Here is a 72,089-nt window from a genome sequence, read left to right on the forward strand (position 1 = left end):
TTCAGGGGGTTTTCTTATTCTTTCACTTGAAATACATTCTTCCATGTTCTCATTTTGTTTAACTTCATCTCTCTCTATGAATTAGGTGAAACAACTACCTATTCCAGTCTTGAGGGGTGTCTGTGTGGGAGCATTTCTTTGCAGTCAGCATGTGATCAGTGTCCTTGGTGGGTGAGCTGCAGTGTCAGGAATCAGTGATCTCTTATACAATAGGATTCAGAGAGTTTTCTGGGATTCAACTGATCTTGAAGGGAACGTGTAAACAGAGGAACATGTATAGTTAAGGACATGTTTGACTTGGATTTGTCTTTACTTAGTTGGACTTTTTACTTTCATTTTACATCATTCTTGGCCATTGTTGCAGCCTTTTGGGATTCATGATCTCTGCATATAAGCAGATAAATAAACAGATGGAGCTAATAATTATTGTCCCAGATAATGGGTGACATTCACAGCCATACCTCCATTAGTTGAAGAGTAATTCTGCCTTCTTCTCATTTCAGAGGCAAGCAGGAGTGTGATGAACACCCACTACAGAAGAATATATCAGGATTGCTAAACTGAACTGGAAAAAGCATATGTATTTTGAAACTTTCTTCCCTAGGAAATTTCTTAAAAAACACAACTACATGCTCATACTTTGAAGCATTTTGGTACTTTCACTTCACAGAAGACCCGTAGTACCCTGAGCAGTGGTTCAGGGCTGTTTAGAACAGGGCTGTTTCTCTAAAGCAGGGACAGACCTGGCCAAGTCTCACCCCATTTGTTTTGTACAGCTTGCAAGCCAAGAGTCACTTTTACATTTTGAAATAGTTGGAAGAAAATCAAAGAATAATATTTCATAACACAGAAAAATTATATGAACTTCACATATCATTGTCTATAAGTAAGTTTTCTGAGAACACACCCATGTCCACCAATTTTCTATGGCTGTTTTCACATGACAGCACAGAGTGGAATCATTGCAACAGAGACTGTATGGACTACAAAGAAAAAGTATCTAATATCTGGCCTTTGGCAGAAACACGTTCTCAACCTCAGCTCTAGAGTTCATGTGAGGAAAGGAGACATTGAATCCCCCGGGTACTACAAAATGAACATCTCTTTACAAGCTTGTAGATGCATCTTTCTATGCAGTTATGGGGGCTGTACAAGACAAAGACCAGAGAAAAGAGAGAGAGCTAGCAGGGTCTAGGCACTCAGCACCAACATTCCTTCAGGAAATCAGTTGTCATTCCTCTCATGGAAGCACCCACTTTTAAACTATCACCTAGAACCTTGAAACTACAGGATTCCGGAGAAGAATAGTTGAATAGAGTGTATAGGCAGAGTGGCCAGGAATTAACAGTAATCTTACGATTCAGCAGGGACTCCTCTTTGGGGGTGCCACACTTTCTAAGCTAAATTGTTCTTCCTAATGTTCTCTCTCACCCAGCCCCACTCCAGAGATCCTGAAGGAAACCACATAAAGGAGTGTGGAAAAGAGGAGGTGATGACACAGGGAGTGGCCACTCCTCCACCCAGGGCCTGGGCATTTGGGATTCTGAAGATGAGAGGGTTTTGCAGAAAACTGCAGTAACCAAAAACTAGGCTGAGGTGCCAGGGAGAGAGGATGGGCTAGTTAACGGGTACACCACAGATGAAATACACTCCTATAAAGGGCAGAAAGAAGAAGAGTAGCTGTTTTTACCTTGTGGAGAGAGACGATAGCATCAGAGGCCAAGATAGAACTGGATGTGATGTGCACACCCTTAGACAAAAAAAGGCTATACAGACAGTACTGCTTCCTCAGGAAGGTATCTGTGATCACTATAGTTTGTGTAGCATTAAAAACTAAAAAGAGCTCTATACAAAATGAGAGGAGATAAACTCATGTGAACTGAATTGCAGCCTAGAAAATTTAGTGAACCTGTGATTTTAAAAAGTTGTTCTGAGGACTTCCCTGGTGGTCCAGTGGTTAAGACTCTGCACTTTCACTGCAGGGGACACAGGTTTGATCCCTATTCAGGGAATTAAGATTTTGCATGCCTACAGGCTTACATCAAGAAACAAGAAAAAAGCCAAATAAATAACCTAACTCTACCCCTAAAGCAATTAGAGAAGGAAGAAATGAAGAACCCCAGGGTTAGCAGAAGGAAAGAAATCTTAAAAATCAGGGCAGAAATAAATGCAAAAGAAACTAAAGAGACCATAGCAAAAATCAACAAAGCTAAAAGCTGGTTTCTTGAAAAAATAATCAAAATTGACAAACCGTTAGTAAGACTCATTAAGAAACAAAGAGAGAAGAACCAAATTAACAAAATTAGCAATGAAAATGGAGAGATCACAACAGACAACACTGAAATACAAAGGATCATAAGAGACTACTACCAGCAGCTCTATGCCAATAAAATGGACAACTTGGAAGAAATGGACAAATTCTTAGAAAAGTATAACTTTCCAAAACTGAACCAGGAAGAAATAGAAGATCTTAACAGACCCATCACAAGCAAGGAAATCGAAACTGTAACCAAAAATCTTCCAGCAAACAAAAGCCCAGGACCAGATGGCTTCACAGCTGAATTCTATCAAAAATTTAGAGAAGAGCTAACACCTATCTTACTCAAACTCTTCCAGAAAATTGCAGAGGAAGGTAAACTTCCAAACTCATTTTATGAGGCCACCATCACCCTAATTCCAAAACCAGACAAAGATGCCACAAAAAAAGAAAACTACAGGCCAATATCACTGATGAACATAGATGCAAAAATCCTTAACAAAATTCTGGCAAACAGAATCCAACAACATATTAAAAAAATCATACACCATGACCAAGTGGGCTTTATCCCAGGAATGCAAGGATTCTTTAATATCCGCAAATCAATCAGTGTAATACACCACATTAACAAATTGAAAGATAAAAACCATATGATTATCTCAAGAGATGCAGAGAAAGCCTTTGACAAAATTCAACACTCATTTATGATTAAAACTCTCCAGAAAGCAGGAATGGAAGGAACATACCTCAACATAATAAAAGCTATATATGACAAACCCACAGCAAGCATCACCCTCAATGGTGAAAAATTGAAAGCATTTCCCCTGAAATCAGGAATAAGACAAGGGTGCCCACTCTACCACTACTATTCAACATAGTGTTGGAAGTGTTGGCCACAGCAATCAGAGCAGAAAAAGAAGTAAAAGGAATCCAGATAGGAAAAGAAGAAGTGAAACTCTCGCTGTTTGCAGATGACATGATCCTCTACATAGAAAACCCTAAAGTCTCTTCCAGAAAATTACTAGAGCTAATCAATGAATATAGTAAAGTTGCAGGATATAAAATTAACACACAGAAATCCCTTGCATTCCTATATACTAACAATGAAAAAACAGAAAGAGAAATTAAGGAAACAATACCATTCACCATTGCAACAAAAAGAATAAAATACTTAGGAGTATATCTACCTAAAGAAACAAAAGACCTATACATAGAAAACTATAAAACACTGATGAAAGAAATCAAAGAGGACACAAACAGATGGAGAAACATACCGTGTTCATGGATTGGAAGAATCAATATTGTCAAAATGGCTATTCTACCCAAAGCAATCTATAGATTCAATGCAATCCCTATCAAGCTACTAACGGTATTTTTCACAGAACTAGAACAAATAATTTCACAATTTGTATGGAAATAAAAACAACCTCGAATAGCCAAAGTAATCTTGAGAAAGAAGAATGGAATTGGAGGAATCAACCTGCCTGATTTCAGACTATACTACAAAGCCACAGTCATCAAGACAGTATGGTACTGGCACAAAGACAGAAATATAGATCAATGGAACAGAATAGAAAGCCCAGAGATAAATCCACAAACCTATGGACACCTTATCTTTGATAAAGGAGGCAAGGATATACAATGGAAAAAAGACAACCTCTTTAACAAGTGGTGCTGGGAAAGCTGGTCTACCACTTGTAAAAGAATGAAACTAGAACACTTTCTAACACCATACACAAAAATAAACTCAAAATGGATTAAAGATCTAAATGTAAGACCAGAAACTATAAAACTCCTAGAGGAGAACATAGGCAAAACACTCTCCGACATAAACCACAGCAAGATCCTCTATGACCCACCTCCCAGAATATTGGAAATAAAAGCAAAAATAAACAAATGGGACCTAATGAAACTTAAAAGCTTTTGCACTACAAAGGAAAGTATAAGTAAGGTGAAAAGACAGCCCTCAGATTGGGAGAAAATAATAGCAAATGAAGAAACAGACAAAGGATTAATCTCAAAAATATACAAGCAACTCCTGCAGCTCAATTCCAGAAAAATAAATGACCCAATCAAAAAATGGGCCAAAGAACTAAACAGACATTTCTCCAAAGAAGACATACAGACGGCTAACAAACACATGAAAAGATGCTCAACATCACTCATTATCAGAGAAATGCAAATCAAAACCACAATGAGGTACCATTACATGCCAGTCAGGATGGCTGCTATCCAAAAGTCTACAAGCAATAAATGCTGGAGAGGGTGTGGAGAAAAGGGAACCCTCTTAAACTGTTGGTGGGAATGCAAACTAGTACAGCCGCTATGGAAAACAGTGTGGAGATTTCTTAAGAAACTGGAAATAGAACTGCCATATGACCCAGCAATCCCACTTCTGGGCATACACACTTAGGAAACCAGATCTGAAAGAGAGACGTGCACCCCAGTGTTCGTCGCAGCACTGTTTATAATAGCCAGGACATGGAAGCAACCTAGATGCCCATCAGCAGATGAATGGATAAGGAAGCTGTGGTACATATACACCATGGAATATTACTCAGCCATTAAAAAGAATTCATTTGAATCAGTTTTAATGAGATGGATGAAACTGGAGCCCCTTATACAGAGCGAAGTAAGCCAGAAAGATAAAGAACATTACAGCATACTAACACATATATATGGAATTTAGAAAGATGGTAACAATAACCCTATATGCAAAACAGAAAAAGAGACACAGAAATACAGAACAGACTTTTGAACTCTGTGGGAGAAGGTGAGGGTGGGATGTTTCGAAAGAACGGCATGTATATTATCTATGGTGAAACAGATCACCAGTCCAGGTGGGATGCATGAGACAAGTGCTGAAAAAATAAATTAAAAAAAAAAAAAAGAAATTTCCATTCTGCTGAGTTAATCTATATTGAATAGCTTAATGTTCCATATCACTAATGTTTTAAGTATTCTTATTACTGTAGGTGATTAAAATATCAGAGAATATGTAAAAGTAATACATGTTCATCCCTGTGCCATATTTGATCATCAAAAAGAACACTAAAACAAAACAATTGCTTTTCTTAAAAAAAAGATTTTGCATGCCAAGCAGCACAGTAAAAAGATTTTTTTAATAAAAATAAAATTAAAAAGTGGTTTCTTCTTACTTACAATGCACATTTACTATATTGCTAACTGTATGCCAGATTTATATATATATATATGTATAAATATAAATACAAATACATTTATATCCTCTAAGTTTGCGACAACTGAGCAAGAAATAGTAGTAGTGTAGATCTTCATTTGATTAATGAATAAAACAAGAATTGAAGAGACTTAATGACTTGCCCAATGTTGCACTGCTATAAGTGACTGAACTAAGATCTGAGGTGCTTCTGACTCTCCACTTTACTATATTTACTTAAGAGATGAGGATTACCATCTCCAAAAGACACAAAGGGCAATTTCTCCAGAGTTAAATATATGTCAGTTTATGCTAAATACTGTCTGCTTAATGAGGAGAATAATTGAGGCATCAATTTTAAAATAATTGAGGTATCATAATTTTAAGGAACATGATTACTAGGGAAACAATTTTTACAAACTTCAATATACCTCATGACTGGGAGTTAGGTATAGTTTATTTAGTCTTATGACCAAATAATTTTACCTGGTATGAATGGATCAATGTATGGAATTTGATCTTTTCCATGACGACACACTAGCCAGAATCAATGAAAGACAAACTTGAGAAATCTAACCTTCAACCTCAAAGGTCAAAAGAAAGGATAGGAAGAAAGAGAGAAAAATCATCACTGCAGGGATATCTCAGTTAAGCAACTAGTTTTCAAGAGTATTGGCAGGGGCGGGGGCAGAAGGCTACTATGAAATACCTACAGAAGAATTAGAAATGAGAAAAATAAAGTAAACTGTGAATAACACCTCATAAAATGGAGCAGAAAACTGCAGAGTCATCTATCTGGGACAAGTGCCTGAGTCCCAGGCCAAAAGTCCACCATTGTAAGCATTAGATTGGGTTTGCCAGGACAAAAAGGAAAGCAGGGACTGGGTGGCCAATAGACTGGAACAGAGACCAACCCTCTGGGGGCATGGATTTTGCCTCACATGCTGGAGGACCCAGAAGCAAGTCCTCTTTAAGAGTAGCTCCTCCCATTTTCCACTACCACTTTCCTAGAGCTTTGGTTCAGGGAAGTATTTTTTCTTTTAAACTGCTCAGACGTTTTGGACAAGACTTAAATCTACAGAAAAGAGGAAGATCACAAAAAGGTAGAAAAAGAATGATACTGCAATGATTTGAGAGGGAGGAGAGTGGGGCTGGTAAATGGAGAAGGAATATGCTACATTTATACCAAATATGGCCAAAATGAGAATGATATATCGTTCAATAGAGATCTTTTTTTCCTGAGCAGTAAGGATTCTAATTTTCGTTATCCAAATATACTTTTCTGTGTAGTTATGTGATTTCACCTAAAAAAACAAACAAAAAAAGAAGTAACAGTAGGGTCTAAAGATATTGTCAGGAATAGGAAAAGATTAGGAAACAAATTTTTAGAATGGAGGTTAAGGGTAGTGGCTAGTGAGAAGTTATTTTTAGATAAAGAGATGATTTTTATTTTTAATTGAGAAGGTTAAGAACATTATTAGAGGAAATACTGAAATACAGACAGAACCAGACCTTATTCTTCATCAAGCCTTATATAAAGTAGAAAGAAGAAATGAATATGTGTGTGTATGTATATACATACACATACATATGTCTCTTCATATACACATATGGGAGTGGGTGTGAGTATATGTACATGTGTGTATATATATGTATGTGTGCATATACATATATACATACACACATATATTTGTTTCTTCTTTCATATATGCATAAGTTTGTGGGTATAAGTGTGTGCATATGTGTTTTAGTTGTGAATCTCTGGGCCTTTACACAGGCAACCATGGTGAAGAAAGTGGCCATCGTCGGAGCAGGCATCAGTGGCCTGGCCTCCATCAGGAACTGCCTAGAAGAGGGACTGGAACCCACATGCTTTGAGAAGGGTGAAGACGTCGGGGGCCTGTGGAAATTCTCGGTGAGTGGGACATCACTGCAGCAGACCGGGGAGTCGGGGGGGGGGGGGGGGAAGTGTGTGAGAATACATTGCTTGAGCACAGGCTGTCATGGCAGTTACACTTGCTCTACAAAGCCTAACATCAATAGCAGGCTGGAAAGTAAATCCCTTGCTTACTTCAGAAGTAGATGGGATAGTGGACTGGTCAGTCTCTGTGTATAGAACTCAACTCCAACAAGTCATTAATAAGTGAGCCACCTGGGGATAAAATCCATGGTCAAATATTGGTTAGGTTTATGTAACAGAATTACATGAGCTAATCATTTAAAAAGCGATGGTTCTTTCCATTCATTTGTTGAGTTTCTGGAACAACCTCTTAGTGATTCAGACCACAGATTTTAAGATTTCAGGCGCTGACTTTTGGTCTTGCCAAAAACACATAATTCTTCAGATTGCTGCAAGAGGAATCAAGAAGAGGACACACTGATTTGAAGTTCTTCAGTGACTTTTGTTGTTGTTCAGTCACTAAGTCATGTCCAGCTCTTTGCGACCTCACGGACTGTAGCTTGCCAGGCTTACTTCTATGCATTTATATTAAGGACTCTATTAGCAGGTATGCTTGTAAGCTGCTGTTAGATCACTTCCTGTGTTGTCTAACAAGTATATTATCAGCTGTGGAGGCTTCCCTGGGCCCCCAACTCTCTCCATGTCTACAACCTTAGGAATACTCTCTGGTTAAGCCTACTCCTGTTTTCATCTTCTGATAAACCATTAATACATAGGAACAAAGGAAGATCAATAACCTCGTTTTTTTGTTTTTGCCACACCACACAACACATGGGATTTCGATTTCCAGGATCAAACCTGTACCCTCTGCATTGGAAGCATGAAGTTTTAACCACTGGACCACCAGGGAAGTCCCCAGTAACCCCTTTTAAACCACTATTCCCTCCGCAAATGCAAAATTAGTGTTAAACTTTATACCTTAATAGAAAGGTCATGTTTAAGAAGAAAGTGTCTGTGATGGCTCTTTAAATATTATCAATATATGAGAATTGTTCTGATTCATATAGACATTTCCTAGACTTAAAAGAACTCTTTGTGAACCACCCAGCATCAATTTTTCTAAAACTGGGGTATAATTGCTTTAAAACGTTGTGTTAGTTTCTGCTTTACAACAACATGGGCCAGCTATATGTATACATATATCCCCTCCCTCTTGAACCGCCCACCCAACCCCATCCCACCCCTCTAGGTCATCACAGAGCACTGACCAGAGCTCCTTGTGCTATATAGTAGCTTCCCAGTATTCTGGAGTTCAGTGTTTGTCACTGGAATGTGCTGACAGAATTTCAGATTAGCACAGTGAAGGCTGACAGGGCTATTTTATTAAGTACTTTCTATACACCAAACACTTTTCTCATTTCATTCAATCTTTATAATAATCCTATAAGCTAGGTATGAGTTTTTCCCTTTTACAAATGAATCTGAAGCTTAAAAGAAAAGAAAAAATAATGGTAAATAGCTTGTGAATGGCAAAGACAAGACTCCAATTCAGTCTGATTTGTATTTCCAGTCTGAATTCTTAATCCCTTTATAAACTGCTGGTTGCCATTTCAACAAGTGGCCTATTGAGCTGGCAGGTCTTCTGCCCGGTGATTTTAACCAGATCCTCATATTCACACTTACTTTGCAAAGCATTCTTGAAGAAAGACACTGCTGATAAAGCTTTTGAGAGTAGCTGCCTCTCCTTTTGCTCAAGGAAGGCTTTAAAATTTGAACTTAACATCATGGAGTGATAAACTACTCACCTGCAAACATGTGGTACTCTTCAAGAAAAAGAAAAATTATCCCAGAGGGTGGAACCTCAAACCCAGAAGCTGGAGCCTTGAGACACAAATGCTTATTTCCCAGAACTTGAAACCTAATGAAACTTACCCTTCTGGATTCCAAAATTGCTTGGGACAGATGACTCCTTTTTTTCCTTCCATTTTGTCCCTTGGAATGAAAATGTTTGTTACTGGTACCCTATGAATGTCCCATCATTGTATGCTGAAATAAGATAACTTATTTTCTAGCTTGACAGGTCCAGAAATGGAGAATTCTGTCCCAGGGTGAATTACACTCAGAGTCTCTTTCATACCTGATTTAGATAGTTTAGATAGTGAGATTTAGAATTATTGAGCTGATGATACATAAGTGAGATTTGGAACTTGATTTGATGCTGCAGTGGATTCAGACTTTGGGGATGTTGAGATGAAGTGAATGTATTTGACGTGTGGGATAAATGTGAATCCTTAGGGGCCTGACAGTGGACAGCGATAGGCTATTCAAACAGTGGGCCCCTCAAAGATAACAGGTCCTGATTCTAGAACCTGTAAATATTCCTAATGAGGAAAAAAAAGATATTTACAGCTATGATTAAATTAATAATTTTGAGAAGATGAGATTATCCTGGATTATCTGTGTGGGGCCAAAATGCCATAACATCTATCCCTAAAAGAGAAAGGCATGGGACTTCCCTGGTGGTCCAGTGGTTAAGAATCCACATTCCACAAGTTTGATCCCTGGTCAGGAAACGAATATCCTCCATGCTGGCTGTGGGGCAACTAGGCCCATATGCCTCAGTGAAAGATCCCACATATCACAACTAAGACCTGACACAGCCAGAAAATAAAATAAACTTTAAAAAGAGAGAGAGAGAGAAAGGCAAAAGGAGATTTGACACACAGAAACAAAAGAAAAAAGGGAATATGACTTTATCAGAAAGAGAGATTTGAAGATGCTATGCTATGACCTTGAAGGTGGAGAAAGGAGACATTAGTCAAGGAACACAGGTGGCCTCCAGATGCTAAAAAAACCAAGAAATGCTGGCATCCAGCAGGAGTGGGAAGAGATAATGTATCTCCCCTAGAGCCTCTGGAATGGACTTGGCCCTGCCAACACTTTGATTTAGGCCCAGTGATGCTGATTTTCAACTCCTGGTCTCTGGAATGATGAGGGAATAGATTCCTGTTGTTTTAAGCTGTCAGGTTTGTGGTCATTTATTATAGTAGCCACATGAAACTAATACAGTTGATTATTCAGAGTTCTCTAATTATTTCACCTCTGTGGGAGGACTTGAAGATTGCAAATGATGCTGTGACTTGCAGTGCTTCTCAAATACCTCTATGAGTCTGTAGCAGTATACCTAGAAATCACATTACAGGATTATACTATAAAATCAAGTTAAAATTTGTATTTTCACTACATTTAGTTTATAAAGTCAGCATTTTACATTTTCTAACATCCAAACATTAACTAAGTGAAAAAAAAAAAAAACTGCAGGGACTTCCCTGGCAGTCCAGTGTTTAAGAATCCATGTTTCCAATGCAGGGGCCATGGATTCAATCCTTGGTCGGAGAACTAAGATTTTGCATGCTGCATAATACAGGCAAATTAAATTAAAAAAGCACATAATTCAAATTTTGTAGCTTTTTCCTACAGCACTTTCTTAGGTCCTTCTGTTACTAGTTCCTTCTTCTAACCCGGATCTAAAGGCAGAATGATGTATTTGCCTCACCTGCTTTGATCACTGAGAAAATACTTTATGACCAGGCTGCAGGTCTAGGGGAAAGGTCTTTCTTTCTCAGGAGTTCCACAAATAATATGTCAGCAAATTGTCTGGATTTTGGCCTGAGTGTCATGAATAAAGTCTCCTTTTTCTGGGCATGCAGTCCATTGTTCACTTCCTCTGATTTTTTTCTAGCCTATGTATCAATTTGATCTTTAATATTTAGTCTTTCCTTGTGTTGATTATAATCACTGTCAAGCATCCTAAACTCATCCAAAGCTGTGAATTCCTCCACCTTCGCATCCCACATGCATAGCAGCAGAGTCAACAACCCAAGGGAATAGCAGAAAACTCCTGTCATATTTCAAAAATCTCACTGCTTTCTGATGCAAATTTGGCAACTAGTCTACCACTGAATTACTTTTCAATAACAAGGCCCCAGACATTTTGGCTTTTGATGTGATTAGAATATTCTAACATGGCACTAAAAATTTGTGTTGTAGGGGCCTGACAACTTCGAGTTATATGAGCCCTAATTAAATTTGTAGTGCTCAGTGCTTTTCCTTATGAACTAGCAACTCTACAAAGAGATCTACAGCTTGATTTTTCATCAAAGGGAAAACCATTTCAGATAGAAAACAGTGTTAATTTTTTTAAGGAAAGAAAAAATGTTTTTCTTTGGAGTCCCTTTTAGAGTTTTTTTTTTTTTTTTTTTTTTTTTGACTCTTTGAATTTGAAAATGCAATCTTAGGAACTGACTAATATTTACACAGCTGTTTTGTTTTTTTAAGGATCATAGTTTTGGTCAAATAGTACCTTAGCAAGCATTGCATCTTGCACTTTGGTCTGTCACTTGTTGATATATAACAAATTCTGTATTTTAAAAAGACAAAATATGCCTTATTTTCAAGTGCCAATGGAACATTTCTTAAACTGATTCTTAAGTCAAAAAATCCTCAAAATTTTTGAAAAAAAGATGTAAGTAAAATGAAATCCTCAGTTGACGACACAATAAAATAGAAATTTATAACAAAATGAAGATGGAAAATACTGCCTCCAGGAAATTAAGTTCTCACTTAAAGATCTATTAATTAATGTTCTTTTAGAAGTTTGGACCAACTCAGTAAGACAAATGATTGATGATTTTTTTTTTTAATAGAAAATAGAATGGAGAAAATAGAATGGAGGAAAAATTATCAACTGCTGACTATCTGATTTTACACCATGAAGGATATCAATTGGAAAATGGTTACAAAAAATAAGATAAGTCAATGAGGTGGATGATCACAAAATTGCCAGACAAAAATCAATAGTTTATATATGTTGTAGAGTTAGCAAACTGGCTTGGCTCTTTTCACACTAAAGCTGGTCTGTTTTGCTTGATCTATATGTTTTTAATTTCAGTCCATTATTTTAAAACCAGGATATTACACATAAAAATCGAGGGAAATGTCTTCTTTTGAAAAATCAGAAAATCAGATAACCCTGGATCTCCTCTTACTCTAATACGTAGCCTCTTTTAGGCTTAATTTGAATTCTCTGTTGCATCATGTTCATTTTGGGCTCATTTCTTGTAATTTCCTCTGCATTTATAGAATTTATTTTGACCGGTGCTATATACAAACAACAATCCCATAGAATTTTGGAACAGACTCATTTACAAAATTTTCCATTTCCTCTTATTCCTGTAGTCATACCATTCTTTTTGTTTAATAAATCTTCATGTTTGTATTATTACAACCATGAAAATATCATTGCTACGCTGCTTAGTGGATTCTGATTACACTTTCTTTCTTGATTAACTTTTTGTTTTCACTGGAGTTAATAACTGCCTTGTGGCCTTTGTGGATTTAGTTTCACAATGCTATTTCTAATTCATTTCCCAGCCTCTCACACAGTATTCTGACTCTCCTCTGAACAGTTAAATACATGAGGTTTTTTACCAGCTTAATTCTTCTCTTAACTATCTCTTAAAGATACTCTTCTGGATTGTTTCCCTTCTCTAGGCTAACCACACTGCTATTATCCTGGGTAACCCTGTTTTCCGGAAACTTTATCTTCTTACTATTTTTTTATTGTCTCATTTTAGAAGAGTATATGCGAGTACATCCTCGACAGTTTCCTATGAAATTAAAATATATGAAGTAAAAGACTATAGACCTTGAATATCTTATATCACTATTTGATCTGGATTCCCATTTGATTAGATCTAGTCTTAACTTTCGGGCTTCCCAGGTGGCACTAGTGGTAAAGACCGCCTGCCAATGCAGGAGATGTAAGAGACGCTGGTTAAATTCCTGGGTCGGGAAGATCCTTGGAAGAAGGGCATGGCAACCCATTCTAGTATTCTTGCCTGGAGAATCCCATGGACAGAGGAGTCTGGTAGGCTATGGTCCATAGGGTCACAAAGAGTCAGACACAACTGAAGCAACTTGGCACATTCTTAACTTTCCGCTTTCTTTGATCTGGTAAATCAGTTATCACTCATCCATCTGTGTTCTACTTTCAAAATGTTGCTGTTGTTTCTTGTTTGCTTTCACTTTTTTTTTCTTTTTTTCCCTGTGGGTTTATACCTCTGATACCTTTACAGTAATTTTAGGGGTGCATACATGCTAAGTCACTTTAGTCATGTCTGACTATTTCCAAGCCCATGGACTGTAGCCTGTCAGGCTCTTCTGTCCATGGAATTTTCCAGGCAAGAATACTGAAGTGGGTTGCCATTTCCTACTCCAGGGGATCTCCCCAACTCTGGAATTGAACCTAGGTCTCCTGAGTCTCCTGCATTGGGAAGAAGGTTCTTTACCAATAGTGCCACCTGGGAAACCCAATTTTAGGGGGAGAAGAGTTAAATATATCTGCATAATCTTTCATGTGTAATCAGAAGTCTGGGTTACTTTAGTAATTTTTTACAAGACAGATAAAGCTACTTCCATAGATAAGCAAGGTTTGGTTCTTTGTTGATCATTTGAACCCCCCCAAAATAGTTATATTTGAAAATGTCATTTATGATCTTAGTCATTCAATTATGAACTTCCCATATGATCAACTTAAAAGGATTAGTCTATACACATGGACTCTGAAATGCACTATAAAACCAAATAGGAACAATAAGAAGTCCATGACATTTTTTTTTTTTTAGTAGCAAGTCACAGATGATGTGATTAGCCGATGCTGCAACTCCTTTTTCAGTAACCATAGCCCTTGGGGAACCTAAGAAAAACTAAAGACCAATCAGCTCAGCATTGCTAGGGAAATTTATTATCCTGGAACAGCCAAAATTGCAAAAACACCTCAAATCTGTCTCAAGGGTTTGCATCATTTTTATTATATAAAACTCATCCTTTGTTGTTACATGATTTTCCTCAACTTTGCCTTGCTCCAAAACTTTACCTTGGACCTTGTATTAGTTTTCTATTTCTGCATAGCAAATTACCACAAACTAAAGCAGCTAAAAATGTTTCTTTATTATTCTCAGTTACATAGATCAGAAGTACAGCATAGTTCAGCTAGGTTCTTTGGTTAGGGTTTCATGAGGTCAAAAATTAGGTGCTGCCTGGGCTAGGCTCTTATCTGGAAGCACACGGAAAGAATCTGAATACTACAGGGTGGTGGCTGAATTCAGTTCCTTGTTGTTTCAAGATTAAGGTCTTTGTTTCCTTGCTGGCTATAAATGGGATTCCTCTCAACTCCTAAAGGCTGCCAGTATTGCTTGGCATATGTCTCTCTCCATCTTCAAAACCAGGAACAAGCTGAATTCCCCTCATGTTTTGAACCTCTGACTTCTGATACCAGCCAGAGAAAACTCTGCTTGTAAAGGGCTCATGTGATTCAATAATACTTAACAACATAGTCAGGGGAGTGATATGATATTTAGAGATTTCATCCATACTCAAAGGGCAAATGACTACACAAGGATGAGGTGCACTAAGGGTTATTCTTAAAATTCTGTCTACCATATAAGTTGAGGGAAAATATGAAATTGTTGAGTGAAGCATGTCAGACAACCTTAAAACTCTCACTCTGTCCAAGGAGATCCTCTCCCATTTTCTCCAGTGAGTATATTTTGAAATGTTTTATCTGTAAGTAATACTAGACTACTAAGTGTTCAGATCACTCTTTTACATATAGCATAAATAGGACAAGACAAATATCCAGAATTACATAGAGAAAAACATGAAAGCATGCTAAGACCCAAGGAGTACCCCCATTTGGCATAGTTTAATCTCTAGGTCTCTTTAGGATCAATGCTCAGTCTTTTAGCTTCCCTTCCTTGTCCCTCAGCTCTTTCCAAAATTGTCTCTGGGCTTATGCAGAAATAGAACTTATATGACCTTGTGGTGAAGCAAAGACAAAGTTTCCCAAATTCAAACACAGTCTTGGACCTGTCCTCTGAATCCTCTGGTCCCCTGATGTTCCTATTATAGATGAGTACCCTTAGCCTATCCTTCAGGAATCTTCAACCAAAGGCCAGTTGATGAACCTGGAACTGTCCTCCTTAGCTGTCAGGGGCTGGTAAACCTCCTAGCTGAACAGATTCCACTTGCCAGGTGCAGTTTGCTCATTGAGTCCCTGACCCAAATGGTCCATTCTTCAGCTCTACTAAAATGCCACTTAGCTGCCCCCAACCCTTGGCAACTCCCTGGCAAACTAGCTACTAAGAGTCTCAGATGACTTCTGCATCCCCTTTGGGAACAAGCGGGAACTCTTATGTTTTAGTCAAACTGAATAAGTTCAGGAGAGATAAACTAAGGTCCAAGCTCTTCTTAATCATGTTACCTCTTCCTAATCCCTGCTACTTGACTCTTCAGTGTCAACCCTCCCCAACCCAGGTTGTTTTGGGGAGCCTTTGAAGTGATATCTTACCAGAATTTCAAATGTGAAAACAAATTCCCTCTGCCTTTGGTGTTTTGCTCGATCTTTCTAACATATCAGTTTGGCCGCTCAGTCGTGTCCGATTCTTTGTGACCCCATGGAATGCAGCATGCCAGGGTTCCCTGTCCATCACCAACTCCCGGAGCTTGCCCAAACTCATGTTTATTGAGTCAGTGATGCCATCCAACCACCTCATCCTCTGCCATCCCCTTCTCCTCCTGCCTTCAATCTTTCCCAGCATCAGGGTCTTTTCCAATGATTCAGTTCTTCATATCAGGTGGCCAAAGTATTGGAGCTTCAGCTTCAGCATCAGTCCTTCCAATGAATATTCCTTTGGGAATGATTTCCTTTGGGATTAACTGGTTTCATCTCCTTGCAGTTCAAGGAACTCTCAATAGTCTTCTCCAACAACACAGTTCAAAAGCATCAGTTCTTTGATGCTCAGCTTTCTTTATGGTCCAACTCTCACATCCATACATGACTACTGGAAAAACCGTAGCATGGATGGACCTATGTTAATTTCAGAATTTCATCCCAAAGAATAATGCTTAGGATTTAAGTAATATCCTTTTCTGCCTCTATTCCCCTTTCTCCTTACCTAATTCCTTTAAATCAATGTTTTTTATTCTGGAGATTATAACCCATTTGTATGCAATGATATAAATTAATGAATTAATCTGCATATTTAAATAGAATGGATAGACAAGAACTATAATCCCACAGCCTCCAGAATGAAAACCACAATCACAGAAAGCTAACCAAAATGAAAAGAAACAGTACTATGTCCCAGATGAAGGAAGAAGACAAATCTCCAGAAAAACAACCAAATGAAGTGGAGATAGGCAACCTTCCAGAATGGATGGAGAGTATGTGTGCAACTCAAGTTCTTGAAAATGATTTTTCTTTTCATAAAACTTTTGTTCCCTGTGTGTGTGTGTATACACTGGATTGCAATAAAAAATATGTAACTATAGGGTATGGTCAAAAACATTTGAAAAAGATATTGTAAACATAATCAAAGTTCTCTCTGCCCTAGGTACATAAAAAATATTATGATCTAATCTACCAGGACTACCACATAATATGCTAAAGGAAGTTTTATTTTTCATTGTGGTAAATAAACCACAATAAAGATTTTCCATGTAGCTATTTTAAAGTGTCCAGTTCTGTGGCATTAAGTTCATTGACATTATTGTACAATCATATCACCATCCCTCTCCAAAATATTTTACTCTTCCCAAAGTAAAACTCTGCAGAAATTAAACAATTTAACTCTCAATTCCTCCCTCTCCCTGGCCCCAAGCCACTACCACTCTTTTAGTCTCTGTGAACGTGATCCCTTTGGGTATTTCAGATAAATAGAATCATACAGAATTTGTCTTTTTGTGACTGGTCTACTTTGTTCGGCATATGTCCTCAAAGTTAATGCATATCACGGCATGATTCAGACCTTCCTTTCTTTTCAAGGCGGAAAAATGTTCCATTGTATGTATACATCACATTGTCTGTCTATGCTCATGAGTTGGTATATTGAAATCATGCCCAGGTAAATTTTGGGAAATACTATCACTGTAGTTAATGGTTCAAAGCAACAAAATTAATCCAGTTATATATTCTTAAAAGGACATGATGAAATTCAGAATCTGTTTCCCTTAGAAAAGATGTAAATAAAGATATATTTTTCAATGTTCTAAGTTCCTTTGGTTATCATCAAATTATTTAAGCGAAGTTAATTTATGCCTCATCTTATTGCATTTACTTTTGGAAAAGACCAACCATAAATGAGTGATAAGTATTTGGGACTGGTCCTGACCATGATAAATATACTCATTTACAAACTCTGTTCCATTTAAAATGTTTCTTTCACAGGACCATGCAGAGGAAGGCAGGGCCAGCATTTATCGGTCAGTCTTTACCAACTCTTCCAAAGAGATGACATGTTTTCCAGACTTCCCATTTCCTGATGATTTTCCTAACTTTATGCACAACAGCAAGCTCCAGGAATATATTACTATGTTTGCCAAAGAAAAGAACCTCCTGAAATACATACAATTTAAGGTAAGATATTATTTTAAAAAACTTACTTGGGCATAACTGTGAGGAATTCTGTATTTATTACAAGATTCCTATTTGTTCCTTTCACTATCTTTCTCAATTGTAAACAATTTTAACAGTATGGCTTCTTTGACCCTAGATTTAGAAAGCATACATTCTTCTTAAGAATATGTAGGAAAATTTTAACATTCTTGGACCAAAATGCCATAAAAGTAGAAATCAGAGCAAAGAAAAAAATACATGAGTAGACATGAGTTTATAAATTAAGAACTCATTATTCCTAAACAATTTACAGGTCAAAAAGAGAAATTGCAGGGAAATTTTTAAAATATTTAGAGCTAAATGATAATTTAAATTTGATATATCAATATTTATGGGAAGTAGAGAGAGCAAAAACTTTTATGAAAATTATAAGCTTAAATGTTTATGTCAGAAAATAAGAAAGATTTTCCAGGTGATCCTTAAGTATACTAAAATATGACAACTTACACTCTCGATATAGATGATATTTTTCATTTTGAGACAATAACATTAAAACTAAAATGACAAGGAAGTATATTAGGAAATTGCTGTTACTAAAAAAATTTATTGGCCACCAGATTATTTACTACATGTTCTACCTGGCTCTTGTAAACTATAGTTCAATTGTCAGATCTCCAAAAGGAATCACTCATATACTGCAGAGAACACTGGTCATACACAAGGAACCATGTGGAAATAAAATTTAATAAAACATATAGATAAGGACTTCCCTGGAGGTCCAGTGGATAAGAATCTGCCTTGCAATGCACACCAGTTCGATCTCTGGTCTGGGACGATCCCACATACATGGGGCAACTAGGTCCAGGAGTTGCAACTACTGAGCCCATATGCCAAACTACTGAAGTCTGCATGCCCTAGAGCCTGTGCTCTGCATCAAGAGAAGCCACCACATTGAGAAGCCTTCATACCACACTAGAGAGTAGCTCTTAATTTCTAATGCTGAGATGTCATATGATTCTATGATCATTTGGCAAAATTGGAAAGCCTTTCTATGTTTTGATGATCTGGGAAAGGTGGCCTTCTTAATCTAGTAAAGAGACCATTAAGGAAACTCCAGGGTTAATTTCACTCTAATAATGACAAAACCCTGATAGTGTTTAATATCAGTGCATCTTCACAAAACTCAATGACCATACAAGTACAAAGTTTAAAAAAAAAAAAAATAGAATCCTCCTTCCTTGAAAGCCTACTGTAATAGACTCTCTGGCCTCACTTCTTTCTCCCTTATATCCCTCTATTATTGTTTATGGAAATTTTCCCCTTAGGAGCCATGTGTTCCAATTTATAGGGAGTGTCCATGTTATGAAATAGTGAAAGCTAATTGATTCATTTGGGGAGGAAACTTGTAACTCTTGGTCAGTTGGCATCATCCTCAAACCTACAGAGAAAAATGGAATAGAAAAACAACCCTGCAAGCACTTTTAACTCAGCCTTCACTTCTCAGCCCAGCTCATTCTTACTTTGTTAAGAAACAGCATGGTATGACTGGGACACGGAAGAAAAAGAAAAGCATGTTGTCACTTGAGTGAGACTGCCTCAGAAATGTTACCAAGTCAGGGTTGGGTGTTTCCTGTCCTTTGGAAGAGAACAGGCCTAAACAGTACCTTCCTCTTCCTGTAGCTACAAGGCAGGCACCATGATTGAGATCAGAGATGCTTCCTTAGCTGACTTTTAATCAAGTGTAAATTTAACTTCAAACACACAGCAAAAGGATGAGAGTGAAAAATTGCTGTATTTGTACAGGATCTATTTCATGTAAACTCTGTGTCTTGAACAAAATAAGAACCACCTAAAGAATGAAATTGGAAAGTCAGTAGGAGAAAGAGTTGTAGAATCAAGGACCTATATTTAAATTTTGAACCTATATTTAAATTTTGAACCTAAAGAATAAAATTGGAAAGTCAGTAGGAGAAAGAGTTGTAGAATCAAGGACCTATATTTAAATTTTGAACCTAGATATGCACATTATCTAACTTCTTTAAGCCTCCATTTCATGTGTAAAATGAAGCAACTATGTATCTTGTAGAATTATTCTGAAGATCAAATAAATGCTTTAAAGAAGTTTAGAAAAATAAAATGACTAAAGAAATATGTTAGAAAATTGCTGTTATTATGTAAATTATTGGCCACCAGATTATTTACTACATGGGCTACCTGCTTCTTGTAAACTATAATTCAATTGTCAGAGCCCCAAAATGAACCACTCTTGTACTGCAGAGAATACTGGTCATACACAAGGAACTATGTGGGGATTAAAACACACACACACACACACACACACACACATAGATAGGGGCTTCCCTAGTGGTCCAGTGGATAACAATCTGCCTTGCAATGCAAGGGACACTGGTTCGATCCCTGATTCAGGAAGATCCCATGTGCCACGTGCAACTAAGCCTCAGAGTTACAACTACTGAGCGCACACTCTGCAGCACAACTCCTGAAATCTGCATCCCCTAGAGCCTGTCTCTGCAACAAGAGAAGCCACCACAATGAGAAGCACTCACCCCATAACTAGAGAGTAGCCCCTGCTCACTGCAACTAGAGAAAGTCTGTGAAGCAATGAGATGCAGCACAACCAAAAATAAATAAATAAATATTTTAAAAAATCATACAGATCATTTTATGCTGTGACTTATTAAAAAGGAATTTTGAATTTATAACGTGCACCTTCATAATGAATTAAGTATTTTCCCTAAGGCACTATTAAGGATTTCCTTCATACTATTTGATGATGTTGGTGTCAAATCTGCCTGTTAGCATAGAATAAAGAAAATTATCTTTCTATGTTTCTCTTAGACAATTGTATCCAGTGTAAATAAGCGTTCCGATTTCTCAACCACTGGCCAATGGGATGTTATCACCGAAAAGGATGGTAAAAAGGAATCAGCTGTCTTTGATGCCGTAATGATTTGTTCTGGACATCATGTGTACCCCAACATACCTAAAGAGTCCTTTCCAGGTAAGGCCAACGTTCACGCTGCCATCCACACATCTTGCATGAAGAAATAACCTTGATAATATCTTTCTTATATATACAAAAGTATAGTTTATAAAAGTACACATTAAATTAAAACATGCTTCTAATGTATCTAATGGGGTTCCCAGGCGGCTCAGTGGTAAAAGAATCTGCCTGCCAATGCAGGAGATGCAGTAACTCTCCTCCTGGGTCAGAAAGATCCCCTGGAGGAGGGCATGGCAACCCACTCCAGTATTCTTGCCTAGAGAGTCCCGTGGACAGAGGAGCCTGGTGGGTTACGGTCCATAGGGTCGCAAAGAGTCAGACATGACTGAGCACATATATCTATACAATTAGATATACTGTATCTAATATAGTTTAAGTATTAAAATTCCTATTACTGCAACTGTATTCACTGACAAGTTCTGTTATAGCAGTTTTTTTAAATGAAAATAAAAATAATTCATATGTTTTCCACTTTTTCACTCAGGAATAAAACTTTTTAAAGGCGAATGCTTCCACAGCCGGGACTATAAAGAACCAGGAATCTTCAAGGGGAAGCGAGTCCTGGTGATTGGTCTGGGGAACTCGGGCTGTGACATCGCCTCAGAACTCAGCCAAACAGCTGAAAAAGTATGCCTCCCTGAAATTCAGGGAACTATCTTTAAAGGGACAACCATACCATTTTTAAAAGGGTGAGGGGAGGGCAGAGTCCTTGATGCAAAGACTAAGTCGGGGTTCATATAGCTCAATGTCCTTTGGTAACAGGTGGGATTTTAAATAGCTTGATGTGGCAAAAGCAGAACATCAGCTGGAATGATGTCATTCAACAAGCTTCTTTGGGATGTTTGGTGCCTAATGTGTCCAATAAATTCTTCCAAAACCAGTGGGATCATCAGACAAGCACTAGAAGAAATATGACCAGTATTCAGTTATTGGTAACCTACACCAGAGAATATTTGGCTAAAAGATGAAAATACCGAGGAAATGATTTGACAGGTGTTGATACTAAGATATCGGTTATAGTGCAGGAAGTTTATTTGGGAGTGCTCTCTGGATGAATACCTCTGAGGGAAGGGAAAGAAGTTTTCCTTTATTTACTCTGAAGCTAGGGTAATCCTTTCAAATTGTCCCTAGTTGAAGTGAGAGGCTGGGTCATTTCTTTTTTTTTTCCAGTATAGATATTCGTTTTTATTTACATATATCACCTACCTTTTGATCCTCCCTCCCATCCCACTCCCATCCCACCTCTCTAGGTCATCACAGAGCACCTAGAGCATGTTATATGGAACATATATATGAGCATATATATATGGAGCATATATATGGAATCTAGAAAAATGGTACAGATGAACCTATTTGCAGGGCAGGAATAAAGATACAGATGTAGAGAATGGACTTGTGGACACAGCAGGGGAAGGAGAGGGTGAGACAAATCGAGAGAGGCTAGGTCTTTGTCTTCCTCCCTCAACCAGTCATTGAATGCAGGGGATCCAAAAAGAGTATAAGATGTTGGGGGAGGCCCCCTCTTCACCAAAGCAACTCCCAGAGAGGGCTGAGAGCTGAGGGCTGCCTTCTGGGCACTGCCAGCAGTGGGGTAATAACTCCATTCCTAAAGGCAGATCTGAGGGGCATATCCACTGCAAACAGTCACCACTTTAACAGTTGAACTGGTGTTTTTCAAGGTCATCATCAGCTCCCGAAGTGGCTCCTGGGTGATGAGCCGGGTCTGGGATGAAGGCTATCCATGGGACATGCTGATTGTCACTCGATTTGAAACATTCCTCAAGAATACGTTACCGACAGTCATCTCTGACTGGTGGTACATGAAGCAAATGAATGCCAGATTCAAGCACGAGAACTATGGCTTGATGCCTTTAAACGGGTAAAGCAGAGTTAAATATGAAATGCCTGCTAACTTTTATTTCACTGTCAACAACCCTAATGTGTGATACAACCCCCATACAAGTCAGAGTGAAGTAATCACCTGTCACATTTCAGAGGACAAAGAATTGCAAAAATTTAGGAGTGTTTTCCTGTTTCACAATTCTCCTTACCAGATTTGCACAGCTGGACAGTTATATAATAGGTCAAGAATTTTAGTCCCTAGAGTGATGATAATAATAGTCAACATGTTTTTAAGTACTTAATACATGTCAGAGCCTTATTAAGTCTCAGACGTACATTATCTCACTTTACTCTCACAACGCCTATGAAAAAGTGAAAGTGTTAGGGTCAGTTGTGTCCAGCTCTTTTTGACCCTATGGACTGTAGCCCACCAGGCTCTTCTGTCTTTGGGATTCTCCAGGCAAGAATACTGGAGTAGGTTGCCAGTCCCTTCTCCAGGAGACCTTCCCAACTCGGGGATCAAACCCCAGTCTCCTGCATTGCAGGCAGATTCTTTACCATCTGAGCCAAGCAGGGGAGCCACAGCAACTATGATGATGGCTCTATTATAATCTTCATTTTAGAGAGGAGAAAACTGTGGTTTACCAAAGCCACACAGCTGGGAAGTCAGAAATAGCAACTGAAACAACTCCAGATTTGCTGACTCCAAAGTGCCTCACTCATAGCCGCCTTGCTCTAAAGCCTCTTTCTTAACTTCAGAGCTAAGCAAGGCAGGACTTGGCGCTTCACTCTCATTCAGCTCAATTCAGTCACTCAGTCGTGTCCAACCCTCTTCCAACCAGCAGTCCAACCAGTCTCATTGTCTGGCTCAGTTTCCTCCCCAGTAGCATCTATCTATGGCTTTCTCTCTCACACACACAGTTCCCATCATCCTATATAAGAACCACGTCTTTTCTTCCAAAATTATTTGGTTCACCCCTAAGGCAGAATTCTGTGCACTCACTAGAGATATTACTGAATAAAAAATAATCAAAAGCTCTCTCTTTCCAGATTTCCAGTTTCTCTTTCTTCTCCAGGCCTTATTTAAGTTCCTAGACCATCACTTCCTCACCTGACATGGCTTTGTCTGCATGGGGTTCACACTTCACCCTCTATGATAGAACCTGGCTGCAGCCTTCCACCTTTGTCTTCTTTCCTCCTATTTGATCTTCTTTACATCACAATGGTCACTTTGGATTATATTACGTTAAGAATAATGGCTAACATTTCGAGCACTATCTATGTGCTACAAACTGCGCCAAATTCTTTATATTATTTAGGTCAGCCGATGACCTGAGATAGGTATAGCTGTTATCGCCACTTCAGGTGAGGAAGATTAAGGCAAGAGAAATTAGGAAAATCTAATTTGATCAAGGTTCACAGTTAATTAAGGTTCACAGTAGCAAAGAAATAAATTTAAAGACCCAGGTACTCTGACCTTTGTTTTTCCTGATACAGGGGATATGGTCTGAGTGCTTATTCTGGAATTTGGGGAGAGTTCTGTGGGAAAAGGGAGAAAGATTATAGGAAATAGAGACGGGATTAGCAAAAACCAACTTCTGTTACTCCACAATGTGGCCTTACATAAGTTTTATCTATCAGTCATGTTGATGACACTCCATGGCACATTAAAAAATCTTAGGTAGGTTTTTCCTATCAATTAATTATGAACCAATAAAAAAAAGGAAATGGTACTGTTCTAATGCTTGTTTTCCATACAGCATCCTGAGGAAAGAACCTGTGTTCAATGACGAACTCCCAGCTCGCATTTTATGTGGCATTGTGACCATTAAGCCAAACGTGAAGGAGTTTACAGAGGATTCAGCTATTTTTGAGGATGGGACAGTGTTTAAGGCCATTGACTGTGTCATCTTTGCAACAGGCTACAGTCATGCCTACCCCTTCCTTGATGACTCCATCATTAAAAGCAGAGACAATGAGGTCACCTTATTTAAAGGCATCTTTCCGCCTCCACTGGAGAAGCCAACCTTGGCTGTGATTGGCCTTGTCCAGTCACTTGGAGCTGTCATCCCCACTACTGACCTGCAGTCTCGCTGGGCAGTACAAGTAATTAAGGGTAAGTAGGCAAAGATGTTCATTGATGGGGAAGATGAGAATGCCTTTGAATCTTTAGGAAAACAATATTCCTATTAACAAGAAACAAATCCTAGGTCCCACCCAGTTTCCAGAATCTATAATTCTATATTTTTGGTACTATATTTTATAAGCAATTAAAAATATATTGGATTGTCACAAACAATAGTACAAGACAATGATTCAAGAGTGTTTTTGTGATTTATAACTCCTTGCATGCTCAGTCACTTAAGTCGTATCTGACTCTTTGTGACCCCATGGACCATACCCTGCCAGGTTACTCCGTCCATGGGATTCTCCAGGGCAAGAAAACTGGAGTGGCTTGCCACTTCCTCTTCCAGGGGATCTTCCCAACCCAGGGCTTGAACTCGCATGTCTTATGTCTCCTGCATTGGCAGATGGGTTCTTTACCACTGGCACCACCTGTTAAACCCTATAACTCCTTAATTGTCAATTACCCAAGACCTTTCATTAAACTTGAGAACACCAGAGCTTCTCATCTTAGGTGCAGGAGAACTTTATAAAATTAAGATTTTCAAAACTCAATAGAATGACATTGCTTGAAAGTTTAATGAAAGAAGATGTTTCAAAGTCAATCCAGCAACTTTAAATATCCACATTCATGAAAAAAAAGTATGATTTCTGGTAAGGAGGTGGCTCTCCTGCCCTGTTTTCTTCCTTGCCATGTATCAGATGAGGACCAGCAGTGGATCAGTAGAAGCAGAAAGCATTTGGTGTTGTAGACAGTCTCTAAGGTAAAGGAATACTAAGTCCCTGTATTTTAAAAAGAAAAAAGAAACAATGAACTTGATTGGGGTCAAGCAAAGAAGGCAGACAGCATCATCCAGCCCCAAGTACTGGAATCAGATTCACATTAAGGTCTGAATGCCACTGTGGGCAGATTCAGATAATAAAACCAAGCTATGGTTAAAGAACAAATCAAGATATCAAAGTGTAAAGTGCAAAATCTGGTTGGTCTTAAACCTGAAACTTCTGGATAATGAATCTTAGCAGGTCTGCTTCCTTTGAAGCCACATGGCTTCACATGTAAGGCTTCCAATCCTACCTGACTTGTTGGGGTTTAAATGCTCTTTTATCCTGGATATTTGAACCTGCAACTACATATCCTGCATCATCACTCACCACCAGGCTTCCAACCACATCATTATAGTCCTACATATCAGCAATCTCTCTAAATCTTCTTCACTCCCCTGGTCCCAAGCAGAGATGTGTTGCGGGGTGATGTTTCTCCAGCAAGGCAGCAGCCAGGAAAGTGATGGAATGAAATCCTACTTAGAACTGAACTCAGGATTCAGGTTCAGAGAGACTGGCATTAAAATGTAGGTCTTAATTGCTTATAAAATATTCACTTACTCTCTGTGAAGATACTAGTTATAACCTGGGCCCTGAAGAAAAGAGACAGGGCAGAGACCCAGCCAACAGAGAACTGATGCAAAGACTCAGTCTTAGGGAAAATGAGAGATAAGGCAAACAACCCAATTTGAGGGAATCAGGTTACCAGACCAAGAGGTCAGTTACAAGCAGCCCAATGGCAATAGCTGGTGGACTACAGAACATAGCCTCTTCTCTATCTCTCCTCTTGCCCAAGGACAGAACTAGTTCCAAGGTTTGGAACAACGCCATGTTGACAGACTGTTCTTGTGATTCCGCCTGTAGGAATTTCAGGAACAGACAGTCATTGTAGGTCTTGAGCAATCAGAGCTAGACTGGAAATTCCAGTCTTGTTCCAGGTGATCACAAAGTTGCCAAAGAAACCACACTAGATTTGAAGCATCTCCGAGTACAAGAGTTTGGGTCTAGGTTTTAGAGAATTCTGTAAGTTAATGCCAGGAAGAGCCTGAAATCCTGGGGCAGCCCCAACTCAGATTTGGCCTCTCAGGTCCTCCCTATGTCCTTGGTGACTTGTGGACAGTCCACATCCACAGTCTCATTCAGGAGCTGTTGGCTTTCCAGAGAGAAACTTGTAGCTTCACTAAATTCTCTATCTTATCTGTTGGAAATTCCCTTTTGGGGCAAAGCAAGATAACTTCCTATGAAGATCTGTTTGTTAAATCTTAAAAAAAAAGAGATGTCAATATACCTTTGACTATAATTTATTAGATGACATACTTAAAAATAAAGCTGAGAGAGTAGAATATAATCCTTCAAACTGATTTTTAAATCCAATAACCAGTTTAAGAGCAAAGATAGAAAGATGAAAGGTTATTTGGTTTTAATCACTGTGACAATAATCATCTCTGAGAAGATTAAGAATGACTTATATGTTTGTCTCAGAATGACTCCCTGGTTATTTGTTCAAGATTTTATTTTGCTAGATAATGACAACAAAATTTGAAAATACTAATGTGATTCACAACTCATTATTAAAAAAGAAACATTGCAGGCTGGTCCTATGCCAGACTTATTTAACTATTATCATGTCTTTCCTTTTTTTTTAGGAACTTGCCCTTTGCCTTCTGTCAAGGACATGATGAATGATATTGATGAAAAAATGGGGAAAAAGCTCAAATTGTAAGAGCATCTATGGTAAAGGGGATCTAGAATTTTCATAGCAAAATCTGAATTTGTGAATACTTAGTATTGTTTTAGTCTTGAATAGTCCTCAGTGGAGCCATTAGGGTGACAGCTATGAGCTAAATTCAGCCATTCAACAAATAATTATCAAGGATCTACTTTGCACCTGATATGCCACTAAATCCTGTTTCAGCCCTCCATAGCTCCTGCAATATATCATAAAAAGGAGACCCAGAAAGATTAAAAATCAGAGAAGTTTGGGAACACATGAATGTGGACTTCTATTTTCTAGCTCATAAATCCTATAAAATATAAGGATGCCTTCCAACAGGTGGCTCTAATAAAATGACTCTGCCATACAAGAACTAGTCAGAAGAACTGGGCTCCAGTCCTACCTCTGTCACTAATCAGCTCAGTGGCCATGAATTAATAACTTCACTTGAGCAAGAGACAATTCCTCTACTTGTAAATGTGGATTAAAATGCCTTTCTCAGCGGCCTTGTTGTGTTGTGAAATGTCCAAGTGAGATCGGTATGAAAGTCCTTCAGTAAAATCTACGAAGTACTATATAATGAGCAATAATCCCCTTATCAACAAAAGGATAGATGTTGATTTGCATGGATAAAAAGGTGTTCTTGTTTCTACACAAAGCTCAGATAACCACAGTCTTGTTTCTCTCCCTCCTCTAGGTTTGGCAAAAGTGATACCATACAGACGGATTATATTGTTTATATGGATGAACTTGCCTCCTTCATTGGGGCAAAGCCCAACATCCCATGGCTGTTTCTCACCGATCCAAAGTTGGCGTTGGAGGTTTACTTTGGTCCTTGCACCCCATACCAGTTTAGGCTGGTGGGCCCAGGAAAGTGGCCAGGAGCCAGGAACGCCATCCTGACCCAGTGGGACCGGTTACTGAAACCCATGACGACCAGAGTGGTTGGGAGTCCTCTGAAGCCTTGCTTATTTTGCAACTGGTTCAGACCAGTTCTTATTTCTGTTGTATCAATTGCTGCTTTCATTGTGTTGTTCTAACCATCACTCTATCTGGGATTCTGAACATTACTAACAATATCTGGGAAGAAACTTCACTATATAAAAATTAAGAATTTCACACCTCCTATTTTCCTATTCAGTGGGCATTAGTAAGACAGTACTATCGCTAGGCTTCTAAATAAGTGCATAAAAGAATCATGGCATGATCTAAAGAGTATTTATCATTTCCCCTTAATTTTCACTAACATTTCTTAATTCCATAACATTTTATAGTTAGATATATTCTTTTTAACTTAACTCATCTGAAATACTTGACATGATTCCTTTTCTCTTTTAACAGTCTTTGAAATACATATTTCAAATCTAAACAGTGAGTAAATTAAGCAGAATAGTCACAATATGATAGTCTCAGCCTAATTTTACAAACCATTCACCAGGATCAAGGGGAGAATTTGGTTATTTGGCTATTATATTCTATTTTTGTTTTCTGCTGTGTCCTCCAGGCAATTCCTCTTGTTCCCTGGCCAAGAAAAGTAGCATGAAGATCCTGTCTGTAATGAAAGTTAGCAAGAACTAACTCATTTTATTTATATTCTCAATAAAGAAACAAACTTTCACATGTAGCAGCAAGATAAGGACAACAGCAACAATGAGTGGAGCACCAAATATACCTTTTAACTGAATGGAAAGTCATAAAAAATTAAGTCTTTAGCCAAAGCTGTGACCCACGTCTAATAAAACCTGATATGGATCATATAGAATTATATCCCTTATGGAATGTAGTACCAAGATAAATCTAAAATGTTACTTTTAAAGTATTATTACATGTTACAATTAAATTTTGATAGTTAAAAATGTTTGACATTATGGAGCAGATAAAATAATCCATTAGCATCATCAGTTACCAGGGGGTTCTTCATATTGTTAAACTCTATATTTCTTATTACACCTTCAATTTTTTTCCAGACAAACATTATTATTTTTAAAAATTGTGTTATACTTGGTTATGAAGGAACAGACACAGATTTGGGGGAAAATACTATTGTATCTTTCTTCTTCACTATTCCTTTCTCTATTATAAAATACTTACAAAACCCTGGAACCTGTCAAACCTCTACCAGTTCCTAATAACCACACAAAAAGTCCTGCTAGGCTCAGAAGTCAGGATAGCCCAAGCAGAACAGCCCCTTTAACCTATCAGAGACTGAGGACACACCCATACATTCATCTATAGCTAGAGCCAGTAGAGCAACAAGAGGAGGAGACCACGTTTTTCTCTAACACTTTCTTCTTTTCTTTTTTTAATTCTCTTGGTATTTTAATCTTCAGAGCTAAGATTTATTATGGATGCTGCTATACACAGCAGCAGAATTTAAATCATTCCCTTTTCCTAACTATTTAAGTCAATGGACATGAGCCAGTGAAAGATAGGGAAGCCTGGCATGCTGCAGTCCATGGGGTTGCAAAGAGTCGGACACAACTGAGTGATTGAACAACAAAGCAGAGTAGCATTCTGCTTTGAAGTTCTTCTTACAAGATGTGAAATATTCCTAAATATTCCCAAGTGACACAGAACTTTTCTGGAAACCCTATGGCCTAAATGGAATCAAGTAAACAAATTAAATACAGCTCATAAAATTTATTTTGTTGAAGTTATAAATGCTAGTGCACAAAATAAATTGAAGACTAAAATTGATATGATACAGTTTCTGTTATTCTTCCTCATATGATTCTTTAAGTTTTGTAAACACTAATTGGCTCATGAAGGATAGAATATTCTTCCTAAACTATTATAGCCAACAAACTCTTTTTACTCTTTTTAAAATTAATTTTTATTGGAGTATAGAAACTAATAAAATTGTTAGTTTCTACTGTACAGAAAATGAATCACCGATATGTACACATATATCCCCCTCCTTTCGGACTTGCTTTCCGTTTAGGTTACCACAGCGCATTAAGTAGAGATATACTCTCTTAATAGTCCTATTAACATTCATCTATTCCCATAACAAGCGCTTCCCAGGTGGTTCAACAGTAAAGAATCTGACTGCCAATGCAGGAGACTCAGGAGACACGGGTTCGATTACTGGATCAGGAAAATCTCCCGGAGGAGGAAATGGCAATCCACTCCACTGGAGTATTCTTGTGGAGTGAATCCACTGCAAGTATTCTTGCAGGAGAATCCCATGGACAGAGAAGCCTGGGGGGGGCGGGGGGGAGCGGGGGTGGTGCTACAAGTCCATAGGGTCACAAAGAGTTGGATATGACTAAGCATGCTCACACACATACTCATAGGAAACTGAACTATTTCAATGTCTTAATTACCTTGTAAATAACATTGCTGATAAGTCACTTCAGTCATGTCCGACTCTGTGCGACCCCATAGACAGCAGCCCACCAGGCTCCACCGTCACTGGGATTCTCCAGGCAAGAACACTGGAGTGGGTTGCCATTTCCTTCTCCAATGCATGAAAGTGAAACGTGAAAGTGAAGTTGCTCAGTCGTGTCCGACTCCTAGCGACCCCATGGACTGCAGCCTACCAGGCTCCGCCATCCATGGGATTTTCCAGGCAAGAGTACTGGAGTGGGTTGCCATTGCCTTCTCCAGCACATAACATTAATGATTCTCAATTATTCATTTCTGCATATTTAACTCTGATAAGACTAAATGTGTGTGTGTGTGTGTGTGTGTGTGTGTGTGTGTGTGTGTGTGTGTGTTTCAACTGACTTACAGAATTTGAACATATGAAGCATACAAGATTATTTTCACTCCCAGTTTCATCTATAAATTCTTACCAATTCTTTAAAGTACACAGTCAGAAATTAAAAATAAAAGCAAATACAATTTTTTTGTACAGCTGACAAAGCTATGCTGATTAGGTATGAAACTGACCTGCAGGATCACAGGATTATTGGCCACATCCAGTCACCATAATGGGAGGAAGGGCCTTGAAAGAGGTTTCAGCAATTCAGCCATTTAGAATCATCCAGCTTCTGAAACCAAGTAGTAGATTTTGGTCAAAATCTACTAAAGTCAATGCCAATCTTCAGTGTATTTAACTACCAATCTTTTTCACTTTCTCTTTTCTGGCCTTTCATTTTCCTCTATCTTTCTCTCCTTTCTTCTCTGTTAACATTCTTTCTTCTTCTTTTCTTTCTTCAACTTCTTTGTCTTCCTTATTCTCCTTCTGTCTTTCTTTTTCCTTTTCCTTCAGCAGAAATGGAGGCAGGAGCACTCACTTCAGAGGACTCTTAGATCTTCCCACATGCTAACCCCAAATAGTCTTCCAAAAAGTGAGCATGTTCCCCTAGGCACAACCATGCAAGATGCTCTGATGAAAATTCTGAGTTAAATATCACCCTTTCAGTCTATATCTAAATATATTAAGTCAGGTACACAGTCTGGTATGTAACAGAAAACTGGAAAAAAAAACAAAAACAAAAACTAACTTTGCTTTGAGCAAGCAGAAACACTTTTTATAGAAATCAAGTCTTTGTGTTCTCAGCTGTCCAAGATTTTCAGAATTTGCTAGAATCTGCTATAATGTTAGAGTAATAATTAAACCTTAATTAGTCCTCAGAATGACACCAATAATACAGAGATTCTCCAGAAGTCAAGAGAAGTCTAGTTTTTCTATATGAACATTTTTTTTAATGAACAACTGTCAAAAATACTACAAAAACTGTAACTTATCATAAAAAGTTATATAGCAAAAACTAAAACTTTTAGCACAAAAGAATATAATGCAATATTGCTTATATAGTCAAAAGATAACTACAGGTTTTATTACTAAAATAGGGATTTATAATACCCTACCCATACCCTAAGATTCAGCGGCAAGTTCAATCTTTAAAGATAGAAAATTTCTCTCAGTTCTATCATAGTGAATTTCATTTGGAGACAACACTAAAATGATACGCGTGAGGCCCTTTATGAATATAAGTCTTGGACCAAGAGGTCTCTCTGATGGCCCTTCTAATCAGGATCTTAAAAGTCAGTGGTCCTCAACACAATCCAATACAATATCCAATACAATACCTGCCAGGAGCCATTATGGGAGATCCCACCCATGACAAGGTCATGAGGAGAAGACCTGAAACGCAAGGCTGTTCAGGCTACAAGGGACCCTCCAGGTTGACCCTGGCCTCTACACAACCCTGTAGCCTCCTCCTCTTGCTGTTGTCCTTGTTCGTCCTGTTGCAGATCTTTGCATTGCCTGCTGAGAGCTCCCCTGCTCCTCTTTCACTAAATAAAGGCCAACATAGAACCCCAATTAATAAATCTCCTGGACGCTGGTTGCCTATGAAGGGGCCAGAGATGAAGGAAATGTTTCAAGTAAAAACCCTTTTGCTGGCACTCTGGCTTGTTTGGGAAATGCGTACTAATGCACATGACTGCTCACAACACCTTAATCATAAACAAAATAAAGAACCTGATCACAGGGGAGGAGCCAAGATGGCGGAGGAGTAGGACGGGGAGACCACTTTTTCTCCTACAAATTCATCAAAAGAATAACTGAACGCAGAGCAAACTTCGCAAAACAACTTCTGATCGCTAGCTGAGGTCATCAGGCGCCTAGAAAAGCAGCCCATTGTCTTCAAAAGGAGTGCTGTATAGTTGGAGAAGTCCTGAGACTACAGGAAGAATAAAACTGAAATCCAGAGGCAGGAGACTTAAGCCCAAAACCTGAGAACACAAGAAAACTCCTGACTACATGGAACTTTAAGTAATAAGTGACTGTCCAAAAGCCTCCATACCTTCACTGAAACCAACCACCACCCAAGAGCCAATAAGTTCCAGAGCAAGACATACCACGCAAATTCTCCAGCAACGCAGGAACATAGCCCTGAACATCAACATACAGGCTGCCCAAGGTCACACCTAACATATAGACCCATCTCAAAACTCATTACTGGGCACTCCATTGCTCTCCAAAGAGAAGAAATCAAGTTCCATGCACCAGAACACTGACGCAAGCTTCCCTAACCAGGAAACCTTGACAAGCCAATCGTCTAACCCCACCCACTGGGTAAATCCTCCACAATAAAAAGGAACCACAGACCTCCAGAATACAGAAAGCCCACTCCAGACACAGCAATCTAAACAAGATGAAAAGGCAAAGAAATACCCAACAGGTAAAGGAACATGAAAAATGCCCACCAACTCAAACAAAAGAGGAGGAGATAGGGAATCTACCTGAAAAAGAATTTAGAATAATGATAATAAAAGTGATCCAAAATCTGGAAAACAAAATGGAGTTACAAATAAATAGCCTGGAAACAAAGATTGAAAAGATTCAAGAAATGTTTAATAAAGACCTAGAAGAAATAAAAAAGAGTCAATTAAAAATGAATAATGCAATGAATGAGATCAAAAACACTTTGGAGGGAACCAAAAGTAGAATAACAGAGGCAGAAGATAGGATAAGTGAGGTAGAAGATAAAATGGTGGAAATAAATGAAGCAGAGAGGAAAAAAGAAAAAAGGATCAAAAGAAATGAGGACAACCTCAGGGACCTCTGGGACAATGTGAAACGCCCCAACATTCGAATCATAGGAGTTCCAGAAGAAGAAGACAAAAAGAAAGGTCATGAGAAAATACTCGAGGAGATAATAGCTGAAAACTTCCCTAAAATGGGGAAGGAAATAGCCACCCAAGTCCAAGAAACCCAGAGAGTCCCAAACAGGATAAACCCAAGGCGAAACAGCCCAAGACACATATTAATCAAATTAACAAAGATCAAACACAAAGAACAAATATTAAAAGCAGCAAGGGAGAAACAACAAATAACACACAAAGGGATTCCCATAAGGATAACAGCTGATCTATCAATAGAAACCCTCCAGGCCAGAAGGGAATGGCAGGACGTACTGAAAGTAATGAAAGAGAATAACCTACAACCTAGATTACTGTACCCAGCAAGGATCTCATTCAAATATGAAGGAGAATTCAAAAGCTTTACAGATAAGCAAAAGCTGAGAGAATTCAGCACCACCAAACCAGCTCTTCAACAAATGCTAAAAGATCTTCTCTAGACAGGAAATGCAGAAAGATTGTATAAACGTGAACCCAAAACAACAAAGTAAATGGCAACAGGACCACACATATCAATAATTACCCTAAATGTAAATGGCTTGAATGCCCCAACCAAAAGACAAAGATTGGCTGAATGGATACAAAAATAAGACCCCTATATATGCTGTCTACAAGAGACCCACCTCAAAACAAGAGACACATACCGACTAAAAGTGAAGGGCTGGAAAAAAATATTTCATGCAAATGGAGACCAAAAGAAAGCAGGAGTCGCAATACTCATATCAGATAAAATAGACTTTCAAATGAAGGATGTGAAAAGAGACAAAGAAGGACACTACATAATGATCAAAGGATCAATCCAAGAAGAAGATATAACAATTATAAATATATATGCACCCAACATAGGAGCACCGCAATATGTACGGCAAACACTAACGAGTATGAAAGAGGAAATTAATAGTAACACAATAATAGTGGGAGACTTTAATACCCCACTCACCACTATGGATAGATCAAAAAACAGAAAATTAACAAGGAAACACAAACCTTAAATGACACAATGGACCAGCTAGACCTTATTGATATCTATAGGACATTGCACCCCAAAACAATCAACTTCACCTTTTTCTCAAGTGCACACGGAACCTTCTCCAGAATAGATGACATCCTGGGCCATAAATCTGGTCTTGGAAAATTCAAAAAAATTGAAATCATTCCAGTCATCTTTTCTGACCACAGTGCAGTAAGATTAGATCTCAATTACAGGAAAAAAAATTGTTAAAACTTCAACCGTATGGAGGCTAAATAACACGCTTCTGAATAACCAACAAATCATAGAAGAAATCAAAAAAGAAATCAAAATATGTATAGAAATGAATGAAAATGAAAACACAACAACCCAAAACCTATGGGACACTGTAAAAGCAGTGCTAAGGGGAAGGTTCATAATATCACAGGCTCACATCAAGAAACAAGAAAAAAAGCCAAATAAATAACCTAACTCTACACCTAAAGCAATTAGAGAAGGAAGAAATGAAGAACCCCAGAGTTAGCAGAAGGAAAGAAATCTTAAAAATCAGGGCAGAAATAAATGCAACAGAAACTAAAGAGACCATAGCAAAAATCAACAAAGCTAAAAGCTGGTTTCTTGAAAAAATAAACAAAATTGACAAACCATTAGCAAGACTCATTAAGAAACAAAGAGAGAAGAACCAAATTAACAAAATTAGCAATGAAAATGTAGAGATCACAACAGACAACAATGAAATACAAAGGATCATAAGAGACTACTACCAGCAGCTCTATGCCAATAAAATGGACAACTTGGAAGAAATGGACAAATTCTTAGAAAAGTATAACTTTCCAAAACTGAACCAGGAAGAAATAGAAGATCTTAACAGACCCATCACAAGCAAGGATATCGAAACTGTAATCAAAAATCTTCCAGCAAACAAAAGCCCAGGACCAGATGGCGTCACAGCTGAATTCTACCAAAAATTTAGAGAAGAGCTAACACCTATCTTACTCAAACTCTTCCAGAAAATTGCAGATGAAGGGAAGCTTCCAAACTCATTCTATGAAGCCACCATCACCCTAATTCCAAAACCAGACAAAGATGCCACAAAAAAAGAAAACTACAGGCCAATATCACTGATGAACATAGATGCAAAACTACTTAACAAAATTCTAACAAACAGAATCCAACAACATATTAAAAAAAATCATACACCATGACCAAGTGGGCTTTATCCCAGGAATGCAAGGATTCTTTAATATCTGCAAATCAATCAATGTAATACACCACATTAACAAATTGAAAGATAAAAACCATATGATCATCTCAACAGATGCAGAGAAAGCCTTTGACAAAATTCAACACCCATTTATGATTAAAACTCTCCAGAAAGCAGGAATAGAAGGAACATAGCTCAACGTAATAAAAGCTATATATGACAAACCCACAGCAAGCATCACCCTCAATGGTGAAAAACTGAAAGCATTTCCCCTGAAATCAGGAACAAGACAAGGGTGCCCACTCTCACCACTACTATTCAACATAGTCTTGGAAGTTTTGGCCACAGCAATCAGAGCAGAAAAAGAAGTAAAAGGAATCCAGATAGGAAAAGAAGAAGTGAAACTCTCACTGTTTGCAGATGACATGATCCTCTACATAGAAAACCCTAAAGACTCTACCAGAAAATTACTAGAGCTAATCAATGAATACAGTAAAGTTGCAGGATGTAAAATTAACACACAGAAATCCCTTGCATTCCTATATACTAACAATGAAAAAACAGAAAGAGAAATTAAGGAAACAATATCATTCACCATTGCAACAAAAGGAATAAAATACTTAGGAGTATATCTACCTAAAGAAACAAAAGACCTATACATAGAAAACTATAAAACACTGATGAAAGAAATCAAAGAGGACACAAACAGATGGAGAAACATACCGTGTTCATGGATTGGAAGAATCAATATTGTCAAAATGGCTATTCTACCCAAAGCAATCTATAGATTCAATGCAATCCCTATCAAGCTACCAACAGTATTTTTCACAGAACTAGGCCAAATAATTTCACAATTTGTATGGAAATACAAAAAACCTCGAATAGCCAAAGTAATCTTGAGAAAGAAGAATGGAACTGGAGGAATCAACCTGCCTGACTTCAGACTCTACTACAAAGCCACAGTCATCAAGACAGTATGGTACTGGCACAAAGACAGAAATATAGATCAATGGAACAGAATAGAAAGCCCAGAGATAAATCCACGAACCTATGGACACCTTATCTTTGACAAAGGAGGCAAGGATATACAATGGAAAAAAGACAACCTCTTTAACAAGTGGTGCTGGGAAAACTGGTCAACCACTTGTAAAAGAATGAAACTAGAACACTTTCTAACACCATACACAAAAATAAACTCAAAATGGATTAAAGATCTAAATGTAAGACCAGAAACTATAAAACTCCTAGAGGAGAACATAGGCAAAACACTCTCCGACATAAACCACAGCAAGATCCTCTATGACCCACCTCCCAGAATATTGGAAATAAAAGCAAAACTAAACAAATGGGACCTCATGAAACTTAAAAGCTTTTGCACTACAAAGGAAAGTATAAGTAAGGTGAAAAGACAGCCCTCAGATTGGGAGAAAATAATAGCAAATGAAGAAACAGACAAAGGATTAATCTCAAAAATATACAAGCAACTCCTGCAGCTCAATTCCAGAAAAATAAATGACCCAATCAAAAAATGGGCTAAAGAACTAAACAGACATTTCTCCAAAGAAGACATACAGATGGCTAACAAACACATGAAAAGATGCTCAACATCACTCATTATCAGAGAAATGCAAATCTAAACCACAATGAGGTACCATTACACGCCAGTCAGGATGGCTGCTATCCAAAAGTCTACAAGCAATAAATGCTGGAGAGGGTGTGGAGAAAAGGGAACCCTCTTACACTGTTGGTGGGAATGCAAACTAGTACAGCCGCTATGGAAAACAGTGTGGAGATTTCTTAAAAAACTGGAAATAGAACTGCCATATGACCCAGCAATCCCACTTCTGGGCATACACACTGAGGAAACCAGATCTGAAAGAGAGACGTGCACCCAGTGTTCATCGCAGCACTGTTTATAATAGCCAGGACATGGAAGCAACCTAGATGCCCATCAGCAGATGAATGGATAAGGAAGCTGTGGTACATATACACCATGGAATATTACTCAGCCATTAAAAAGAATTCATTTGAACCAGTCCTAATGAGATGGATGAAACTGGAGCCCCTTATACAGAGTGAAGTAAGCCAGAAAGATAAAGAACATTACAGCATACTAACACATATATATGGAATTCAGAAAGATGGTAACGATAACCCTATATGCAAAACAGAAAGAGAGACACAGAAATACAGAACAGACTTTTGAACTCTGGGAGAATGTGAGGGTGGGATATTTCAAAAGAACAGCATGTATACTATCTATGGTGAAACAGATCACCAGCCCAGGTGGGATGCATGAGACAAGTGCTCGGGCCTGGTGCACTGGGAAGACCCAGAGGGATCGGGTGGAGAGGGAGGTGGGAGGGGGGATCGGGATGGGGAATACGTGTAAATCTATGGCTCATTCATGTCAATGTATGACAAAACCCACTGGAAAAAAAAAAAAAGAACCTGATCACAAAAGGCCCTGATAGGCACAGAGCCCTTTGAGGGGTGAGAAAGCCCTACTGGAGAACACAAAAAATATTATTCTAAAAGTAGTTATTGGATCAACATTTGATTGCTGTTATTGTGCTGAGGTTGTGCAGTAAAAACTATTGTTAATATAGTTAAGGATTTAGAAAAATAAGAGTTTACCCCTAGTGTGGAAACAATAAGATAATTGTTAATTTTAACCAAGAGTGCTAAAACAGAGGCTGCCTCACCAGAGCTACAGAGTCTTTGTGTGGTAAACTTTTTAGATAAATTTAGCTGAAAACTTTTGCAAAAAGGCTGACATTTGTGTTAACAGGATTGTATTTATACTATGTTGCAATCTGCTGTACCATGAGACTGCAACTTTTCTGTTTTCTGCTAATCTCAAGGCAAAATAGAACAATAAAGAATAGACTACAGAAAACAGTTTTGCCTTCTCCTAGGTCATAAAATGTTAATAGGCCCCAAGGCCAGAAGATAATGTACAAAGATCCACTATGAAAGAAGACTCTCATGAACAAAGAAGTATGCAGAAAACACCCTGATTTCGTGAAGGACAAAACTGATGTAATGTTAAACTAAACTTTGTATGCTTAACTTTCACCTCCCCTTATAAATGTACTAACTTAAGGTATAAAAGCTACAGTGAAAAATAAAATGCTGCCAGACTCTGCTGCACACCCCGGTCTGGTTTCTCTTTTTTTCTCTCTCTCACTCACCGACACCATTCATCCTGAGGGTATCCCTGGAATCTGCTGGGGCTGGACCCCAGCAAATACCCATTTAATAGTAAGTGTCTTGCAATGCTCTATCTACAGTCCTGAAATGACACTTAATAGACAATATAACCTATCAATACACATTAAAAAAATATGTCAATTACTGTAGCCTCAGTTGTAGTGTATAGGATCTCTGGATTTTTCACCTACAAATACACACACTGGGTTTCAAAAGTTGTTTGAAATATTGGAAAAATCATTGAACAGGATTTTAAATGGTTTCTAATATCTGAAAAGAAGTGAGAAAAAGGGCCTCCCTGGTGGACCAGATGGTAGAGAAACTGCTTGCAATGCAGGAGACCTGGGTTCAGTCTTTAGGTTGGCAGATCCCCTAGAAAAGGGAATGGCTAACCACTCAAATATTCTTGTCTCGTCCTAAATGAAGCAAAATCACCCCTAATAAGAATCATTATATAATGATTGAAAAAAATCTGAGCCAAAGATTATAATCCAGGATTATACAGTCATCCAGAAAGAGCACAGTTCAAATCCAAAGTCACACCATATGACATCTAACCCAGTACATTGTTTAAGCATGTCACAATTGCCTCCTTATTTGGAAGGGTTTTTCAGGGTGACATCTAACCTTTTCGTGTCTTGTCCAAAATCTATTTATCTTTGCAGACACAGAAATCATGCAACACATATTTCTCAATACAGATAATATACAAATCATAGTCCAACTCGTTGACATGGATAAATGATATTAGCTATGTATAACCAGCTCTTTGTATTGACATTCAGAGGCTACAGGGAGTGGCTGGACTCTCTGTTATTTGAAGTACTTATATAACCATTTATAAATTGTCTGTGTTTATACATAACATTGCCTATGTGATGTATTATCTGGCACATAGATCGGCATCTCAAACATAAAACTACTAAATTCCACTCTTCATTTTCCTCATCACTAACACACATATATACCCCAAACTTGTTCCTCCCTCACCCTTATTCACCCTGGTAATAAGATGTCTAAATATTCAGTTTCTCAAGCCAAAAACTAAAGCATGATCCTTGATTCTTTTCTTTGCCTCCTGTATTAGTTTGCTAGAACTGCCATAACAAAATACATGAGACTGGCTGCCTTAAACAACAGGAAGGTATTTTCTTACCATTCTGGAAGCTAGAAGTCTGAGACCAAGTTGTCAGCAGGGTTGGTTTCTTCTGAAGCCTTTCTCCTGTGCTTGTAGACGGCCATCCCTCCTCCCTCTATTATCACATGGTCTCTCCACTTTGTGTGCTTGTATCCAAATCTCCTCTCCTTATAAACACACAGATCATCCTGGACTTGGCCCATACCCAAACCTCATTTTAAATTAGTTACCTCTTTAAAGACCCTGTCTCCAAATACAGTCACAATCTGAGGTACTGGGGCTTAGAACTTCAATACAGAAATTTGAGAGGGGACACAATTCAGCCCTTAGCACCTCACTACCTTCCTACCCACCACCTATATCATCAGGAGATGTTTGCTCTTCTCTCTACCTCCACAGCCTCTGTCTTGGTCCAAACCACTATTAACTCTTAACCACCACTCTAAGAGCCTCCCAAGTAGTCTCTTTGCTTCCAGTCTTGCATCCTAACATTCCAATTTCTATGCAGCAGCAAAGGTGATCTTTCTCAAACACATATAGGATCTTATCACCCCCAAGATTAAATCCCCACAATAGTGAGTCATTGCAATTAGAATACAACACAAAATCCACTAAAGCCTTTGACTGTGTGGATCACAACAAACTGTGGAAAATTCTTAAGGGGATGGGAATACCAGACCATCTTACCTACCTCCTGCGAAACCTGCATGCAGGTCAAGAAGCAACAGTTAGAACCATACATGGAACAATGAATTGGTTCAAAATTGGGAAAGGAGTACTTCAACGGCTGTATATTATCATCCTGCTTATTTAACTTATATGCAGACTATATCATAAGAAATGCTGGGCTGGATGAATCACAGACTGGATTCAAGATTGCCAGGAGAAATATCAACAATCTCAGATATGCAGATGATACCACTTTAATGGCAGAAAGTGAAGAGGAACTAAATAGCCTCTTGATGAATGTGAAAGAGGAGAGTGAAAAAGCTGGCTTAAAACTCAGCATTCAGAAAACTAAGATCATGCCATCTGGTCCCATCACTTCATGGTAAATAGATCAGGGGGAAAAAAGGAAAACAGTGACAGACTTTTTTCTTCATCTCCAAAATCACAATAGATGGTGACTGCAGCCATAAAACTAAAAGATGGTTGCTCCTTGGAAGAAAAGCCATGACAAACCTAGGCAGCATATTAAAAAGCACAGACATCAGTTGGCTGACATAGTCAAAGCTATGGTTTTTCCAGTAGTCATATACAGATGTGAAAACTGGGCCATAAAGAAAGCTGAACGCCAAAGAATTGATGCTTTCAAACTGTGGTATTGTAGAGGACTCTTGAGAGCCCTTTGGACAGCAAGAAGATGAAATCAGTCAATCCTAAGGAAAATCAACCCTGAATACTCATTTGAAGGACTGATGCTGAAGCTGAAGCTCCAATACTTTGGCCACCTGATGCAAAGAGCTGAGTCATTGGAAAAAATCCTGATTCTGGAAAAGATTGCAGGCACGAGAAGAAGTGGATGACTGAGGATGGGATGGTTCGATGGCATCATGTCAATGGACATGAGTTTGAGCAAACTTCAGGAGATGGTGAAGGACAGGGAAACCTAGCATGCTATAGTCCATGGGGTTGCAAAGAGTCAGACACGACAGTGGCTGAACAATGAACAACAACAAATGGAAAGAAACCTATGTTACTAATTTATGAGGCTAATCAACTTGTTATATAAACTACAGAAGTACATGGTTGCCCTTATTCCTTATTATTACCATTCTTATCCAGATAACATTCCCTGACATCACACTGTTCTCCAAGGGCTTTCAAATTTACTTTATCATCCTCTTTTCATGAACACATGAGCAGTATGTATGCTTACCAGGATAGTCTCCACATCTATATTGCAGATGAGGAAATAAATATGCAAAGAGCTAGTGGCCGAGCCAAGAATCTTTCAATCCCCTGGCAAGGTACAGGTTAATTCTTTGACAAAAATAGAAGGAAAGCAACTATATTCTACAAGCCCAGTTCTCTGTTGACCATTTTTCTAGGGTTAAGATAACACTATTAAACAAAGGAAATTCTGACTACTCTTTCCAATCTTAAGATGGTTCCTACAGCACTCAAACCTTTTCTTATAGGCTTCGTATCTACTGTATTCATGACTGCTGTTCACAAACTCAGTTATTAGATTTAGTTATGGAGGAAGCCCTGAAAATAAACAGCTTACTGAATTGGAAACATAAGTTGGTCAGAATAATTGCCCATTTCTTCTTGCCAAAAGGATTAAGTTGTAATAGTATACCCCACATGGAAATGTATAGCATCTTGCTTGTTATGTAACTATGTGGGAATCTGGTAAATAGAGGTTTCAACTTTGTGTTGAGTCCATGCCACAGATATGTAGAAAGTCCAAGGCACTCCCTGACACTGGGATAAACTATGGAGGCAATGGGGTTTGCTTTGGAGTTACAAGATTTCCCTTTATGCTTTTGTGCTCCTTGGCATATTTGCCATGTTATTCCAATACCCACTGCTTTCATACTTCTCCTGCTTTCACACTAACCTCAACAAAGAATCTGTAATTCACTCTCATTAAGGATTACTGAAAACAGCTGACAATGCCATCTCTACTGAGGTGTATATTTCAACATCTAATTTACACAATTAGTACTTTAATTCTTTTCTGTACATTTTTATTGGAGTATAGTTGATTTCCATATAGTCAAGGATATATATGGTCTTCCCAGTGGTCATGTACAGTTGTAAGAGCTGGATTGGAAAAAAGGCAGAATGCAAAACAATTGATGCCTTTGAACTGTGGTGCTGTAAAAGACTTCTGAAAGCCCCTTGGACAGCAAGGAGATCAAACCAGTCAATCTTAGTGGAAATCAACCCTGAATACTCATTGGAAGGACTGATGCTGAAGCTGAAACTCCATTATTTTGGTCATCTGATATGAAGAGTTGACTCAGTGAAAAAGTCCCTGATGCTGGGAAAGATTGAGGGCAGAAGGAGAACAGAGTGTCAGAGGATGTGATGACTGGAAGACATCACTGATGCAATGGAAGTGAACTTGGGCAAACCCCAGGAGATGGTGAGGGACAGGGAGACCTGGCATGCTGCAGTCCATGGAGTCACAAAAAGCTAGACATGACTAGGCAACTGAACAACAACAACTGATTTACATTATTGTGCTAGTTTCAAGTGTACAACAAAGTGAATCAGTTGATATTCAAGAGGAGGGCAAGGTGGTGATTTTGTTCTCGTAGCAATAATGAAGACAAGACAGTGAGTTTCCAGGTGGTAGCAATAGTCAAAGTCTTACAAATGGTTCCAAAAAACACTGTGATTCAATATGGTCTACCCATTTAAGTAAGACTCCAGCCAGAAGTAGATGGTATGAAAAAAATCCAGCTCCTGAATGGAAAGAAGGGATTATAGATAAGAACCAGACAGGCTCTCAGAGTCCCACTCAAGTGGCCTGGAGACCAGATTAGGGCTTCTGTTCTGATTTTAAAAACAAAGAGGGTAAAAGTCCAGTCATAAGAGAAAGAATTAGTCCAGGGTACTCCAAGAAGCATATACCAAGATAGGACTAAAGGAACAGCTTTGTTCCAAACTAACTAGACGATTTACAGTTCGCTCTCTGAATAAACCCATCTTCATGCCTATGTGTGTTCTAAGTCACTTCAGTCATGTCTGACTCTTTACAACCCTATGGACTAGAGCTCACCAGATTCCTCTGTTCATGGGGATTCTCCAGGCAAGAACACTGGAGTGCGTTGTCATGCCTTCCTCCAGGGGATCTTCCCAACCCAAACTCACATCTCTTATGTCTCCTGCATTCATAGGCAAGTTCTTTAACACTAACACCACCTGGGAAAACCCCTTCATGCCTACAGATACAGTTATCTTCCTTCTTGGAGTCTAAGCATCTTTCAAACCAATCTTAAATCTAAACTCTTTCCTCCTGAGTCAGACTTTTTACCTGTTCCCCTGGAACATGCTGAGGTCTAACTCTGATTATGAATCTAAAGGCAACAAAGGATAGATAGGGGTAGATCTTGAGGATAATAGCCATCCTTTCACAGTTGTTACAGGATCTTTAAGCATCTTCAGATATGGAAGGTAGGCTGCTTCCAGGATTAGAGTGACTCACAAGTTCAAGATTCTCAACTTCATTGAAAGACTTGATGAGGCTGGGGGTTCAGTTTATGTTATGATTCTCAAACCTATGAAAGTAAAATTTGCTCTGATTTCCAGCAAGATTACCACTGAAGCTAAAAGAAATAAGAGGTTCTTTTCGGTCCACCACAGAAGCTCTGCCTCTCTGACCATTCATTGAGCCCAGAGTCTAAAGACCTAAGCCTGTCATTTTCCTTCTTAAGCACTTCAGTTTGCTCAGAAGTAGCCATCCCTCCACTTGACCTTTTGGGTATCTTTGTTGCCACACAGGTAAGCATAAAAGCCACTTGTTCCTCCTACAAGGCACTTGCTTTAGTACACAATTTCCCACAATCAAACATAGGTGATAATATGGTTAGTTGTGATACCACCATTTTCCATGGATTACTGCATCCCAATTCACAGTTGTCAAAGGGCTCAGCACTACATTCAGATCTAAGGACATGACCAAGCCAGCTCCCAAATATAATTTTTAAATGTTTGTTTTATTGGACCATTCCTGACAGCAACTTTTGTATTAGTCAGTACCCAGTCACCATTTATTTTAACATAGAGAATATAATATTAAAAATTGTTGGTGAGATACTGGAAACCCTAAAGAACAAAAGGAGGATACAGAATGTCACAGAGGTAGTAACTGCAGAAAGGGCTACAACCTCCAGGCCTAAGAGACAAAGGGAAGAGACTGGGATGATTAGAACTTAGAAGCTTAAAGGAAACTTGCAGAGTGAGATTGCACTCTGAGGAGGAGCCAGCTGGCTAGTGCTGAGTCTTTGAAGCAGCATGTAGGAACTGGCTCTATGAGTATTGGAACAACTGTAACCTGAAACTAGCTATGGAACCAGTGTATTGCTGCAGTAGTGCTAATAGGAATAGGAAGCAAATAGAGAGGAGTAATTCCCTTCTTTTCTAGGTTCTAAACTCCCCCAGACAAGGAGCCAGCTGGCAAACAAGAATGAGGTTTGCAGAGTCCCAGGCCCAGAAAGTAGAGCAGAAAACAACAGGTTTGATGAAAAGACAACCTACTGAATGGGAGAAAATATTTGCCAATGATATGAACAATAAGGGATTAATATCCAATGTATGTAAACAGTTCATACAATTCAGTATTAAATACAACCTGATTTAAAAATGGGCAGAAGAGCTAAATAGGCATTTTCCCAATGGGGAAATACAGATGGCCAGTAGGCACACTAAAAGATACTCAACTGATTCACACTGCTGTGTAACAGAAACCAACAGAGCATTGTAAAGCAATGAAAAAAAATTTTAAAAGATACTCAGTATCACTAACCTTCAGGGAAATGCAAATCAAAACCACAGTGAGATATTACCTCACACCTGTCAGAGTGGCTATCACCAAAACTCTACAAATAACAAATGTTGGCAAGAATGTGGATAAAAGGGAACCCTTATACACTAGTGGTGGGAGAGTAAATTAGTGCAGCTACTGTATAAAACAGCATGGATGTTTCTCAAAAAACTAAAAATAAAACTACTATATGACCCAGCAATTCCATTCCTGGGTATATACAAGAAAAAAACAAAAACACTAAGTCAAAGAGATACATTTGCCTTAATGTTCATAACAGCATTATTTACAATTACCAAAAGATAAAAGCAACCTAAGTGTCCACCAACAGATGAATGAATAAAGAAGATGTGACATATATACAATGGAATACTACTCAGTCACAGAATGAAATTCTGCTATTTGCAGCAACATGGGTGGACATGGAGGGCTTATGCTAAGTGAAATAAGTCAGACAGAGAAAGACAAATACTGTATGATATCATTTATATGTGGAATCTAAAAAATTATAACAAACCAGTCAATATAATGTAAAAGAAGCAGACTCACACATATAGAGAACAAACTAGTGGTTATGGGGTAGAGGGCAATATAGGAGTAGGGGAATGGCAGGTACAAATTACTGAGTATAAGATAAGCTTAAGGATGTATTGTACAACATGAGGAATACAGCCAATATTTTTTAATAATGATGAATGAAAATTAACTTTTAAATCATATAAAAATTAAAAACAATAACAAAAAATTTTAATGACTTTGAGGTCAAAGGAAAATAATAATCAATCAGCCAGCATTCTTTAAACCCATCTCAAATACCACACTTCCACCATAAAGCCTCTCAAGTTACTCCCATATAAATGTTTGTTCTCTCTCATTTGACTCAATATAGTAACTTGGTTTCCTTTTGGTGTCACTTGTATTCTTCCCTGCAGTAGATTTATGCTTGTACTTATCTTAATCTCTCCCCTCCCCACCGTCCTTCTCCTCCATACATGGAAACATCCATGCTGGTTAGTGAACACTGAAACAATAATTCACCTCTCTCCACATCCCCTGTGACTTCTCAATAACTAGCTGTATTGATTCACTGCCACATAGTAGGTATACATATTTTAATGAGTGACTAAGTTAGTAAATAAATTTAACTGACTGAATACCAGTCTAGGGAAATCAGACTTGGATAACACTAGGGGTTTTTGAACTTAGGAATTCCTTGGTTAAACAATATATCATTTGAGGAAATAGAAGAAAGTGGCCTCTTTGTGGAGTGATTGATCTAATTTCAAACTCAGAAAAATTCTCAGTATCTAATTCACTGCACCACCACCCCTTATCCTCCTGACCATGTCAGAAGGGAGATATATGCCAAAACTTCACAGACTTAAGTGGATCCAAAAACTGAAGCCAATTTCATACAACACAACAAACAGAATGTATTTTGCAACCAGTAAGAAAAACAAACTGAAAAAAAAAGCATCTGGTGTAGACTTGTCTGAAAAGTTAAACAGAATATTTTACTCAGAACAAAGGAAAGATGGCTCCATGCGTTCTGGTGGAAAAAGATGAAGTCTGTTCCAAATCCCAAGATACCAAAAAATACTTCTGGCAGATGAACTGAATCACTGTTCTGTGTTACCAATAAGAAAATATTTAGAATAGGGTCACCAAGTTAAATCAACATTTACTTATAGAGCTCCTATGGAATACCCAGCTCTACTGGGTGTTGAGGAAGATACAATTTAGGTACACAATATGGTCCATGATAGGAAATATGAAATCAGTCAAACAGAGGTAAGAATTAAAACTCATGAGACAATGAGCACACCGCCCCAGAAGTCTCCATGGTAAGGCAGTGTGGGACATCATATTTGATCTACAGGAACTCAAAAGTGTTTAGGTACTAGGAAGCCTTCTTGAGGAGACTGAAGTTTATTCAGGGTCTGAAAGATTCACAGGACTTGTACAGACCAAATGGAGGTGGAAGTGTTCCCCAACCCATGAATTCAGAGGCCTGCACCAGGAGGGAGCTTGATCACAAGCAGAGAGCTGAGAAGGAGTGGGGTGTTTGTGACGGGCAGACAGGGTGTGTGCAGAGAAATGGTGGGATGGGTAGAGCAGGGCAGAGTGTGACTGCTATCAGGAAGTGATCTTCAACTCCTAAGAAGGGGCATGACATAATAGGTGCTTTGGGAAGATTAATTTCCCAAAGTCACTTTAAGTCCCAGCTTCAGAAGAATGGCCCTTAGTTAAGAGCAAAAGAAATAAACTGCTAGCCACAAAAGAGCTCCTCAAAGAGAATAGAGTTGAGTCTAAGTTCATTCATTGGGGCAGGCTGGGGCCAAAAAGATAAAGTTGTCACTGAAAAAAGGAAAGGGGATACTGCCATTCTGACCCTTCAGACTTTCCTCTGACTGAACAGCTTTCCTCTCTGTGGCCCAAGGCCTCCTCTTGGATAAACCTGAGGGGTCACCTTCAAGGCAATTGCCATAAAATCTTGTGCTTGAAGGAAACTTCCAAGAAAGAGAAACTTAAATCTCTTTTCCTGTCTCCCTCTTCTATATCTATCATAAACCAGGTAGAGCTAGGCATCAGCTCAGGGAAAGGAGTAAGGGGGTAAATCTGTGGTCTGAGCAGTTCTGGAGTTGCAGTGACATGAACCCCAGGGATCTAGAATCACAGTAAAGCAAGGCCTCTGGCTACAGTTGTGAGTCTCCCAAGACTCCATTAGGTTCAGCAAAATACAATAATGAGAATTACAAGATATGAAGTGATCTGGAAAATCTTCCCAAACCCTCACCTATTCTGCAATAATCAGCTTGTCTGTCAAGCCTCAGCTCTTCTCACACCTTATACAAGGCTCACAGTAAGTTCTCTTATTCTCCCCCAACCTCCAAGAATTCTAGTCTGCTTCCCAGGGAAGCCAGACAACAGGCAGCCTGTCCAAACTACTTCTGTTCTGTCCAGCATTCAAACTACAAACTACCTATGGAATTTGGAAAGAGGAGTGAAAAAAGCTGGCTTAAAGTTCAACATTCAAATAATTAAGATCATGGCATCTAGTCCCATCACTTCATGGCAAATAGATGGGAAAACAATGGAAACAGTGACAGATTTTATTTTCTTGGGCTCCAAAATCACTGCAGATGGTGACTACGGCCATGCAATTAAAAGATGCTTGCTCCTTGGAAGAAAAGCTATGACAAACCCAGACAGCATATTAAAAAGCAAATACGTCACTTTGCTGGTGAAGTTTCATCTAGTCAGAGCTATGGTTTTTCTAGTAGTCATGTACGATGTGAGTGTTGGATCATAAAGAAGGCTGAACGTCAAAGAATTAATGCTTTCAAACTGTGGTGCTAGAGAAGACTCTTGAGAGTCCTTGGATAGCAAGGATATCAAACCAGTCAATCCTAAAGAAAATCAACACTGAATATTCTTTGGAAAGACTTGATGCTGAAGCTGAAGTTCCAATACTTTGACTACCTGAAGCAGAGCCAACTCAGTGTTAAAGACCTTGGTGCTGGGGGAAATTGAGGCCTGGAGGAGAAGGGGGCAACAGAAAATGAGATGGTTGGATGGCATCATCAACTCAAAAGACATGAATTTGAGCAAACTCCAGGAGAAGGACAGGGAAGCCTGGTGTGCTGCAGTCCATGGGGTGGCAAAGAGTCGAAAACAACTTAGTGACTGAACAATAACAATTCTTATATAGCTGTTTTGGCTTATACTTCAGAGGCCCCAAACAGTAGTAGTCTCTCCACAATAGTCTCCTTGACCCAGAAGGGGAGGCACAGGGAGGCACTTCCTCAGCAACCTCTCCTCACACTGGGGTCCCATGCTGCTTCTAGGCAGCCTTACTGGACAGGATTTAATATAACCCCATTTTAGCTCAACTTGGGAGGCTCACAAGAAACCTCTGGCCCTCAAGAACCCATTACACACGCTTTGTTGCAACACCCTCTGGGAGTGCAGGCCAAAGCAAACATAGAAAGTCCTTCCTAGCTAGCCAGTCAGAATCTGATCCTCTAGATTTCCCAGGTAGGAGGCAGGTAGACAAAGTTCCTCTCTCTAAGTGGTCGAATGGAGCTCCTCCTTTATGTGTGTGGCAAGAAGCAGGTCTTCTGATCCTGTCTCTTTGATGGAAAGGGGACACACAGCATACCTACAGCTCTTTCCAGAGAGATTCATTTCAAGATTCTCTCTCAAGCTCCATTTTCTTGACACTCTTATACTTTCAGTTGCATCAGTTGAAACTCCCAATTTAACTTGGCTCTTAGCAGCCAAATTAAATCAACTTTTGGACATTAGGGTCATATAGAACAATCTCTTAAGCAGTTTAAATATATTTGTGTCTTTAGCTTACATTTTTCTATCTTTGAAAGGTTTAGTTTGATTTATTCAGTAGATTGGGCTTCCCTGGTGGCTGAGCAGTAAAGAATCTGCCTGCAATGCAGGAGAAACTGGAGACGGGTTCCATCCCTGGGTTGGGAAGATACCCTGGAGGAGGGAATGGCAGCCAGCTCCAGTATTCTTGCCTGGAGAATTCCATGGACAGAGGAGCGTGGCGGGCTACAGTCCATGGGGTCACAAAGAGTTAGACACAACTGAAGAGATTTAGCATGCATTCAGTAAATTAAGAGATTCAGAGAATGTTGGAAGGATGCTATTAATAGCAATAGTTCAATTTTCTCATTTTACAGAGCAGAGATCTGAAGTCTTGTGAGAATTAACATAAAATATACAACCAAAGGGGTAAATCGCTGAATATTTATTACAAAGCCATTAGAGAAGAGTATGAATGTGTTTAGGGGTTCTAGGAATAAAAAACTGGTTTCCAATTCTTTTTTTTTTTTTTTTTAATTTTTGACTGTGCTGGGTCTTTTTTGGGGCACGTGAGTTTTTGCTAGTTGTGGTGCAAGGGCTTCTCCTGCTGGGGAGCACAGATTGTAGGTGTCTGGGCTCAGTAGTTGCAGCATGCAGGCTTCTCTAGTTGTAGCACACAGGCTTAATTGCCCTGTACCATGGGGGATCTTAGTCCCCCAACCAGGGATTGAACCCTTGTCCCCTGCATTGGAAGGTGGATTCTTAACCACTGGACCACCAGGGAAGTCCCTGGCTTCCACGTCATACCACATAACCCACTGTGCTAGACACTGTTCAGTGACATTGACCCACTCCTGTAGGGTCCCTCCTGCATCCCAAGGCTTGTAAGGTTCAAAACTGCACTTCTAAGACTTGTTTGCAGTTAAAGCTTGGATACAATTTAGGTTTTCCCATTGAGATAAACATCTGGGCTTGGAAAGCAAAGGGAAGCAAAAGCTACATTTCTGTGACAGGTTGGTTGGCAAACATGTTCCAACAGATGTGTTTACATCAGTCAAACTCCATACCTCACTTTTTGAAGGCATCTGTGGTAACAGCAGAAGTTTCCTGTCCTTTGGGTGGTTGCTCTAGTGGTATGATCTTACAAGGCCTGTGGCAGCCCTCTGCTTTCTGCTCCTCCTGCCCTTTTATCTACTCCTTTTTTTGTGAAATAGAATAATTTCTGCTTCCTGTTCTAAATCATGAGTGATATGCATATAGGCCATGAATATAAAATCTTAAAGATGGAAGGACCTTCTCTGAGGCATCAACTCTATAATCACTCAGCAAGTCCCCAAACATCTACCTCCTAAATATCTCATTTGTCCAGTCTCTATTCTCCTTTGTGCTGACATTGCTCTAATTTAGGTCCCCCACATCTCTGCCTAGACTACTGAAATAACCTCCTGGGTTTTGATACCCTTGATTGTAGTTATTGTCCATTCTAGTTTCCATGTGAATCTGATCTTTTCTGATCTTATCACTCCCTTGTGCAAAATTCCTGAATGGATCACCACAACCCAGAGAATGGTATCCAAACCCTTCAATACCCTTCATAATCTGGGCCCTGCCTGATTAATTCATCTGCTATTCCCATCACCTTACAGTTCAGCAACACTGAACTAACTGCAGCTCATTCTATCTTGTTCTCTTTTTTGTGCATTTGCACATGTTTTTCTTTCTGACTATTTTATGTTCCTTGCCCATAATCTACCTAAGAAACCTCTCTTCTTCCTTCAAAATTCAGCTTTCTTCTCACTTCCCCTTGAAGCTTCTCTCACTTCTCTTCCAGGTGGACCTAGATGTTCCTGCCTGAGTGCCAGCACTCCACTGAATCACACTGTCATTGTGACTTTGATCACCTCTCTCCATTAGATTAAATGTTTCTAGATGGTAAAACTGTTCTTTCCATCTTTAAGCCCCCAACAGACTACTATAATGCTTGACATGGTAAGCACTCAGGGAAGTGGACGGAAGGGAAGGAGGGAAGAGTAGGAAGAAGCTATATAGAAACAGGAAAAGTGAGATGGAGACAGAGCCAAGATTCAGTGACTTTGAAATTCTGCCTGTTTCAAACTTTGAAACTCATCTTCTCTAGGAGTTAACTCACCTCATCAAGCCTTCCTAAATTTCTAGAAGACTGAGACTTCTCTTCCCCCACTGGTGGCCAAGCAAAACCTTTCATTAAGTCCAGGTGCATAGCATTTGTTTACATATTCTATAATTCCAGAGCAAAAAGAAATTTTAAAAACCATTGTTCCTCTAATCTCCCAGGTGGTTCATTTTACAGCTTTGATAACCATATCATAGTTACTGCTTTATTTTTTGGAACTAGAACCACAGACTTCATTCTTGCCCTTACCGTTTTCCTTTCTTCCTGTGCCCCCCACCACCTCCCCGCCCCTGTTCTCCTATGCCTACCACACTCAACCCTTCTCTTCCAAGTTTTCTCTTCCCAGGGCTCTATGTCATGAAAAATACAAGTAAACCGGAATTTTTACTTTAAGAAAAATAACTCCTCCCCTTCCCCAATTTTTACATCAAAAGACATTGTTAAAAGCCATTCTCTTCTATGTTTAGAGAACTGTAACTTCTCTGGGGAAAGAAGGTAGTTGATTAAGAGTAAGGCCCCTTAGCGCCAAACATTCCAAGTAAGTATAAGTGATTTGTTATGGTGGGTTTTTATGTAGAAGGCTTGAATTCTTGTTCCAGTTCTTATACTTGTAAACTCTGAGACCCTGAAGAAGTAATTTCTAGACTTCTTGGAATGACAGCCATTTCATTTGCAATTGAGAGCATTAGATAGATGATTTATAAGGTCCTTACTGCTCTGGGGTTCACTGGCTCTGCTATTTTTGGCATCTTGAGTAACCAGAAGAAGCCAGATTTATTATCTTAGTATAGCAAAAGTGGTTAAAAAAAAGAGAGAGAGAATAAACTTTTTTTTTTTTTTTAGCATAAACTCTTAATGTATATTTATGTCTTCTTGAGTGTTAAGATGAGGCTCGTGACATACAAACCTCAGCTGATTATTTCTACTGAAAAAAATTTAAGCATTTAGGGATATCTTCTGAAGTTCTCTCCAGATCCTCCTACAGGCAACAATGGTGAAGAGAGTGGCCATCATTGGAGCTGGTGTCAGTGGCTTGGCCTCCATACGGTGTTGTCTGGAAGAGGGGCTGGAGCCCACCTGCTTTGAAAGGAGCAATGAAGTTGGAGGTCTGTGGGAATTCTCAGTGAGTAAGACAATAGAAGGTGATGGGTTTACACTGCAAATCAAATGTGAACAGTTCTTTCAGACTTGATCACAAATGCTCCAGATGCTCTGGAAAATCAAATCTCTCTCCCATCCTACTCAAGTCCTATCATTTAAATGACCTATCATTTAAACTATCTCGTAAGAGGACTTCTCCAGCTCATTAAATGTTGCCACCTATGTGGCAGAGCCCAAATCTCTAGGCTTTTAAGGGGTAAAACGGTCAGTAGTTGACAGAAAAACTATACTACTGCCTCCCCATGTAACTGAAAGATCCTATGCCTTTTGCTATTAAATTCTGAGAACATGGGCATGGGGGTAGGGGACCTTTGAAAAAGAAAAACTAGACTGGGGTCAGAAGTCCTGAGTTCCAGTATCAACTCTGATTTTTTAAGCAGACAGATTTCAGGAAAGTCACTTTTTTTCTTTCTACCCTTCAAATGCTCCTTAGTCAAATGCAGAAGCTGAAAATTAAGTTCCTTCTAACCTGCCTCCCAATTATAGCAGGATATGATTTTTTAATTAATTCATGTCTATTAGGCATCTATTATAAGCTATTATAAATGTTGATTGTGTATGGTGTATACATGGGTATTAAATACTCTTGTCAGGCCATGTCCAGAGAGAAAAATAATTATCTCTGCCATTCGGTTCATTGCTAGAAAAAAAATACAATCAGGAAATAGTCATTATAAACCCAATTCTTAAATTTCAAAAATCAGCTTTAGGAAACTTCCAGATTTTCTGTCCTGAACTCCCTAGCCATTAGGATTAGATATAGATGATATTTATTTGGCTTGAAGGTATTCTAGCCACATCATTTATCTTGTAACCTCAGTCTGTCCTGGTCTCTGTATTGCCCAACCTGCAACAATAGGTTGCTCTGGGGGTCCTATAACTCTGAAAATATTGCATGAAATACAGAGCATCAATTTGTATTTTCCACTAAGAAATAATCAAGGGTTTTTTTTAATGAATTCAAAATTTTTAATTTACATTTTATCAGGGAGACATGACCAGCTTAATCTAAACCATGAAATGGTTGTTTATTGACTTATTAGAAGTAATTAAATGCTGCTTGAGCATCTATTTTGACAGAGTGTTGTACTAAGTCCTGGGATGACAAATATATGTCATAACCACTTTATATAAATGGTTTCTACTTCATTTGGTGTAGTAAGGCTTAATATAGGTCCACAATCCTGTAACAGAAAAACTCATTTAATAGCAAAACCTGTCCGGAAGTCATATAGTCAGGAAACAGGATTGAACTGATATGAGGCTATGTATATAGTCTTTGTCCAACTCCATGTTTTGCTGTAGTAATTTTATTACATTTGATGATAAGGTGTTGCACCAGATCTCACTAGGAATACTAAGGAAAAACTTCAAAAATCTACAAATTCCAAAATGTTAATATATATGGTCCTAAGAGTACAAACAAAAGATTCTATAACTTTACAACAAGATAGCCCTTGGTGACTGTTAGTTAAATAAACAAGTGCCTTGAGATTTAGATGAGGCTGGACTCCTAAAATACTAGCAGGTCAAGAGAAATTTCCTACAGGGATAACACTTAAATGAGACTTGAAGGAGATATTCAGACAAGTAAGTAAAGAACCATCATGTAACACAGCTCCAGAGAGCGGGACATTGCCAACAGTACAGACACCAAGAGTGTGCCAGCATCAGGTGGGAAAGGCTTCTAGGTAGCAGTGACCGGCAATCCATGAAATGTGCAGAGAAGGCAATGAACACGGTGTATCCATGGATCTGTAAGTTAACCAGTGCAGCCAGATCGGAAAATTTATTTTAAGAAGCATTAGATGATAGATCAATATATTCAAAGTCAGACCCTGGGTTATCCACAAGAGGGAAAGATATCTTTTTCATAAAGTCATTGTGTATAAGCAGAATTATTCTCAAAAGCCCTGTGGGAGTATAAACATATACAAATATTCTAAACTTTAGCCCTCTCCACACGCCCCACTTCTTCCTTCTTTTCTAAGAAAAGTTGCTTGGTATGCAGTATTATCAGAGAGGAATTTTTGAAAAGTGTGCTACATTAAGCTTTTATCTTGCAAGTTCTGTCATGTAGAAGGTATTCTGGAAGAGAGAAACATGAGAATTCTGAACTTTTCTCTGTGTGCTTTTTCTGTAAAATAAAAACCAAATGGGATTTAAAAACTAGCAGGCTGAATGTGAGCATGTCTTAAATTTTATAGACTCTAATATAGGACCTCATGACCTCAAAAGATTTTGTTGTGGCTGTAATAAAAGGTTGCTCAACAAGCCACATACAATAGGTCATTTGGATTGCAAAGGGAAAAGTATTGAACCAGAACTATCTGAAATTTTGTTTCACTCATTCATTCCTTTATCCATTCAGCAAATACATATTTGCAGGCATAGCTGCAAACAAGAGGTGCAGCAGGCATGCAGTATTCTAAAAGCAGAGAGAAAAGAAGTCTTAGAATAATCATAATACAAATGAATAAACAGAATATGATTAGGGTAGTAAAGACAATTAGAACTTGGTGAAAGCAGAGATGACTTCTAATGGGTGGAAAGGAAGATAAGGAAAGGCATGAGAAGGGGACAACTTTTGAGTTGGACCTTGAAGGTATATCTAAGCAAGCAAAAATGGGACTGATAAAATGGGAATATGAAAGATGATCAAGGCAGACTGCTAAAATGCATGCACAATAGTTTTGAATTCGCCTCTGACCTTCCCCTCAAGTTACTTACGTTCTAGTAGGGATGATAGGAGATTATACAATTACAACCCAAGACAGACAATGCTAACATGTCCCATAGCATGACATCTTGTCCTAGTCAGTGGGGAGCATCTGAGCTTAATTTCTTCCTTACTGGCTCAAACTACCCCACATATTTAAATAATGAAAATGTGAACTCCCTGAAGCTACTCTCTGTTGTTACATAATATTTTTGTTTTCCTCTATTTGCAGAACAGTCTTTTAGGGAAAATTCCAAGGAGCTGTAGGGCATGTACTCTTCTCTTCTTTGTTATGATTGGCTGGAGTCCAGTGGTGAAAGAGTCCAGCAGTTCATTAATGATGGAAATAACTCATGGTCTTATCACCTCTATTTCTCAAAGCAAAATCATACATTTTTTAAACCAGTCTCCAACCCACAGCTCAGCCCTCCCTTTAGTGGGCAGCTTAGAAAACTCCTTCTCACAAACATTAACACAAGTTACTGGCTAGGGGTGAACAGTAACAGACCCAAACATGAGAACCCACCAAGCCAAAGCCTCAACTCTTTCTCTGACCTTAGCAGAAATTTCCAAGTGAGGTTTAAAAAGTTAAAATCTCTGGGCTTGGTTATCATGAGAAATGCAGCAACCACGAGTAGAGGAAGTTTGTTTTTGTCACTTAAGGGGAAACAGTGAAGACTCAGCAGCCCCTCAGAGACACAGTTCTCTCATATGGGGTTGTTGGACTGGAGAAAGTTAGCTGTCTTGAATCCAGGAGCAATATAACATTCCATCCTTTTCCTTCCTTTCATGAGAATTCCTTCAAGATTTGGGGAAAAATGGGTTGCCAACTTCTAGATGTACTTTCAAGGCAGCACATTCTGTGAACTTTTATCCTGTTTTTCAAACAGAGAGGAAATGTTTGTTTTGAACTTAGCCTTCCACTGTTCCTCAAAAGAAGCCACTTTTCAATTACATAGTGGTTTTACTATAAGATGCCAAGTTTTAACACAAGTTCTAAGGCTTCTTGTTTCTTTTGTTTCTTTGGTGAGGAGTGAATGCCACTAGTTGGTGAGTTCAGGAACTCCTCAAGCACAGAATTCATTTACACTACAGAAGTGGTCCTCAGGCGTGGTCCCTGGACCAACAGCATCAGCAGCACAGGGATCTTGTCAGAAATGCACATTCTCAGGCCTCACCCCAGACACACTGAGCCAGAAATTCAGAGGTGGGACCCAGGAAGTGACAGTCTAAGGAGCCCTTCAGGAAATGACTTCTTTAGAGGGTTCTATGGCTAGTGAAGACAAGAGTTCACCGAATTCCATAAAGAAAATCAAACAGGCTAAAAGCCATAGTTTCCATTGGACTCTTTAGTTATGTTCTTGAAAATGAGTATGAGATCAGACCTAGTGCTGTGACTGGGGGGAAAAAAGAGCTAAACTGGAGCTAATTAGAGCAAAAGGACCAAGACCAAAGATTCACCAGCCCTGGGCCAAGTGTTGTTGAAGGCTTTCCTTTCCATGTCTTACAGACAACAGTCAATTTTTTTCTTTTTTTTTTTTTAACATATAGAAAAGGTTTCAATTAACTGAATAGTCACTGAGAGGAATGCCATTCTTGGTTTCCTTTTTAAGCCTTATTATTCTTCTTCAGTTTGGTCACTCAGTCGTGTCCAACTCTTTGCAACCCCATGAACTGCAGCACGCCAGGCTTCCCTGCCTGTCACCAACTCCCAGAGCTTACTCAAACTCATGTCCATTGAGCCAGTGATGCCATCCAACCATCTATTCTTCTGTCGTCTTATTCTCCTTAGGACCATTCAGAAGAAGGCAGAGCCAGCATCTACAAGTCTGTGTTCACTAACTCTTCCAAAGAGATGATGTGCTTTCCAGACTTCCCATATCCTGACGATTACCCCAACTACATGCACCAAAGCAAGGTCCAGGAATACATAAAGACATTTGCTCAAAAGAATAATCTTTTAAGATATATACAGTTTGAGGTAAGGACCTTGTAACTTGTGCTGTTGACATCAATATGTTTAAGGATTAGAGGAGAAGCAGAGATACAGGACGTTATCTTAGAAAACAGAGTCAAAGTCACCAATCAAACGTTGGTTCAGATTATAAAGTACTCATGAATTGTTTTTATTTCCCCTTAAAACGTGTTCTCCAAAGAGTCTAAGAGCTTTTAAAACATCATAGAAAGTAGTGCAGGCAGCTGTACCCGTCTAATGAGCTTTCCACCCTCACACATTTATGTTTCAGAAACAACCCCAAAGTCTCTAGTTCACACTTAGACTTCTGTAGGTCCAATGCCCAAGGAGTTGTGATTCTAATAGATGTGGCATTTGTTAGAGATTCTGCCTTTAAGAAGAAAGTAACAATGTAAAAGAATAATTTTATTGCCCTCATTCTTCACACACTTAGTTCCTTAGATTAGAAGCCTTAGGAGTTATGGCATAGCAGCATTGTCTCCATAATTATAAGTAATACTTCACATTTGTTTAGAACTCAACTTCAATCCATTAGATATGTGCAGAGCACATATATATAGTGGGGAAAATAAGAAGCAAATCATAAATTGAAACTTTACTTCATATTTTATTTATTTATCTTATTATATTTTAAATAATTTTACTTATACCAAGCTCCAGGAGTTGGTGATGGACAGAGAAGCCTGGCGTGCTGCAGTCCATGGGGTCACAAAGAGTCAGACACGACTGAGTGACTGAACTGAACTGATATCAACATAATAGTCATACAATGGAAGTGACTAATATTTCCAAAGGATAGTGTCCTTATATTGCAAAACAGAGATCAAGGATTGAACCTGAGATAATCCCATATTATTGGAGTAGATAGAAGAGGAAGCCAGAGAGGAAGAAGCCATGGATGTCAATGTAGGGTGACAGCAAGCAAATGACATGGCACCTTTCATAAGAATACTCAGTGCAATGTATCCCAAATCTACTAACTAGATGTCAAAAAATAAATATAACCCAGTGAGTAATTATTCTTGTGAAATTTGAAGATTCACTGTGACTTCCTATTTTAATGCCTTTCCACATTATTTTCAATGACCATGAGAACACACAACAATTATTTTCTCCACAGAAATACTGCAAGGAACAAACAAACAAACTAAAAAACTTCATAGAACTGTAAATAGAAGCAATTTCTTTCTGGTTTTCTTTAAGACCCTGGTTACTAGTATAAAGAAATGTCCCAACTTCTTGGTCACTGGCCAATGGGAAATTGTTTCAGAAAAGGATGAGAAACAGGAATCTACTATTTTCGATGCTGTAATGATCTGTTCAGGACACCATGTGTACCCCAATCTACCAACAGATTCTTTTCCTGGTAAGTTTGGAAAGTATATAAAAATCTTATACACAAACATCAAGGAATAGGATAGAGTTTTCCACAGATTGCACATAATGATCATTCTTAAGGTTCCAAATATTTTTTAAAAAATTAAGTCTGATGATATGTCAAATATACTCATCATTGACCTCATCCTAAAAGAATCAAGGACTTGCAGATCAGAGATTAGATGAAGACACAGATCCATTGAGAAAAAACTTGGGTCTTAAAATTTCATCAATATCCACATTTTGCAAATTAACTTTAAAAATCACAGTGAGTGTGTGTGTGTAGTGATACATTTCACTACTCTGCAGAAATGGCAAATAGCAAATAAATACATAAGCAACCTCCCTTCCTTTTTCCTTTCTTCTTCCTTCCTCCCTCTTTCCTCCTCCTCTCTTCCCCACTACTTCCTTCCTATCTTCCTCCCCTCCTTCCTTCTTTCTTTGCAACAGGAATGCATCCCCTCAAAAATATTAGAGCTCATATGTCAGAGGCTGATGTTCATGAAAGTGAAAGTCAAAGTCGCTCAATCGTGTCCGACTCTTTGCAACCCCAAGGATTATACAATCCATGGAATTCTCCAGGCTAGAATACTGGAGTGGATAGCCTTTCCCTTCTCCAGGGGATCTTCCCAACCCAGGGATCAAATCCAGGTCTCCCGCACTGCAGGTGGATTCTTTACCAGCTGAGCCACAAGGAAAGTCCATGTTGTTCATAAACCAAGGTAATTAAAAGAGTAGAGATTAAGGGAGAATAGAAGATTGACATCATTAATGCTAAGAGGAAGCATATTTGGGGGTTCTGAATGTAGAATACCTGGGCTCAACTCCTTATTCTACTAGAAACTTACCATTTAACCCTAGACAACTCACTAAACTTATTTGTCTCAATTTCCTTTTCTTTTAAAGTAGAGATAATACTAATACCTACCATTCAGAAATGTTATCAGGATTAAATTAACTAAGACAAGTAAACCCTCAATAAATATTATGATTATTAGCAAATATAAATTCAAATTCCTTAAGTTTTTTGTGATGTCTTCAAAAGTAATTAGTTAGGGATTTAGTGTCAAAAATCTCCAAAAGGATAAGTACATTTCAATTAGGGAAATTTTTAAAATTAAAATTGCTAATAGGAGAATCAAACATTTGAAAAATAGTTGGGGGGGAGAAAATCATTTCTTCTGGAAGTAAACTCAAACCACTCCCCGTGTTCCATTTAGGCCTCGACCGATTTCAAGGCCACTTCCTCCACAGCCGGGACTATAAGGGCCCAGAAGTGTACAAGGGGAAGAGGGTCCTCGTGATTGGCCTGGGGAACTCAGGATGTGACATTGCTGTTGAGCTCAGTCATCTGGTTACACAGGTATGAGATCTAAGAGGTCTGGGGAAACAAACTTAGGATGGCTATGCTAAAACAGCAGTATCCCAAGCACTGAGGATGGCATTGACCATGTCATACCACAACAGATCCACCTGCTGTACATGCCAGTCAAATCGAGGACTTGAGACACTCTCCCTGTGAAGCAATGTTATGTGTCCCATGCTAATAAGGCAGTATAGTCTCCTGAAACCAGAGTTAAGTGCATATATATATATATATATATATATATATATATATGTAACTGTGCATTTTTGGTTTTAACTTTATGATCTAATCACCTCCAAGCAAACTGGTTGCTGCTCAAGCTCTGCCTTTATTTATTTAACAGTATTTCTTATCACCTACCATGCAACAGTACTATGCTTACCACTCTGGAAAAAACAAAATTTAGGTCTTACTATTGTTTACCTATTCAACAGCCAACACATAACAGGCTGTTTTTATGTGTCAGCACTGCATCAGGCTAGAAATAAACACAGAGGCAAGTCAAGCTACTTCTTTTTTTTTTTTTTTTTTTTTTATTTTATTTTTTTAAATTAGTTGGAGGCTAATTAATTCACAACATTTGAGTGGGTTTTGTCATACATTGATATGAATCAGCCATAGATTTACACATATTCCCCATCCCGATCTCCCCTCCCACCTCCCTCTCCACCCGATTCCTCTGGGTCTTCCCAGTGCACCAGGCCCGGGCACTTGTCTCATGCATCCCACCTGGACTGGTGATCTGTTTCACCATAGATAGCATGCATGCTGTTCTTTTGAAACATCCCACCCTCACATTCTCCCACAGAGTTCAAAAGTCTGTTCTGTATTTCTGTGTCTCTCTTTCTGTTTTGCATATAGGGTTATCATTACCATCTTTCTGAATTCCATATATATGTGTTAGTATGCTGTAATGTTCTTTATCTTTCTGGCTTACTTCCCTCTGTATAATGGGCTCCAGTTTCATCCATCTCATTAGGACTGGTTCAAATGAATTCTTTTTAATGGCTGAGTAATATTCCATGGTGTATATGTACCACGGCTTCCTTATCCATTCGTCTGCTGATGGGCATCTAGGTTGCTTCCATGTCCTGGCTATAATAAACAGTGCTGTGATGAACATTGGGGTGCACGTGTCTCTTTCAGATCTGGTTTCCTCAGTGTGTATGCCCAGAAGTGGGATTGCTGGGTCATATGGCAGTTCTATTTCCAGTTTTTTAAGAAATCTCCACACTGTTTTCCATAGCGGCTGTACTAGTTTGCATTCCCACCAACAGTGTAAGAGGGTTCCCTTTTCTCCACACCCTCTCCAGCATTTATTGCTTGTAGACTTTTGGATAGCAGCCATCCTGACTGGCGTGTAATGGTACCTCATTGTGGTTTTGATTTGCATTTCTCTAATAATGAGTGATGTTGAGCATCTTTTCATGTGTTTGTTAGCCATCTGTATGTCTTCTTTGGAGAAATGTCTGTTTAGTTCTTTGACCCATTTTTTGATTGGGTCATTTATTTTTCTGGAATTGAGCTGCAGGAGTTGCTTGTATATTTTTGAGATTAATCCTTTGTCTGTTGCTTCATTTGCTATTATTTTCTCCCAATCTGAGGGCTGTCTTTTCACCTTACTTATACTTTCCTTTGTAGTGCAAAAGCTTTTAAGTTTCATTAGGTCCCATTTGTTTAGTTTTGCTTTTATTTCCAATATTCTGGGAGGTGGGTCATAGAGGATCTTGCTGTGGTTTATGTCGGAGAGTGTTTTGCCTATGTTCTCCTCTAGGAGTTTTATAGTTTCTGGTCTTACATTTAGATCTTTAATCCATTTTGAGTTTATTTTTGTGTATGGTGTTAGAAAGTGTTCTAGTTTCATTCTTTTACAAGTGGTTGACCAGTTTTCCCAGCACCACTTGTTAAAGAGGTTGTCTTTTTTCCATTGTATATCCTTGCCTCCTTTGTCAAAGATAAGGTGTCCATAGGTTTGTGGATTTATCTCTGGGCTTTCTATTCTGTTCCATTGATCTATATTTCTGTGTTTGTGCCAGTACCATACTGTCTTGATGACTGTGGCTTTGTAGTAGAGTCTGAAGTCAGGCAGGTTGATTCCTCCAGTTCCATTCTTCTTTCTCAAGACTACGTTGGCTATTCAAGGTTTTTGGTATTTCCATACAAATTGTGAAATTCTTTGGTCTAGTTCTGTGAAAAATACCGTTGGTAGCTTGATAGGGATTGCATTGAATCTATAGATTGCTTTGGGTAGAATAGCCATTTTGACAATATTGACTATTCCAATCCATGAACACGGTATGTCTCTCCATCTGTTTGTGTCCTCTTTGATTTCTTTCATCAGTGTTTTATAGTTTTCTATGTATAGGTCTTTTGTTTCTTTAGGTAGATATACTCCTAAGTATTTTATTCCTTTTGTTGCAATGGTGAATGGTATTGTTTCCTTAATTTCTCTTTCTGTTTTCTCATTGTTAGTATATAGGAATGCAAGGGATTTCTGTGTGTTAATTTTACATCCTGCAACTTTACTATATTCATTGATTAGCTCTAGTAATTTTCTGGAAGAGTCTTTAGGGTTTTCTATGTAGAGGATCATGTCATCTGCAAACAGTGAGAGTTTCACTTCTTCTTTTCCTATCTGGATTCCTTTTACTTCTTTTTCTGCTCTGATTGCTGTGGCCAACACTTCCAACACTATGTTGAATAGTAGTGGTGAGAGTGGGCACCCTTGTCTTGTTCCTGATTTCAGGGGAAATGCTTTCAGTTTTTCACCATTGAGGGTGATGCTTGCTGTGGGTTTGTCATATATAGCTTTTATTATGTTGAGGTATGTTCCTTCTATTCCTGCTTTCTGGAGAGTTTTATTCATAAATGAGTGCTGAATTTTGTCAAAGGCTTTCTCTGCATCTATTGAGATAATCATATGGTTTTTATCTTTCAATTTGTTAATGTGGTGTATTACATTGATTGATTTGCGGATATTAAAGAATCCTTGCATTCCTGGGATAAAGCCCACTTGGTCATGGTGTATGATTTTTTTAATATGTTGTTGGATTCTGTTTGCTAGAATTTTGTTAAGGATTTTTGCATCTATGTTCAACAGTGATATTGGCCTGTAGTTTTCTTTTTTTGTGGCATCTTTGTCTGGTTTTGGAATTAGGGTGATGGTGGCCTCATAGAATGAGTTTGGAAGCTTACCTTCATCTGCAATTTTCTGGAAGAGTTTGAGTAAGATAGGTGTTAGCTCTTCTCTAAATTTTTGGTAGAATTCAGCTGTGAAGCCATCTGGTCCTGGGCTTTTGTTTGCTGGAAGATTTTTGGTTACAGTTTCGATTTCCTTGCTTGTGATGGGTCTGTTAAGATCTTCTATTTCTTCCTGGTTCAGTTTTGGAAAGTTATACTTTCCTAAGAATTTGTCCATTTCATCCAAGTTGTCCATTTTATTGGTATAGAGCTGCTGGTAGTAGTCTCTTATGATCCTTTGTATTTCAGTGTTGTCTGTTGTGATCTCTCCATTTTCATTTCTAATTTTGTTAATTTGGTTCTTCTCTCTTTGTTTCTTAATGAGTCTTGCTAATGGTTTGTCAATTTTGTTTATTTTTTCAAGAAACCAGCTTTTAGCTTTGTTGATTTTTGCTATGGTCTCTTTAGTTTCTTTTGCATTTATTTCTGCCCTGATTTTTAAGATTTCTTTCCTTCTTCTAACCCTGGGGTTCTTCATTTCTTCCTTCTCTAATTGCTTTACGTGTAGAGTTAGGTTATTTATTTGGCTTTTTTCTTGTTTCTTGATGTGAGCCTGTAATGCTATGAACCTTCCCCTTAGCACTGCTTTTACAGTGTCCCATAGGTTTTGGGTTGTGGTGTTTTCATTTTCATTCATTTGTATACATATTTTGATTTCTTTTTTGATTTCTTCTATGATTTGTTGGTTATTCAGAAGCATGTTATTTAGCCTCCACATGTTTGAATTTTTAACAATGTTTTTCCTGTAATTGAAATCTAATCATACTGCACTGTGGTCAGAAAAGATGACTGGAATGATTTCAATTTTTTTGAATTTTCCAAGACCAGATTTATGGCCCAGGATGTCATCTATTCTGGAGAAGGTTCCGTGTGCACTTGAGAAAAAGGTGAAGTTGATTGTTTTGGGGTGAAATGTCCTATAGATATTAATTAGGTCTAGCTGGTCCATGTCAAGCTACTTCTTGACTTCAAGAAGGAATAGATAGGTAGGGGTAGGATGACAGGTACATGATCATCATGAAAGGAAGCAATGAGACTTTAGCTGTGGCGTGGCAGCACCATGACTAGATAACCAAACTTTGAGTGGATGAATTGTCAAAGAAGGTTTCCCAGAGGACTCCATGCTGAGTCATGAAAGTGAAAGTGAAGTCACTCAGTCGTGTCTGACTCTTAGCGACCCCATGGACTGAAGCCTAGCAGGCTCCTCTGTCCATGGGATTTTCCACGCAAGACTACTGGAGTGGGTATACATAACCACTGGTATATATACATAACCAAAAGAATTTAACATATTTCTAATACAAGATTAAACTTGTCACAGTTGAATAGAGAGCTCTCTTACTCCCAGGTGTCAGGTAGTCGTTCTTTGAACACCTATGCTCTTGATCTCTGGGGTGGAGAGAAGGTAGTTCTCCCTCTAAATACCTAGTTTCAATTATGGACTACTCATCTTGACCTACCTCTTTAAAAATGTTCCTACGGTAAAGTGTTCTACCTACAGTGCGGGAGACCTGGGTTCAATCCCCGGCTCAGGAAGATCTCCTGGAGAAGGAAATGGCAACCCACTCCAGTACTCTTGCCTGGAAAATCCCATGGATGGAGGAGCCTGGGAGGTTGCAGTCCATGGGGTCGCTAAGAGTCGGAAACGACTGAGCGACCTCAATTTCACTTTCACTTTCACCTGGATATTAAGGGAAATGTATGGAGATATCCATAGATATGTACTAACATATTTCTAAGGAAATAGGTGCTCAATAAATAAATTTTTAAATGGATATTTAAAAATACCTAAGGATTATTCAAAGTCAGATTCTCTTGGGTTATCACAAAAGTGATAAAATAAATAAGCAGTCGGGCCTGTCTTTGGCTAAAGCAGCTGCCCAAGGTCCTGGAGTGTGTGTGTAGCAAGGACTGGAAAAGGAGACCAGGCACAGAGAATAGAATTAAATCCTTGGCATTTCCTCAGGCTAATTTCAGCCAACAAGTTAGCTGCATTTCCCCTACTCAGCCAAGCAACTACCACCAGCCACCACCACTGACTGATCTTTACTATTTTAGTCTTAAGAGTCTGCAAAGACTATACTTGTCATAGTTGAATAATGCATGCGTGCTAAGTCACTTCAGTCATGCATGACTCTGTGACCATACAGAAGGTAGCCCACCAAGCTCCTCTATTCATGGGATTCTCCAGGCAGTAATACTGGAGTGGGTTGTCATGCCCTCCTCCAGGGGATCTTCCCCACCGAGTGATCTAACCCACTTCTCCTGTGGCTACTGCACTGCTTGGCAGATTTTTTTTTTACCACTGAGCCACCAGGGAACAGAATACTCTCATATTCCAAGGCATCAGATAGTCATTCTTTCAACACCTATACACTCGCCCTCTGGGGTGGAGCGAGAGAGGGTAGTTCTGCCTCTAACTAGCTTCTATCATGGACTACTTATCTTGACCTACCTCTTTAAAAGTTTTCCTACCTGGATAACGTACAGAGATGTCCACAGAATTGTGTTGTATCTGCTTAATTCTTACAGAGCAATATTGAAACCTGTTACCTTCCCTACCAGGTCATTATCAGCACCAGAAGTGGTTCCTGGGTCATGAGTCGGGTTTGGGATGACGGCTATCCTTGGGACATGCTGTATGTGACCCGCTTTGCATCCTTTCTCCGGAATGCCCTTCCTTCATTTGTCTCTGACTGGTTATATGTCAAGAAGATGAACACGTGGTTTAAACATGAAAACTATGGCCTGATGCCTTTAAACAGGTACTACAAATAATACATATCTTATTACTCAAAAAAGTGAACACTGGATTAAGTTGAATTCTTTGTAAGTCTTTCTTTAATTATCTCATTAAGCCTGGTGAAATTAAATTAAGGACTGCATAGGTGACATAGTATAATCAGAGACCATGAATGGGATGAAAATCTTATTGAAATTAGTCTAGTGGTAAAAGTAGTAAGAAAGAATACAAAGTGGGGATGGATCTTGTAGCTAGATCACCCTAACATGCAAGATTCATTTATGGCTGCCACAAGCCATAGCACAGAATTTTGAGGGCTGAGACATCTCATAAATGATTTTCTTGAGGAATATTTTGTCCATGCTTATAGATGAATACGGATAGCAATAGCAAGATGTACTCCTCAAGACTATTGCGGTATTCAGTGAAATTTAAAATATAAGAATTACTTTGTGAACTATAAAGCTTTACAAATATCAATTCATATTAGTGTCTTCTAATGGGCATACAAGGAACAATTAAAAAAGTAAGTGTTAATCAACATGTCTCAGCAAGTAGATAGTCTCAAAATGAATGTGCATGCCTCCATGGACGGGTTGACATTTCTGCAGGACAGTGAGGAGGCGTGGAGCATGTAAGGCAGGGAGAGACACAGAACTGATGTAACCTGGTGAATTAATGATTCATTTATTTATTTCTCCATAAAGACAGAGTACAACACCTACTAATTAAAAAGGTATCTAGGTAGATGAATCAGCATATCTGAAAAAAAAGAACATTTAAGTGGGTAAGAAAAAAAAAAGAATTCCTTAGAAATTTCATCTTTGGTCCATGAAAAGCAAAATCTTTTCATTGTGATTAGAAAGACAGGCTTAAAAAGTGAGAGCAAATTGTTAACTGTAGTAATAAATACAAGGTTTAGTAGCAAATTCTCACTCTGTAGCACTTATCTTACTTTGTCTGGCAGAATGCTATATCCCTCTTGAGAAAAATTTTGATTTCATGCGTTTAAAATTATTTTTTAATGTAATAGAAGTTTCAGGGCTTGTACTGGTAAAGATTTTTGTCTTGTAATAGTAACTGCAACCATATTTTGGCTTTATCCTTCAGACAATAAAAACATAGATTTGGAAATCCATTCATCCAGGAAGGGTTCCAATTACCAAAACGTACTGATGATATCTTCTTACTCCTCCCTTGGTAGGAAGGGTAACAGGGGAGAAAAACAGGTTTGGCTGTGACCTACTTATTGACACCCATAGGCTTAAAGAAGAGATTGCAGAATTAAAGAGGTAGAGAACAGTGTGGAATATTAAAAAAAAAAAAAAAAAATTCTAAGATTTATAAAGTTTCTTAGTCTTTGAGATAGTTAGAGGAAATTCCAGAATCCTTGAAGGAAACTTAAGTCAAAATGAAGAATTTCATCAAAAAAAACAACATTCCTACAATTTTGGTAACTGAAGTGCAGTATCAACGTTGTACTTTTTTTTCACAACTACAGTTAATGAAAGGAAAGCAAACATAGCATTAAAACATCTCACCACAGTAGATCTGATTTCCTCATGCAAGATGAGAGCTTATTTATAATAATAGTTCACTTAGAATAATGATGCTTGCACGTGTCAGGCATTGTTTTAAGTGCTTTACAGATAACTATTCATTTGAATCTCACAACAATTTGACGAGACAGCTTCTGTACTATCCCTATTTTCCATATAATACAAAATACAAATACAGAGAAGTAGCAGCTAGTAAGAAGAAGAGTTAGGTTATGAGGTTGGGCCACCTGGCTCCACAATCAGCACCCTTAACAACTTTATTGTGACTAGGAATTAGTTTTATCATCATCTACTTGGGGAGTCTTCAAATAGTTTAAGTTATCCACAAGAGAATATTCAAGTTTCAAGAAGCCAAAAGAAGCAGCTCAGACAGATATTCTTTATTTTTTAAGTATAGTTGATTTACAGTGTTTCAGGTGTAGTGAAGTGATTGTTCAAGCTGGTTTTAGAAAAGGCAGAGGAACAAGAGATCAAATTGCCAACATCTGCTGGATCATCCAAAAAGCAAGATGTTCCAGAAAAACATCTACTTCTGCTTTATTGACTATGCCAAAGCCTTTGACTGTGTGGATCACAACAAACTGTGGAAATTCTTAAAGAGATGGGAATACCAGACCACCTGACCTACCTCTTGAGAAACCTGTATACAGGTCAGGAAGCAACAGTTAGAACTGGACATGGAAAAACAGACTGGTTCCAAATAGGAAAAGGAGTACATCAAGGCTGTATATTGTCACCCTGCTTATTTAACTTATGTGGAGAGTACATCATGAGAAACACTGGGCTGGAGGAAGCACAAGTTGGAATCAAGATTGCCAGGAGGAATATCAATCACCTCAGATATGCAGATGACACCACCCTTATGGCAGAAAGTGAAGAAGAACTAAAGAGCCTCTTGATGAAAATGAAACAGGACAGTGAAAAAGTTGGCTTAAAGCTCAACATTCAGAAAACTAAGATCATGGCATCTGGTCCCATCATTTCATGGCAGATAGATGGGGAAGCAGTGGAAACAGTGGCTGACTTTATTTTTCTGGGCTCCAAAATCACTGCAGATGGTGATTGCAGCCATGAAATTAAAAGATGCTTACTCCTTGGAAGGAGAGTTATGACCAACCTAGACAGTATATTAAAAAGCAGAGACATTACTTTGTCAACAAAGGTCCATCTAGTCAAGGCTATGGTTTTTCCAGTGGTCATGTATGGATGTGAGAGTTCGACCATAAAGAAAGCTGAGCACCAAACAATTGATGCTTTTGAACTGTGGTGTTGGAGAAGACTCTTGAGAGTCCCTTGGACTGCAAGGAGATCCAACCAGTCCATCTGAAGATCAGTCTTGGGTGTTCATTGGAAGGACTGGTTTTGAAGCTGAAATTCCAATACTTTGGCCACCTGATACAAAGAGCTGACTCATTTGAAAAGACCCTGATGCTGGGAAAGATTGAAGGCAGGAGGAGAAGGGGACGACAGAGGATGAGATGGTTGGATGGCATCATCGACTCAATGGACATGGGTTTGGGTGGACTCTGGGAGTTGGTGATGGACAGGGCAGCCTGGCATGCTGTGGTTCATGGAGTCGCAAAGAGTCGGACACGACTGAGCAACTGAACTGAACTGAAGTGATTGCTATACATACGTATTCTTTTTCAGATTCTTTTCTGCTATAGATTATTATAAGATGTTGAACATAGTTCTTTGTGCTTCACAGGTCTTTGCTATTTACCTATTTTGTACATTAAAAAAGGTAAAGTGGGAGTTGCTCAGTCATGTTCAACTCTCTGCGACCCCACAGTCTGTAGCATGCCAGGTTCCTCTGTCCATAGAATTCTCCAGACAAGAATACTGGAGTGGATTGCCAGGCCCTCTTCCAAAGGATATTTCTGACTCAGGGATCAAACCTGGGTCTCCTGCATTGCAGGCAGATTCTGCAGATCTGAAGCACTAGGGAAGGCCATTTGATACAAATGGTTGTGTATCTGTTAAACACAGTTTCCCAATTTATCCATTCCTCATGTCCCCTTCAGTAACCATAAGTATGCTTTCTCTGTCTGTGAGTTTATATCAGCTTTGTAAAATGTTCATTTGTACCATTTTTAAAGATTCCACATGTAAGTGATGTCATATGATATTTATCTTATTTCAGTTAGTATGATAATCTCTAGGTCCATCCATGTTATTGCAAATAGCATTATTTCATTCTTTTTATGGCTGAGTAATATTCCTCTGTGTGTGTGTGTGTGTGTGTGTGTGTGTGTGTACCACATCTATTTTATCCATTCATCTGTCAGTGGACATTGAGATTGTGTCCATCTCTTGGCTATTGTAAACAGTGCTACAATGAACATTGAGGTGCATGTATCTTTTAGAATTAGTGTTTTTATCTTTTCCAGATATATGCCCAGGAGTGGGACTGCTGAATCATATGGCAATGTTACTTTTAGTTTTTGAAGGAAAATCCATACTGTTCTCCACAGTGGCTGCACCAATTTACATTCACACGAACAGCATAAGAGGGTTCTCTTTTCTCCAGACCCTCTCCAGCATTTAATATTTGCAGACATTTTAATTGAAGTATAACTTATCTACAATGCTTTAGGTATACAAAGTGATTCAGTTAAATATATATATTCACTCAGTTCAGTCGCTCAGTCGTGTCCAACTCTTTGCAACCCCATGGACTGCAGCATGCCAGGCTTCCCTGTCCATCACCAACTGCCAGAGTTTTCTCAAACTCATATCCATTGAATCGGTGATGCCATCCAACCATCTCATCTTCTGTTGTCCCCTTCTCCTGCCTTCAATCTGCCCAGCATCAGGGTCTTTTCCGATGAGTCACTTCTTTGCATCTGGTGGCCAAAGTATTGGAGGTTCAGCTTCAGCATCAGTCCTTCCAACGAATATGCAGGACTGATTTCCTTTAGGATTGACTTGTTTGATCTCCTTGCAGTCCAAGGGACTAGCAAGTCTTCTCTAGCACCATGGTTCAAAAGCATCAATTCTTCAGTGCTCAACTTTCTTTAGAGTCCAACTCTCACATCCATACATGACTACTGGAAAAACCATAACTTTGACTAGACCAACCTTTGTCAGTAATGTCTCTGCTTTTCAATATGCTGTCTAGATTGGTCATAACTTTCTTCCAAGGAGCAAGGGCCTTTTAATTTCATGACTGAAGTCACCATCTGCAGGGATTTTGGAGCCCAAGAAAATAAAGTCTTTCACCGTTTCCACTGTTTCCCCATCTATTTGCCATGAAGTGATGGGACCGGAGGCCATGATCTTAGTTTTCTGAATGTTGAGTTTTAAGCTAACTTTTCACTCTCCTCTTTCACTTTCATCAAGAGGCTCTTTAGTTTCTCTTCACTTTCTGCCATAAGAGTGGTGTCATCTTCATATCTGAGGTTATTGATATTTCTCCCGGCAATCTTGATTCCAGCTTGTGCTTCATCCAGCCTGGCATCTCACATGATGTACTCTGCATATAAGTTAAATAAGCAGGGTGACAATATACAGCCTTGACGTACTCCTTTCCCA

At 38.7% G+C, this 72,089-nt stretch overlaps 2 protein-coding genes and 1 non-coding gene across 4 annotated transcripts in view; all 3 read left to right on the forward strand.

Annotated features, from left to right (window-relative positions):
* The first annotated feature begins 1,939 nt into the window (after positions 1-1,939).
* Positions 1,940-2,012, forward strand: TRNAE-UUC (transfer RNA glutamic acid (anticodon UUC)). Its single transcript has one exon. It is a non-coding gene; the product is annotated as a tRNA-Glu (tRNA).
* Positions 2,013-6,476: 4,464 nt separating this feature from the next.
* LOC133069610 (flavin-containing monooxygenase 3) lies at positions 6,477-29,983 on the forward strand. Its single transcript, XM_061161217.1, has 9 exons — positions 6,477-6,538; positions 7,213-7,350; positions 17,624-17,812; positions 20,651-20,813; positions 21,301-21,443; positions 22,496-22,695; positions 24,419-24,774; positions 27,251-27,323; positions 28,016-29,983. Exons 2-9 carry the CDS (start codon positions 7,219-7,221, stop codon positions 28,356-28,358), a joined length of 1,599 nt encoding a protein of 532 aa, XP_061017200.1. The 5' UTR covers positions 6,477-6,538; positions 7,213-7,218; the 3' UTR covers positions 28,359-29,983.
* A 23,417-nt stretch (positions 29,984-53,400) lies between these two features.
* LOC133069611 (putative dimethylaniline monooxygenase [N-oxide-forming] 6) overlaps positions 53,401-72,089 on the forward strand; it is a 25,736-nt gene continuing 7,047 nt past the window's right edge. The window contains exons 1-5 of one of the 2 annotated variants that reach the window (XM_061161219.1): positions 53,401-53,538; positions 58,088-58,276; positions 59,474-59,636; positions 60,868-61,010; positions 66,819-67,018. In XM_061161219.1, the coding sequence (XP_061017202.1) occupies positions 53,407-53,538; positions 58,088-58,276; positions 59,474-59,636; positions 60,868-61,010; positions 66,819-67,018 (827 nt within the window). In that variant the 5' untranslated portion in view covers positions 53,401-53,406. The remainder of the gene's footprint in view (positions 53,539-58,087; positions 58,277-59,473; positions 59,637-60,867; positions 61,011-66,818; positions 67,019-72,089) is intronic. The other variant, XM_061161218.1, reaches the window with a different exon arrangement.

This window comes from Dama dama, chromosome 14 (genome assembly GCF_033118175.1).
Source record: "Dama dama isolate Ldn47 chromosome 14, ASM3311817v1, whole genome shotgun sequence".
NCBI classification, from domain to species: Eukaryota; Metazoa; Chordata; class Mammalia; order Artiodactyla; family Cervidae; genus Dama; species Dama dama.

Excerpts from the sequence above, each read along its gene's own strand:
- LOC133069610 (XM_061161217.1), top strand. The coding sequence starts at position 7,219 with ATGGTGAAGAAAGTGGCCATCGTCGGAGCAGGCATCAGTGGCCTGGCC. Across the intron at positions 20,814-21,300 it reads ACCTAAAGAGTCCTTTCCAG|GAATAAAACTTTTTAAAGGC; the intron begins GTAAGGCCAACG and ends TTTTTCACTCAG. Across the intron at positions 24,775-27,250 it reads GGCAGTACAAGTAATTAAGG|GAACTTGCCCTTTGCCTTCT; the intron begins GTAAGTAGGCAA and ends CTTTTTTTTTAG.